General features: G+C 42.4%; 3 protein-coding genes across 4 annotated transcripts; all 3 read right to left on the bottom strand.

Moving 5' to 3' along the window:
- Positions 1-1,019: 1,019 nt before the first annotated feature.
- tm7sf2 (transmembrane 7 superfamily member 2) lies at positions 1,020-24,053 on the bottom strand. The gene is made up of 11 exons (XM_056285100.1): positions 24,033-24,053; positions 17,934-18,016; positions 16,213-16,409; positions 14,904-14,958; positions 12,633-12,827; positions 12,260-12,363; positions 6,324-6,443; positions 5,872-6,040; positions 5,697-5,777; positions 3,999-4,121; positions 1,020-2,576 (listed from the first exon to the last, which is right to left on the bottom strand). The coding sequence occupies exons 2-11, from the start codon at positions 18,004-18,006 to the stop codon at positions 2,416-2,418; spliced, it is 1,278 nt and encodes a 425-aa protein (XP_056141075.1). The 5' UTR covers positions 18,007-18,016; positions 24,033-24,053; the 3' UTR covers positions 1,020-2,415.
- Positions 24,054-25,154: 1,101 nt separating this feature from the next.
- vps51 (VPS51 subunit of GARP complex) lies at positions 25,155-37,221 on the bottom strand. 2 transcript variants are annotated; one of them, XM_056284946.1, is made up of 11 exons: positions 36,764-37,221; positions 31,099-31,228; positions 30,789-30,935; positions 30,446-30,665; positions 28,958-29,876; positions 28,168-28,383; positions 27,440-27,523; positions 27,164-27,298; positions 26,918-27,039; positions 26,552-26,639; positions 25,155-26,459 (listed from the first exon to the last, which is right to left on the bottom strand). In XM_056284946.1, exons 1-11 carry the CDS (start codon positions 36,953-36,955, stop codon positions 26,199-26,201), a joined length of 2,514 nt encoding a protein of 837 aa, XP_056140921.1. In that variant the 5' UTR covers positions 36,956-37,221; the 3' UTR covers positions 25,155-26,198. The 2 variants fall into 2 exon arrangements, with proteins under 2 accessions (XP_056140921.1, XP_056140923.1); XM_056284948.1 differs by lacking the exons at positions 25,155-26,459; positions 26,552-26,639 and adding an exon at positions 26,669-26,791.
- A 1,661-nt stretch (positions 37,222-38,882) lies between these two features.
- frmd8 (FERM domain containing 8) lies at positions 38,883-58,710 on the bottom strand. Its single transcript, XM_056284822.1, has 11 exons — positions 58,587-58,710; positions 53,040-53,137; positions 52,636-52,803; positions 51,558-51,659; positions 51,292-51,350; positions 50,779-50,945; positions 46,943-47,158; positions 45,928-46,051; positions 45,413-45,562; positions 43,812-44,040; positions 38,883-43,482 (listed from the first exon to the last, which is right to left on the bottom strand). Exons 2-11 carry the CDS (start codon positions 53,128-53,130, stop codon positions 43,370-43,372), a joined length of 1,419 nt encoding a protein of 472 aa, XP_056140797.1. The 5' UTR covers positions 53,131-53,137; positions 58,587-58,710; the 3' UTR covers positions 38,883-43,369.
- Positions 58,711-60,667: the final 1,957 nt, after the last annotated feature.

Here is a 60,667-nt window from a genome sequence, read left to right on the forward strand (position 1 = left end):
CATTAGCACTAAATTTACACTCTCTAAAACTAACATTTGCTCACTCACCATTGCTGGAGCCATCATGTCTGTCTCCACACAGGCGAAGAGCCTTGGTGTTATCCTAGATAGTACCCATTCCTTTTCCAGTCATGTAAACAATGTCTCCCGGATTGCCTCTTTACATCTGCGAAACATCTTCAGATTATGCCCTGCTCTACACAACAATTCACGGAAGTCTTAGTCAATGCTTTGGTCAAATCCCACATTGACTACTGCAATGTGATCCGGGCAGGCATCCCTAAGAAACTTATTCACCAACTTCAAGTCATCCAACATCCTGCGGCATGGATTATTACAAGTTCAAAGTCCACTGAACATATTCTCTCCCCTGCTGATTCAATTACACTGGCTTCCTGTGTCATAGCAGATTAACTTTAAAAATTTTATGATTAACACTCAAAGCTCTTCATAATCTATCCCCTGCTTGAAATGCATTATTATTATTATTATTATTATTATCATTAAAATTATTATAGTGATCAGGATAATGAGTGTGCAGTTAAAATATCCATCTTTTACAGATATATTTGTTGTATCACAAAGACACCTTAGAGTTCTCAGTTCTGGTCTGTTCTGGCCGGTGTGAATAAAAGAGCACTCCCGGGGTCGTGTGGTGTATGGGGCACGGGAGTTGCGATTAAAAAGCGACCTCTGCCTCTCAACTCATTCTTCCATGCCGGCTCACCACAAAGACACCTTAAGTTTGGTCCTGCACATTTCAATTCATTGTTTGAACAAAACTGCTCTTTCAAGATACAATGCTTGGTCACATACCACCATGAACCATACCATGCAACAAATTTAAGAAAGAGAATGAACAGTACCTTCTGCGATGTAGCTGAACAACTGACAATGATAGACTCATTCCAAGTTTTGCATTGAAAAAAGATACAACTGTGTGTGTGTGTGAGAGAGAGAGAGAGAGAGAGAGAGAGAGAGAGAGAGACCAAATTGCAAAGATATACTGTATTGCAGTTAAAGTGGATATCAGTCAGTATGAAAGTGTACAATCATTTTCTCATGAATGCACTCAACACAGACGTATCACTTACATTAACTATCCAGAGGGTGTTCTCTTAGTGATTTGCCACCAGCACCCACATGGCAGTACAAATTAAGGGAGGAAAACAACTGGCCTCGATTCAAGGCCCCTGTCGGGATGCTGGAATATCCACAATGGAGGCTTGAAGCAACATGTACAGAATATAATTTTTAATTCACCATTTTTATCAAATTCGTTTTAAGGCTATTTGAAAGAAACATTTTCCCTCACAGGAAATATACAAATGTTCGTAATAGATGTGTGAAAGCAGGAGGTAAACCCTTCATTAAATGAACATGACACAATAACAAATAATAAGCAAAGGCTAGGCCTATACAAAGGCGAGGCCAGAAGCCTGTAAGCGGGTTATAAATGGCTCTCGAAAAATACAGAACGTGAACATCAGCCGAAATCGATCAAAAGAGCATGAGAACTGGTTGGTAAGCTCGTTGAAAATGTCAAAGAATGAACTCTACACAAGAATCAATTAAAGAACGAAGCTTGCATGAGAACCTTCCCGACGTGAAGTTTACTTTAACCCTGGAAAAATGACAGCACAACCTCCTCACAACATACTAAGCGACACCTAGGGTGCTATGGAAATACATCTATGCCTCTCAGAAGCTCGACAACAAAATTCAAGTATTGTTTGATCCTTGCGCAGCGCCATTTTGAAATGCGTCCCTGTGACATTTTGTTTGTTCTCATCTCTTCCTATCTAACGCGAGTTTCACATAAGTATAGTGTGGCTGCATCATGGTTTCTGGACCGGGCCGTCATGGACTCAGCAAATGCAAGTTCAACTTAAGCCGGTGCGGGCACACCGCAGTTTGAGACCTTGTGATTAAACCAATCCGATGACGAAGCACAGATGGCCAACAGGGATCAGACGCATCTCTTGGCGGCTGAGGTTGGCCTAGAGACCACAAAACAGTACATTTTCAGCTGGACAGCAGGGACGTTATTGTTGTCATTTGATTTCAACCCATCATCTCAGGGCCTGTGCGTCTGTCTCTCTGAGCGCCAACCGTCCACCATGTTCCTTCCATTTCATAGGAAACTATATTTGATGCAATTTCAGGGGGGAATACGCTTTCAGCAATGGAAAAAATAGTTTTGTATGGTTATGAGCGAAACATTTTTTTTTTATGATGGGTCAACAATCTTCCTATGACTGAATTGTAGCCCTGCTCATCAAGACTAAATTACGTCCCGAGGTCCCTGCAGACTGCTGTGTTTGTGATGCCTCACAAAGTCACACTGTCATCAGTTTTATGGTCCTGAATCTGCTCAGACACGTTTGTTCGGACTGAGCCCTGTTGATCTCTCACTCAGTATATGTACGGGAAGATCCTGTAGGGCACGCGTCGACAGTAGGTGTCCCACGCCAGTCCATACTTGGTCCTACATTGCCTCTCATCACGAGCCTCTCGATGAATCAGCAAGACAGTGAAATACACAACATAGAAATAAGGCAGAAGATGAGAGAACCCTAAAAAACAAAGAAAAAAAAACAGAGTGAGGACGATCTAAAACATTATTACAATGGAATGGGCAAACACATACGATTGGTTGGTGATTAATTTCAAATCAGATTAAAACGGAAACAGGCGAAACACAACTTGGATTTCCGAAATGGATTATGTTTATTGTGTACCGGTATGATGGGCCAAACAAAGGAACAACTGTATATTTTCTGTTGTTTTGTAACATAACATGAAAGACCTGAAACACACGCACTAATGTTTTTTTGACAATGCTATTTTAGAAGTGGTCAGATAACTGATGGCCGTGAATTTTTTAAGCCATCAGATTACTTCATATCTATCTAGTGTCCATGCACATGAACACTAGATAGACATGAAGTAATCTGATGTCCGTGCATTTGGGTTCATGTTTTTAAAAAATGAACTTAGACCATGTTTCTTATTCAGTGGACGTTCTTTGAGGTCAGTGTGTTAAAGTTAATAAGACTCATTTGGACAAAATGTAAATTATGGATGAGAAAGGCCTGTGGGTTTAGAGAGACGAAGGGAATCTTTTGTGGGTGTGTATGAAATATACATATTCAGACTGTATTAATGAATGTCTTTTTTGCAGCTGTTCCAATTAATAGCACTTAATATGCAACCGCTAATATAATATAATATAATATAATATAATATAATAGACATTAAAATACCTCAAAGGGTTATCAAGAAAATATGATCAATGGAATTTTTCACAACATCTTTAGGATATGTATATGCTCTGACCAAAGCCTTCCTCCGGTTTGAATTTTTTTTTTTTTGGTGGGGGGAGGTTCCCCATTCTTCTCCCCAGTTGTACTTGGCCAATTATCCCCACTCTTCTGAGCCGTCCTGGTCGCTGCTCCACCCCCTCTGCCGATCCGGGGAAGGCTGCAGACTACCACATGCCTCCGCCGATACATGTGGAGTCACCAACCGCTTCTTTTCACCTGACAGTGAGAAGTTTCACCAGGGGGACATAGCACGTAGGAGGATCACACTATTCCTCCAAGTTCCCCCTCCCCCCGAACAGGTGCCCCAACTGACCAGAGGAGGCACTAGTGCAGTGACCAGGACACATACCCACATCCGGCTTCCCACCCGCAGACACGGCCAATTGTGTCTGTAGGGATGCCTGACCAAGCCGAAGGTAACATAGGGATTCGAACCAGGAATCCCCGTGTTGGTAGGCAACGGAATAGACCACTATGCCACCCGGCGCTAGGTTTAAATTTTTAACTACAATTAGAAAAATGTCCTTTTTATAAGTGTTTTTTGTACATAAAGTCAACCTTAGGTAAATGCCTTGTCAGTAACTATCAACATTTCTCAGTGTGACATTCATGCAATATGTGTGCAAAGCAAATCTTGTGCTGTCAGCACAGCGTTTTTATATTAGGACTCACCACATGGCAGAGACCATGCCAGTGCCATGAGAAGGTCACCGAGGTAATTAGGATGGCGAACTAGGCCCCACCAGCCAGACACTAACAGACGCTTTCCTGTTGCTGTGGCGATTGTTTCCAAGTCTGCAGAGAATAATTTAAAAGGAAGATATTTATTTTTAGGATATGGTTATCATGTCAATGACCAGGCCGCTGCCTTTCTACTCTTTGCTGAAATTCGATTCTCTTCTACATTGTGTCATTCTAACTACAGTCACCGTTAATGTCAAAGAGTACTGATCAGCCAAATCATTAAAACCACTGACAGGTAAGTGAATCACATTGATTATCTCATTACAATGGCACCTGTCAAGGGGTGGGGTTTATTAGGCAGCAAGTGGACACTCAGTTCTTGAAGTTGATGTGTTGGAAGCAGAAAAATTGGGCAACCATACGGATCTGAGCGACTTTGACAAGGGTCAAAGAGTGATGGCTAGACGACTGGGTCAGAGCATCTCCAAAGTGGCCGATCTTGTGGGGCGTTCCTGGTATGCAGTGGTCAATACGTACCACAAGTGGTCCAAGAAAGGACAGCTGAGGAACAAGCAAAAGGATCATGGGCGTCCGAGGCTCATTGATATGTGTGGGGAGCAAAGGCTAGCCCGTCAGGTCCAATCCCAGAGGAGAGCTACTGTAGCTCAAATTGCTGAAAAAGTTAATGCCGGCTTTGATAGACAGGTGTCACAACACAGTGCATCACAGCTTGCTGTGTATGGGGCTGCGTAGCTGCAGACCAGTCAGCGTGCCCATGATGACCCCTGTCCACCACCGAAAGCACCTACAATGTGTGTCAGAACTGGACCATGGAGCAATGGAAGAAGGTCGCTTGGTCTGACGAATCACATTTTCTTTTACATCATGTGGACGACCAGATGTGTGTGTGTAGTTTACTTGGAGAGGAGATGGCACCAGGATGCACTATGGGAAGAAGGCAAGCCGGCAGCGGCAGTGTGGGCAATGTTCTACTCAGAAACCTTGGGTCCTGGCATTCATGTGGATTTTACTTTGACATGTACCACCTACCTAAACATTGTTGCAGACCAGGTACACCCCTTCATGTCAACAGTATTCCCTGATGGCAATGGCCTCTTTCAGCAGAATAATGCATCCTGCCACACTGCAAACATCGTTCAGGAATGGTTTGAGGAACATGACAAAGCGTTCAAGGTGTTGCCTTGGCCTCCAAATTCCCCAGACCTCAATCCAATCGAGCATCTGTGGGATGTGCTGGAAAAATAAATCCAATCCATGGAGGCCCCACCTCACAATTTACAGGAATTAAAGGATCTGCTACAAACATCTTGGTGCCAGATACCAGAGGACACCTTCAGAGGTCTTGTAGAGTCCTCGCCTCGACTGGTCAGGGCTGTTTTGGCAGCACGAGGGGGACCTACACAATATTAGGTAGGTGGTTTTAATGTTTTGGCTGATCGGTGTATATGCATTGTAAACCCTTCTGTGTTGGCATGAACTATATTTGTTGAGGTACAGTGTGACGAGCAAGCTGTTAAATATTTTATAAGAAAATAGATTTAGGGTAAAAGAATTGATGACAACCTAATTATCTCAGCTCTGAAGATGATGTTCAGTACAAATGTTTAAACACATATCCCAAATAGGAATATTGTACTCATTTAGAAAAATAAAAGATTAACTGACTTGAAACACTTGGATGTGTAGGGTCCCGTCTGAACTGATTCTTCTGTGAGTTGGACCTCCTAAAAATATAATACCCAATACCTGATGACAAGAAGAAGAATATGAATCTCAGAAACTCTTAAGTATAAAATGTATTAATTTTCATCTTGTTGAAAAAGAGCTGACATGTGATTACCATTCAGTATGACTATAGCTGTGGCTCTGAGCAGACTTAAAGACTGAGGGTGCACGACCAAAAAAGCAGCCTGAAGGCTGTAAGTGAAGGGAACCCAAGCAAGGTCCCCAAAGACCAACATAAAGCCAAAGCCATCATGTACAATGTCCATGGTAGTAAGAACAGCTTCCTGTAAAAACACAACAGTACACGAGATAAAGGACAAACCTTCAATGTAATAGCTGTCAGTTTAAAAAGGGCTTATGCACCTTATTACCATCTCTGCAGTTTATCATATAGCTTTCAAGTCCATAACCTGTTATTTCACCATTTTAGGATGAACCTACACCACTAAAAAAAACAACATATTCTGATCGACTGGGTATGCCAATTAAAAAATGAGAATTCACAGACGGTGCCGGGAGCCAAAGTTAATGAAATTTGCATAACTGAGTCTTAAATGAACGCCTCACCTCATTCCACAGAGCATCTGCCACATAGAGCAGCTGGAAGCTGTTGATCAATATCATGGCAAGTGAGGGGGCATCCCTTAGCTCCACCTCTTTCATCAGCATCCCAAAGTTAATGACAACCTGAGGGAGAGGACGTGAATAGAAGACTGCTTATAATATCGATACAATACAAAACATATACACAGGTATTTTTGCAGTGGCTCTTCTCAGTTATGGATAAAAACTTTTTTTTTTTTATTATCCAATTAGTTTGGAGCTCCTTTTCTTTACAGACTAGTCTAATCCCTTGCAATTTATTTCTTTGTGATTTATGACGATGTCATATTCATATATGAGATGAATATTTAATGCAATGGTGCAGTGTAATGATCAAATAATAGATATCCAATAATAGTAAAAAAAATTACTCAAAATCACAAAAAGATTGAGGGAAAAAACTGAGCAAATACCTCTGTTGGTTACACTTACTAATGAGAAATTCCCTTTTTTTCTATTTCTATTTAACATTTCCCTATGAATGACTGACTGTGTGAACAGATATTTTAGATACAGCAGCTTATACGCGAAACCTGCATTAAAGGTCATGGTGGTAAAACCTTGTAAATTTCTATTTCTTCTATTGAAGCCGGCACCTAACACCTAATTGTGATCAATTCAGCTTGATCACAAATACTTGTGGAATAGTTTCATGGAGAAAAAAAAAATGAACGTTTAACTTCTGGTATAGGTTCTCAATAGTCAACATTGTCTCTCCAAGTGGGACCTGCATGGTCACCGAATGTTTAAATGTCGGTTTAAATGTCACAAAAAAAATCACTTCACATCCGTCCAGCATTTGGTAGCGGGTATGGGAGACCAAACATGCAAAAAGATTGAGATATTTGGGATGTTTCCTGCTTTTATAGGATGCTAGATAAATAATGAAGAATTCTGTTGCAGCTGGTGACTCGTGACACAGTTGGAAACCGGAGGAAAATCACAAAAGAACGTGAAAATATATGCTGGAAAATGATGGTCACAGGAATCGGCAATCACGAGGAATAAGACTATTTCTCCACAGATGCTGTTAATGGCACCGCGCTCTCTTTCACCTGTTCCAGCCATCTCCATGTCATTTTCACCTGCACCACCCATCATACCATGTGTTCTGTCTCCCTCTGTCTGCGGTAAACACACCGGGAAAAACAACACTGCAGCATAGCATAGTCTATAAACCAGGAGGCTGATTCACACTAACGCCCAACCACACATACAACCTGTGGCTACACCGTCCTCTCTCTCTCTATTTCTCTCTCACTTTCCTGCTTGATGCCAAATTCGACAATCCCTGCATCACTGCGGTGTCACGTCAGCATACCAATCTCAAAAGTCAACATAAAACCAGTCGCAAGAGCCACATCCTTTTAATGGTTTTAACAGAATAGTTTGACTGTGGACAGTGACTTTTTGAGTTCTGACTGGCTAGCCAGAGATACCATGCAGGTAACTTGCCCTATAGGAGGGTCTCCGCTGACGGTGCAGCTGTAAACCCCTGGCACGTCCTTTGCTAAAATCCCACCAGCAACTCCTATACTTTGTGCCCATCTCAACTCCCACTATGTTGTATGTGGAGAAAGTTAAAATACTGAGTGCGCTTGTACAGACATTTAAATATTAGACTGGCAGGGGCGTCCGGGTGGCGTGGCAGTCTATTCCGTTGCCTACCAACACAGGGATCATCGGTTCGAATCCCCGTGTTACCTCTGGCTTGGTCGGGCGTCCCTACAGACACACTTGGCCATGTCTACGCATGGGAAACCGGATGTGGGTATATGTTCTGGTCACTGCACTAGCGCCTCCTCTGGTCGGTCAGGGTGCCTGTTCGGGGAACTAGGGGGAATAGCGTGATCCTCCCACGCGCTACATCCCACTGGTGAAACTCCTCACTGTCAGGTGAAAAGAAGCGGCTGGCGACTCCACATGTATTGGAGGAGGCATGTGGTAGTCTACAGCCCTCCCCGGATCGGCAGAGGGGGTGGGGTAATTAGCCAAGTACAATTGGGGAGAAAAATACCCTCCCCTCCAAAAAAAAAGAAAATTAGACTGGCATGCTGGGCTCATCAAACTCAAGAACCTGGGTATATGAGCAGGAACAAAGGATGTAGAACTTTTTACTTTAGTTTCAGTGGGTGCACCCTCTTACCACCAAATGGTGGAAACTCAACTACGTTTAAAGCCACAATATGGGAGACTTACATGCACGCATATGTTCCTTTTGATAGTTTCTATCACTGGCATATCTAAGATAAAATCTAATCCACAAATATCTAAAATCATCAACGCTATCATGGTTGCTTGTTTCAGTGGACTGTACTGGGGGAAATGATTCGGAAGGATTTTTCTATATTTTTTTAAAATTTAATTATTAAACAAGGACCATGCACAAAAACATTAATCTCAAAATGAGAGGAGAGGATTTATGCCAGATTTAGTTATTAGCTATTTTCCATCTGCAGTCCCTCGGCAGATACACACAGAGCAATCACCAGACACTAAACCCACTCATTTACATGCATTACATAGTCTCTATCACACTAACAAGTACACAGACACATCTACAAGCACACATCAACATATGAATACCCGCACAACTATAAAACTACAATTCAATTACAATTAAAAATCAGAATTTTTTTTTGTGGTATACTATATTAATCCCCATGGGGAAATTCCTCTCCGCATTTAACCCATCCTAGTTGTGTTGCTAGGAGCAGCGGGCAGCCGCCGTGCAGCACCCAGGGACCAACTCCAGTTCTTCTTTCCATTGCCTCGGTCAGGGGCACAGACAGGAGTACTAACCCTAACATGAGTGTCTTTTTGATGGTGGGGGAAACCGGAGCACCCGGAGCAGACATGGAGAGAACATGCAAACTCCACACAGAGGACGACCTGGGATGACCCCCAAGGTTAGACAACCCCGGGGTTCGAACCCAGGACCTTCTTGCTGTGAGGTGACAGCGCTAACCACTGGGCCACTGTGCCGCAATCACGGTCAAATTAATGTCAACATAACTGGTTGCTCTAAAAATGGTTTGACCTTATAAGCACCAAAAATAAATGTGAATTAATTATTTACACACTTTCATGTTAAACAGTATCTGAAAAGTGAATATTTAACGAGCCATGAGTGCGAATGAACTGTACTGGTACTGGGTGTTTGTAAAAGTAAAACTCCACCATCTGTTTTTGGTTATTCGGAAAAAAATAAATGCAATTTTTGTTAAAATTAAAAGTGGGTGCGGCACAAACCATTGCTATATTTTAGGAATTATTTCTGGCCTAAGCGAACCTACAATAGTTGCAAGAAACACATGGCTAACCATCTCATAACATGAACGTGTTAAAGTTAGTCGTTTCTGTTGTGAACATGATTATATGATAACCTTTAGACTTACTCTCTGAACCTCCACTACCATCCCTCTGGACAAATACTCAACAAAAAGGAAAATATGGATTATCCAAAACAAGCAGTTCAACTTTGCATTGCATGAATTAAAACGAGAGTGAAAATACTACCGATAATACTCGAGCAAATAACATATCTTAACAACGCTTTCCTGAACACTGTGTTTGGATTTAACGCTAATATCCCCAGGGTCGCTGCTTTTGTTTAGCTTACTGTCCCCGTGGTAATACTGGTAATTGCACTGGTGTTTGACAACGTCAAATCCCGGGATCCCTTTAAAATTAAGCAGAGTCACCGGTGTCGTTGTGTCTGAACTTTTCCCACTGCCAACCAACAGGGGGGGAAAAAAATGAATCTGAGCTTTAGCTGGTGATGCTGTAGTCTCTGTTAGTGAAGGACTTCCATGACCTTGGTGTGCCGTATCTGCCCGTTAGCCACAACAACATCACTTATCAAACCCACTGCTACCTACCACATATTCATGTATTTGTCTGCTATGGTGAAGATGTCAAATACGATAGAATTTCCCCCAGGAAGTTCTACCCATCAGAAACCAGTAAAATGAGCAAGTAATGACTTGAAATGAGTAAATAATGAATGCAAGAGTGTTCATTATTTGGACAGACACCGTATAACAATATGTCCAACATTATATGGGATTGTGCCTTTTACTATGGTAATAAAACAAATAGGTGAACAGGCATACAATAACGATGCATGGAGGTGTGGTGGGTCCTTAAAATAATGTCATTAAATTATACCTCTATTAATATGAGTCTGTGAAAACCTGCCACCCCATTGGCTCTTCGACAAAATCTTAAAATGTATTTAGCTCCCTGATCCAGAGCTGCCTTTAAAAGACAAAAAACAAAAAAAACAAAGCCACTTTATTTTTGTCATTGTCCAGTTTTTCAGTTACAATGAATTTGTCTTCTGCATCTAACCCATCCTATTGTATAGGAGCAGTGGGCAGCTGCAGCACCCAGGGACCAACTCCAGTTCTTCTTTCCATTGCCTTGCTCAGGGGCACAGACAGGAGTATTAACCCTAACATGCATGTCTCTTTGATGGTGGGAGGAAACCAGAGCACCCAGAGGAAACCCACGCAGACACGGGGGAGAACATGCAAACTCCACACAGAAAGGACCTGGGACAGCCTGGGGCTCGAACCCAGGACCTTCTTGCTGTGAGGCACCAGTGCTAACCACCGTGCCGCCCTACTACGTTTGTGCCATCCTGCTACTTTATATACGTAATTTCCTGGCTACCTATCATTACCAACTGCAGCTTGATGGTGCAAACAGACGAACCCTATTGTAATGATAGTAATTCTTAGCATTTCTTCATCCTCCTATATTTGGTCTAGAAACAACATTAGAGATGCTGGTGTGTGCAGCACTGGCTCAGGGAACAATCTTCCTCTCTGGAGGTAATTCCCAAGGACAGCTTCAACGGTCACGGTACCTTCAGTTAAATTATGTAATAGAGCAGCATTGTTTTGTATTGGTCTTCTAATATTCTTGAACAGAGGCATTATCTGACACTATATGGATCTGAAATTATTCAGCATCTTTACAAATCATTTTACAGGACAATAACCTTTTGGGGCAATCTTTTCTTATTGGTCCTCTACAAAGGAAATGACAGCCGTATTGAATCTAATCAAATTTTTTTATTTTTTGGGGATTTTCCCCTTTTCTCCCCAATTGTACTTGGTGAATTATGCCACCCTTCCAAGCCGTCCCAGTCGCTGCTCCACCCCCTCTGCTGATCCGGGGAGGGCTGCAGACTACCACATGCCTCCTCCGATACATGTGGAGTCGCCAGCTGCTTCTTTTCACCTGACAATGAGGAGTTTCACCAGGGGGACGTAGCGCGTGGGAGGATCACGCTATTCCCCCCAGTCCCCCCTCCCCCCGAACAGGCAACCCAACCCACCAGAGGAGGCATTAGTGCAGCGACCAGGACATATACCCACATCCGGCTTCCCACCCACAGACACGGCCATTTGTGTCTGTAGGGATGCCCGACCAAGCCGGAGGGTACACGTGGATTCAAACCAGTGATCCCCATTTTGGTAGTCAACGGAATAGAGTGCCACGCCACCCGGATGCCCAAATTAATTCAAATTTATAGGAATGACAGAAAAAGGTAAGACTAGTCTTCAACTGTTGTCCATAATATTTCACAATAGATTTCCCTTCAGTATCATTTTGCACAGCACGTCAAGGTTAGGGTCAACTCGTTTTCAATTCCATCAGTTTAAAAAGTAAAGAGAACCTGATAATCCCTGTTTAATGACAGAGCATTCTTTCTAAAACATTTTTTTTTCCAGGTAGGGAAAAATAACCCCTCTGAGAGAATAATGTTTTTGGGAGTTTCTTGGTTTTGAGGTTCAAAAATGCACTTCCTGAGTGGATCAAACTGAAAGCGAGCTGATCCCAACACTGCCATGCACTTGCATCTTGTAATTTCCTTAGTTTTGACTCACCCAACCAATCAGACCTGGTCTTAGCTCACAGAAATATTTAAGGTCAAAGTTTCCAATCCGAGGGTTTAGCTCTCGTCCCATAAAGAAATCATACAGGGGATTTCCTAGACAGGACACAGGTATTATTATTAACATATATGGGGAACCCATGTAGGAATTTGAGGAACAATTTTATACTGTCTATGCATTTCATATTTATACGGTCACGAGTCACTGGTGATATCAATATCATGCTTTCAAAGGCAATCAGTGTCTGTCACCTCAATGACATCATCAGCGTAGATAATGTATAACCCGGCTGGGAGCTGACAGCTTACTAATGATTATGTCTACGGTCATGGCTGAGTAACCTAATATCGGACACCATTCTCACCTGTGTTACCCCCGAGGGCAAGTGCATGGTGAGGGGCCCAGAAGGACCGAATGTAAAGGTAGAAAGAGAGAAGGAACGACACTCCAATTGCGCTTGCTGCCAGAGGCAACATAAGCTCAAACAGGTACCCCAGAGGAGCCCCCAGACACAGTAAGGCCATCAGTAACATGGCTGTGATGCACAGGGCATGAAAACCTGGGGAAAAACAAAAAGGAGAAAATGTGGTTGCAGGGTGGTAAGGATGTCGGGGAACTCACAGTTTGCTATGTAAAAAGTGAAAGGTGACAGAGGCTAAAGTTGGGAATGTGTAAAAAGGTAGACCTTTGTTCAAGGACATATCCGATAGCAGGAAAGGTAAGCTTTAAGGTACCAGGAGCTATTCATTTGACCATGTAAAGTTTAGGTGTATTTGCAGAGGTTAATGGAGTTTCTCTTGTAGGTGTTAAATGCATCTAAAACAATTTCTTTCTCAACCACAACTCAAACTGGAGTTATGCTTTTTTTGCCAGTTATCACACCAACCACAAATACAAACATACTACTACTTTTAGCTGCTCCCATGAGGGGTTGCCACTGCGGATCATCCATTTCCATCTCTTCCTGTCTTCTGCATCTTCCTCTGTCACACCAGCCACCTGCATGTCCTCCCTCACCACATCCATAAACCTCCTCTTTGGTCTTCTTTTTTTCCTCTTCCCTGGCAGCTCCATATTCAGCATCCTTCTCCCAATATACCCAGCATCTCTCCTCCACACATGTCCAAGCCATCTCAATCTTGCCTCTCTTGCTTTGTCTCCAAACCGTCCAACCTGAGCTGTCCCCTACTCGTTCCTAATCCTGTCCTTCTTCGTCCCTCCCAATGAAAATCTTAGCATCTTCAACTCTGCCACCTCCAGCTCCGCCTCCTGTCTTTTCGTCAGTGCCCAACGTCTACAAACCATATAACATAGCTGGTCTCACAACCATCTTGTAAACCTTCGCTTTAACTCTTGCTGGTACCCTTCTGTCACAAATCACTCCTGGACACGCTTCTCCACCCTGCCTGCACTCTCTTCTTCACCTCTCTTCTGCACTCCCTGTTACTTTGGACAGTTGACCCCGATTATTTAAACTCATACACCTTCGTCGCCTCTACTCCTTGCATCCTCACCATTCAACTGTCCTCCCTCTCATTCACACATATGTATTCCATCTTACTCCTACTGACTTTCATTCCTCTTCTCTCCAGTGCATACCTCCACCTCTCCAGGGTCTCCTCAACCTGCACTCTACTCTCGCTACAGATCACAATGTCATCCGCGAACATCATTGTCCATGGAGACTCCTGCCTGATCTTGTCCGTCAACCTGTCCATGACCATTGCAAACATGAAAGGGCTCAGAGATGATCCTTGATGTAATCCCACCTCCACCTTGAACCCATCTGTCATTCCAACCGCACACCACACCACTGTCCCACTTCCCTCATACATATCCTGCACCACTCCTACATACTTCTCTGCAACTCCCGACTTCCTCATACAATATCACACCTCCTCTCTCGGCACCCTGTCATGCTTCCTCTAAATCCACAAAGACACAGTGTAACTCCTTCTGGCCTTCTCTATACTTCTCCATCAACATTCTCAAAGCAAACATCACATCTGTGGTGCATGGCATGAAACCATACTGCTGCTCGCCAATCGTCACCGCTCCTCTTAACCTAGCTTCCACTACTCTTTCCCATATCTTCATGCTGTGGCTGATCAACTTTATACCTCTGTAGTTACTACAGTTCTGCACATCACCCTTATTGTGGAAAATCAGTGCCAGTATGCGTCTTCTCCACTCCTCAGGCATCCTCTCACTTTCCAAGATTGTATTAAACAACCTAGTTAAAAACTCCACTGCCATCTTTCCTAAACACCTCCATGCCTCCACAGGTTTGTTTGTACAAATACAAACAAACACTTTGCAATATTAAAATAGGTGCAAAACTCAAGTTTGTTTGCCACAAATTAGTATTAAATACAGTGATACTGCCAGGTTATAAATTCAATAAATTTCAGAGCACAAATGTTGTTAAAAGTCTAATTATATGGTTGTCGGCCTAATGCGCTACATTAAGCAGCACCATGCTAGCAATTATAATGGAGAGGTTATGATTGAACCCTTAACTTGTGACATCTAATTTACTGTTTTGTATTTTTGAAATACATGTAAAAACATGTGCCAGGTTATAAGTGTGAATCATATCACAACCAGGACAGTCCTTCATCCATCCCCACTGTACCGTTTATAGGATACTTGAGCCGTGTTCCATCCCTCAGCACTAATCCTTCAGACACCTGCAGGTCAAACATTTCAGAGTTAGCTACCTGAATTCATTCACACCGACATGTAATTTTCTATTTGTGCATACAACAACAGCAAGACAAAGCATAAATTCATGTGGATTGGATATTTTGAATTCCAGTCTGCTCTGATATTTTTCTTCTCAAAGTATTGTACAGCTGTGGAGAAGAAACAGTCTGGATTAGAAATTCAATTAAGCTCTGTAGTTGACCCTGGACTTTGACACCCCCGTGGAGGGATTATTAAAACACGAATACATTAATATTCCTTATATGCCGAGGGGAAAACACATCAGAGATCATAATTCAAAATGTCATGGTGTCACATTGAAGCTACAGTTTGTGAATTTTTAATCATTGAAATATGAATTCAATATGGCCATGGATGGAGGGAGATCAATAATTTAAGATGGTAATGGAGAATGCTGGAGTTGTCTTTGTAAGGAGTTTTAGATCCGGTGTCTAGCTCAGACACCTTTATGAAGCTCAAAGCTCGGAGCTCTCTTCTAAAAAGGCAAGGACTTTAATCAAGATATAATGGTATGTAAAACTTAGTACGCATCATTACCAAAATTCACTTTCACAAATTATATTGAGCCAAAGGACCTTGCTCCTGTTGGCAACAGATTCGGAGGAAAAATATCTCCTAACAAGTGTGATCCAGATGACCATTTCTTCTTCTTTTTTTTTTGGATTCCCCCCCTCTTTTTTTTCTCCCCAATTGTACCCAGCCAATTATCCCACTCTACTGAGCTAGCCGATCTGAGGAGGGCTGCAGACTACCACATGTCTCCTCTGATACATGTGGAGTCGCCAGCTGCTTCTTTTCACCTGACAGTGAGGAGTTTTGCCAGGGGGATATAGCGCATGGGAGGATCACGCTATTCCCCCCCAGTTCCTCCTCCCCCCTGGAACAGGCACCCCTGCCCAACCAGAGGAGGCGCTAGTGCAGCGACCAGGACACATACCCACATCCGGCTTCCCACCCGCAGACACGGCCAATTGTGTCTGTAGGGACGCCCGACCAAGCCGGAGGTAACACAGGGATTTAAACCGTCGATCTCCATGTTGGTATGCAACGGAATAGACCGCTACGCTACCCAGATGCCCCAGATGACCATTTCTTAAAATACTTGTAAACTGCATGTTTGAGTGCTTAGGATAAATTTTTTTAAGTGACACATTTTTCAGCAGAACTACTTTAGTTTTAGTTTAATAAGCAGAAACAATGCTCATCACTTTACATACCTTTCCTAATGGTAGCAGGTAGAGGAAGCTGTGCAGAGCGATCCAGCCGAGCAGGACTACGAGGGCCAGAGGGTCCCATAGCTGGTCGGTGAAGGGTAAGGGAGGGGGCCACTGAAGAACACTGGCCGCAGGAGATCGACTCACACAGCTCAGGTACAGCACAGTCAGGGGAAGAAAGATGGGGATACATGTAGCACCTGGGAGGAAACACAAGGTATCATCGAAGAAAAACAACCTAGATGCAGATATAATGAGATACTTTGGCTTTTCTTTTATTTTTAGAAGACTGGAAACTGAAACCCAACGTGCTCTCATGTCCACATCTCTGATTCTCAATCAAGTGCTTGGTGGGAAACCTGTTTCTTAAAAGTACTTTATTGAAACAATTCTGAGCTCACAAAAACAGGTGTATCTGCACCCATGATCTCTACGCTGCCATGCCATAATATTTATTGTTGTCGTCTATTGTTGTGAATGGGACAACAGTAAGGCTTCAGTGGTATAATGTTATAAGATTATTGTTTAATCATTGCACTCTCTAACTAAGATCTCATGGAATCATTCTTTCTGCATTTAAGTAGACCTTTATGGACATATAACCTAAGAATTTCTGGCGAAATAAATAAATTGTCTTACTGTGGTTTTGTCTGATTAATGGCTCTGTTAGTTGTGGACTGTGGTGGGCCCGTTGCATCACTGGGGCCAAAGCACTACTTTTCCCAAACAACCCTCCTGTCTACTTTCCCTGGTTTAAGAGGAAGCAGTTATAACGAACTAGTTTTTTTTAACTTTATAAATCTGGATGGAGTTGACAGAGCACATGCTCTTTTAGTAACACCTGACTTCACTTTCAAAACTACACCAGGACGCTGTCCATAACAAGCCCAGTCCTGCACTGTTGGGGATATGAGCCTTGTTCAAAGACACCCTCATAGCAGTCGAGGGGCGAGGACAGTACGACTCAAGTCACTTTCCTTACATCTGGTTGCCAAGTTAGCCTGGGGATATGATTTCATTATAATCATGTCAACGCTATTAGCTTAGGATTTGCATAGGCACCTAAAAGTCTGACACGATAGATGACTAAAGTGGAATCAAACAATTAGACTGAGATGATTTTTGTGTTCTTATGCTGCAAACACTGCCCTGCCCGTGGATCTTCACAATGTTGATCATATCACTAAAGTGTTGTAGAGGACAGCCTCTATTTGTAGGAGTTTTTTCTATATGAACTATGATCATAGTTCAACCCAGCCATATTATGAATAGCTCTTTATAAGTCAGTGTTCCTAGTCCATTCTTGGGTGTCTTTGCATGATGTGTATTGATGTAACACCCAACGTCCAAAGTAAGATTCCACACCAAATGACTGAAAAGGACAATTAAGAACCGATGAAGGACCCAGATGTTTGCTTGCCAACTGCAAAATACAACTGATGCATTAGATAATGACTTGGCTAATATGGATGAATTGAGAGCTCCAGTTTATAATGCAACAACCATTTAGCATAAATTAACAGCACTAGGCCTATATTCTTGCAGCCCTTGAGTTCAAGGGCTGGAATTTACATCAAGTACATTGACAACACATTTGCACTAGGCACAAAATGTCCTTGAGTGTTAATCAAAATACACAAATTGAAAGTTAATGCAAATAAAAAGGGTAATTGATATTTTCCCAATCATAAAGCTCATGGCACATGCCTGCAAAAATAACTCACCAAGGGTCCCTCCAAATTCCCTTTCAGTGGTACGTGAGGGTCTGTGTTTGATGGACTGACTGTTCTGTCTCATTATTGGTCCCCTGTGAAAAGGATGGGAAGACTTTCAAACAAACAATCAAACACACAAAGAGAAACAGATGAGAACCAAGAAATAAAATTAACTATTCTCAGTTATTAACACCAATACTAATCAACAGACTACTAAACACAACAGCAACTAGGGCTCCTGCGGCTTACGCTGATTCCCAGGAGATATTCCCACTCACGAATATAGCGTTCACAAAATGAACACCAGAAACTTAATTTTTGATATAACTTCAGGTTAAATTGAATTGAACCAACCTTCATTTTAACAGCTAGCATAAAATTAAATTCATAAATATGATTCTTAGCTATTGTAAATGGTTTTGCTGTAACATTTGCTGAACATACTACAAGCATTTTCATGTTTACCTGTTTTTTTAACGCAAGATGATAGATTTAGTTCAGTTCAGTTAGTTCAGTTCAAACGTTATTTACCAAATGCATAGTAACAGCACACACCATATCAGTTGCTGGTAGTGCTGGGCAATAATTCAATAGCATCATTTATTGTCTTTCAATGGTAGTGTGTATCAGGAGGAAAATCGTAAATTGTCAGATCATGATACACAACTTTTCTTGTTTACAGTTTTTCTCAATTGCTTAAACACAAAAACTGGTTCCTGTAGCACAGCAAACCCATACCCCAAAACACACACACACATTTCCAATCTGGCCGGAGGAAGAGAGGGCTCAGGGGCCGGCGAGCTAGTCACTGAGCAACCGTCGCTCAGCAGGCTCAGAGCCCCGGTGTAGCATTGGAGTCCCACTGCTGCCAGCGGCAGGAGGAGCGGGGCAAGGTGACGCTGATGATGGCAGCCGTCCGGACCACCAGCAATGAGGAGAGGTTGTTCCCGTTGACCATGCAGCAGCAGGAGGCAGACGTGGTCCTTGCGCTGGTGAAGGGCTGGCTGGAGACAGGGCGGGGCACCGAGTGGACGGAGGTGTCAGCACTGGGGCCCGAGGTGGGGGCCTACCACTTGCAGTGGGGCAACTTTGAGCTCCACGACGGGTTGGTGTACCAGAGGTGGCAAGCTCCCGGATGAGGGAGTGGCCTCTTGCAGCTATTGGTGCTCCGTCTCCCGGTTCTCCAGATGGTCCATGGCTCAGTGGGGGCGGAGCACTACAGGAACGCCAAGACCCTCCACCGCCTCCGGGGGCGGTTCTACTGGCCTGGCTGTCGACGTGACGTGGAGCTGCACATGCACTGCTTCAACTCCTGGGCCCGCCGGGCTCGGGCAGGCTCCAGAGTGTAGCAGAAGAGGGCCTATGATACACGATGCTTTGGGCGGCCTGTTCGCCAGCGACAGCCCCTGGACATTTGAGGGACTATGTCTTCGGTGATGGGATCGTTGAGGACAACTGCTATGCAGCAACCGGGGGAGGTGGTTGTCATGCCTCATATGCATGTCTCATACATACAGAGGAAACAAGATTACATTTCACACGGTCCGCAGTGCCACATAAAAACAAATAACATGCAATAAATATTAAAAACAAAAAGTGCATTAAAAACAAAAATTACTTCACAGACCTAAACATCACAAGCACAACTGACACCGACAGTGGGTAAGAAGGTCAAAAAGTCATTTTGTGGAAGGTCTAAATGTTCACAGCCAGAGGAATGAACCTTGCTCTAACTGTCGGCAGCGCCACGCTGGGGGAGCGCAGGGGCTCATGGGACTGTTGGTTTGTTGAAATTATTGATTTATGTGTTTAAATCGAGGGGGCCCAAACTTTTTCCCTTGGAGGGCCAAAACTGAAACTTAATGGTGGGCCGTGGGCCAAAAGCAAACACCTATTGTATTGTACCATTAACGTGCATGTTAAGATCCAAGTTCCCTTAATTTAACATTCTTTTAGCTTCTACATAAATTAAATAAGTTAAATAACAACATAACATTACATGTTTCAGTCACAATACAATTTTATTTTTTGTAAGGTGCTTTCATTACATCACATTTAATTTTCTAATTACATTTTAATTTAATTCAAGTGCAGGTAACTCAATTTCAAACAATCAGAACCAGAAGTAAACACAACATAATTTGATGCTTAACATCAGTCATCCAGTTCATGACCAACTGCAATATCAGAGAGCACCACTAGTGAGATAGATGCAGCTGGTCCCTGCCTTTTGCAATCGGTCAATGTTAGGCTCTGCAAGTGAGTGTCAGTAAGTGAACTTCTGAGCCTAGTCTTGTTCAGGTTCATGAGACTGAAAGTCTGTTCACCAATGTAGGTGTTACCTAAAAGGGAGAGCATCACCTGGGCATGTTTCCTTATCTTTGGATACCTGTCTGCTGGGACACATTTGCAGAAGTCCTGCAGATGGAGAGAGCTGAACTTCTTTTTGAGCTCTGAGTCACACTGAAACTCAATCAGTTCCATCTGAAGTTCATCACTGACCGGGCCCACACTGATGGTGAAGGGCTGATGGTGAAGGTCCCTGAAGTCCTCAAAGCGTCTGTCAAACTCCTGGGCTAGGTTGCTGAGAAGTGTAGCATACTTAGACAGACTCTCTTCCACTATGTCTACCTCTCTGAGGCTGGGAAATTGTGCCAAATTCCCTGAGAGAGAGAGAGAGAGAGAGAGAGAGAGAGAGAGAGAGAGAGAGAGAGAGAGAGAGAGAGAGAGAGAGAGAGAGAGAGAGAGAGAGAGAGAGAGAGAGAGAGAGAGAGAGAGAGAGAGAGAGAGAGAGAGAGAGAGATGTAGGTAGGTAGAGAGATAGATGTAGGTAGGTAAAGAGAGGTAGGTAGGTAGGTAGATAGGTTAAAAGAGAGGTAGGTAGGTAGAGAGAAAGAGATAGGTAGGTAGGTAAAGAGACAGGTAGGTAGAGAGAGGAGTAGGTCGGTAAAGAAGGGGGCATAAAGAGGAAAAAGATGTTAAAAGGAGGGGACAATTTAATTAAATTAAAGCATCTAAATAAGACCTTTTCAAATAAATGTATCTCTGATGTATCGTGAATTAAAAATGGCCAGAACTGATATAACTGAATATAATAAATCAATTATTAGGGACATTACATTATTATAATGATGATATGTACAAGCTATGTTTATTTACCTGCTGTCAGATGTCGACAGAGTAGCTGAAGTTTCAGTTTGAAGGCTTTGATGTGGTTAAACGGCTGTGTGATGATCTGCTCCCTTCCCTGATGCTGAACGTTCAACACACTGAGCAGGTCTGTGATGTCCACCAGAAAAGCCGGGTCAGAGAGCCATGTCTCATCCAAGGGTACTTGAGTATCGCTGTCCTTACTGGCGAGAAAATCTCCGATTGCATGACACAGATCAAAACAATCTCTTCAGGACTTTTTTGCAGCTCAGCCACCTAACCTCCTGGCGGTACAGCACATCGCCATACTGTGCATCCATCTCCTCTAACAGAGCCTTGAACTGGCAGTGTGAAAGGGCATTTGAGCGTATGTGGTTGACTATTTTGATAACGTTGCACATCACATCTCTCAGCCCGATGGACTTGGCACACAACTGCTCTTGGTGTAGGATGCAGTGGTATTTTGCCACCTTACCTCCATGTTCACCGACCTTTTGGGATACAAGTGTGGCGAGGCCAGATTTTCTCCCATGGCAGGGGCTCCATCCGTTGTAATCCCAGCCATTCTCTCCCGGGCTAAACCGGCTGTTGAGAGAGTGCTGGAGAAGAACGGTACCGCTTTCATGGTACTGCTCAGTGTCTCGAGGCCAGCCAGTTCTTGTGTTATGCTGAAGTTTTCGCTCACTCCCTGCCAAAACACCAAAAGCTGCGCTGAATCTGCTCTCATCACAAGCAATTGAAAAGGCGGCAAATTCAGCAGTTTTTGCCTTAATTTGCTCGCTGATGTCCTGAGACATATCTTCATTGCGGCGTGTTATTGTATTCGGTGACAAGCCGATTTGGGAGAACAACCTTGCCTGAGGAACGCATCAATTCAGCAGCCGAAGAGAGGCACTGTTTGACAAACTCCCCTGTGGCAAATGATCTTCTGCTTTTAGCAATCAGTGCTGCAATTTCATGGCTGGCCTGTGTCACGCTCTCCTGAACCGCCGAGGGCCGGATGAGAGTGCCTTGCTGTGAGCGAAGTTTAGCTAGCAGCTCGCTGGTCTTTAGCTTTTGTGCGTCGCCGCCGTACTTCGAAAAAGCTGCTGCATGTTTATGTAGTATCGTAGTGTCGGCGGAGATTGTACTCCTTCAGTACAGCAACAGATTGCTTGCACACAAGACAGACTGCATTGGAATTCACTTCTGTAAAAAAAGAAGTCTTGCCAGCTTTGTTTGAAATGCCTTTTATCGGTGTGCCACAGTCTCAGTCTCTCCATTTTTCTGTTACTCTCGTCTCACTCGCGCCAAACTGACCTCCTGCGCAAAGTGTCACGGCCCATCGTGCTCAGATTATGAAAAATTATTATTATTAATAGTTAGGGAGCCAACGTATTAAACGTATATTTCTCTATTTACCTCACAAAAATAAAATGGCAAAAACAGTGAACCATTTATCCTGCTCTCAGGAGCCTATTCCAGCAGTCATTGGGCAGCAGACACCTTGGACAGGCCATCACAGGGCCAACACACACACACACACACACACACACACACACACACACACACACACACACACACACACACACACACACACACACACACACACACACACACACACACACACTGGGACAATTTAGTATGGCGGATTCACCTGACCTACATGTCTTTCGACTGTGGGAGGAAACCGGAGCCCCCGGAGGAAACCCACGCAGACCCGGAGAGAACATGCAAACTCCACACAGAAGATGACCTGGGATGACCCACCAAGGTTGGACTACCCCAGGGCTCGAACCCAGGACCTTCTTGCTGTGAGGTGACCGCGCTAACCACTGCACCACCGTGCTGCCTGACAATTCATTTTCTTTTTAATTTTTATTATTATCGCTTTTTTTTGTTTTACTAGAAACATCTGGCGGGCCAAATAGAACCTTGTGCCCCACTTTGAGCAGCCCAGGTTTAAATGATGTGTTCATGTTCTGATTATTATGTTGCTGTTTTACTCGGACTGGGTAGACGACCGTTTTACTGACTGACTGTAGGACCGCGACTAAGACTTGTATGTTCAATAACAACCTCGTTAGGGGAAGCCATTGTTCGGCAGCCATCCGGGAGGGGCAGAAGAAAGGAGCGCTCCTGGGGTCGTGCGGTGCATGGGAGACAGGAGCTGCCATTAACTGATACCTGCCTCTTGCCTCTCCTTCCCCGTCACTTCGGACGGAGTGTTAAAACTAAACAGGACTCTCGGGGTCGTGCGATGAATGGGGCACGAGAGTCGTGAATGAGAGACCTCTCATCTCTCGTCCTTCCACGCCGGCTCGCCACAATAAAAGCATAGCAACGTTTGACTAAAGATGGGCTGGAATGGAAATCTCGTCAGGATAAGAACTGAAGTGTCGTATCGACACCTTAATGCCTTTTTGACAGTAAAGGCCCACTCCAGTGATCATTATCTTAGGCCTATGCGACATCTTAAGAGGGCGTTTTTTCATATCTGACGCTAAAATCTGAGAACATTCTAGCGTAGCATTACGTCACCATAAATCAAATAATCAAATTAGACAAGATACTCCGTGCTTCAGAGGACGTTGTCTGCAACGCTTTCACCCCAGAAAGCTGAATCAGTTCATCTGGACATGTTTACCCACTACGGTGCAGAGTAGGTAAGCAGCCTCGTCAGCGCAGGCGCCTTAAATATAGGTTTCATGATTGCAGGTTTTCATGGCTCCGATAAATATGTGGAGGGCAACAACTACACAGTTTAGTGTACTGTACACGTTGACATTCCTACAATGCTTTTTGAAGAAACTACCAGGTAGCATCCCATTTCTCAATGTCAGCGCTGCGAAGTGTAGAGCTCGACATATGTCAGGACGGCACTGCCCTACTAACGAGACACAGGGGTTTTACAGTGGCATAGTATGAAAAGGAATAATAGGCGAAATTACATTTTCAGTGAGCTGAGTATTGGCTTACCGGTGCGCTGCGCGGACTCGAACGTCAAGTGTGTAGTTGTACTTTGATTCTGACAGTCCAGGCGGTGGGAGACGCCCCCTTGACACGTTTTTTGCACGAATTGTCTCTGAGCCAATCAAATGTCGTCATGGGGATCAGAAGAGCGCGAGAGGTGATGCTTTAGCCAATCAAACGAACACATACGTAAGGTGGCGAGCGCTGCAAATTATTAGAAATAAGCATGACAATCATTTGGGATTGGGACTCAACTTCAGCCAAGACACCGCGGGTGTCCGTAAACGCTGCCAGCAAAGACTGTCCGCAAGCTCAACCCACTTTTCTGTTGCCCCCCCCCCTTCAGTTGCTGCTTAAAGGTATAATCAAACCCATGCTATAGCCGGGCACCCCTTCCCAATTCATTCTTCACTCTATTTCCATCCAGTCACAGGTACAGGCTGGAAACCTGGGGGGTGGGGGGAGTCATTTGCTTTGGCAGTGGGTTTGTCCCCTCTGCCACAGTATCTTTAGATAAAAGTACCCCAGTGATAGTCCTTGTGTCCCATTTAATGTCATGCATACTGGTGTGTGTGGTGTGTGTGGCAGTGCCTGTGTCTAACTGTATGAAGGGATGTGTGTGTGTATGTGTGGGATATGTGGGTCGTCCTCTGTGTGGAGTTTGCATGTTCTCCCCGTGTCTGCGTGGGTTTCCTCCGAGTGCTCCGGTTTCCTCCCATAGTCCAAAGACATGTAGGTCAGGTGAATCGGCCGTACTAAATTGTCCCTAGGAGCGAATGTGTGTGCGTTCCTGTGATGGCCTAGCATCCTGTCCAGGGTGTCTCCCTGCCTGCCGCCCAATGACTGCTGGGATGGCTCCAGCATCCCCATAACCCTTAGAGCAGGATAAGCGGTTTGGATAATGGATGGATACGTGTATATGTATGAAGGTGAACTTGTATGCTGTTGTGATTAACTTGTAATTTGATGCACAGGCGGTGGCAATTAGTTTCATCAGCAGGGACTAAAAATATTATTTTAATTGTTGTGCTCGATATATGCAAAGAAAGTATTTCTAAACATCTCAAATTTCTAGTACTCCCTTCGGTTTTGTGAAACGAAGACCTTGGTAGACATTTTGAAAGTAGCATCCATATACTTTAATATACGCATACCATGTTTAAATTTGTGCAACAAATATACACCAGAGAGAAAATGCTTTCATTAAGTGTTAGTTCGCATTATCAGCTGACATGAAGCAGCACATTAAGTTAGCTATTCACTAAATGATACCCCAAAACAAAGCCTTGTTTACACAGAACGGTGTGTGAACTGTATTACAAGTCTACAATAGCAGATAGACTTCAGCTAACTGTTGCTTTTCTTCCTGTATGTTTTACACCTGTATTACAGATGTCTGGAGAAGGAACTGAATCAATGTTACAGCCTGATCGCTCAGAATGAGTACATTTAGTTGTTTGTATCACAGAAAAGGGAATCAGTTCTTCTATGATTTTCTTACCTGGATTATTGAGCATGCATAAAGTTACTTATTTATAACTACCGACTACAACAGAATGCTCACTAAACTGTATAAGTTCAAGCAAATATTGCATGATACCAATCTTTGTCAGCCTCCCTATCATTGCCAAAGAGAAAGTTCTAGTGTATCATTTGATTACATAAAAGTCAAGATCACCATTTTCTGCAGGACTCTAGCTTTAGGCGAGTTGTTGCTGCAAATAATCTGAACTACTTCCTGTACTGTCTTATGCCAGATGAATAAATTAAAAATGCTCAAATGACGTAGCAAAAGGAATGTATCGTTAATGAAGTTTTGGACTTTTCAGTAAAGCTAATGTAGTTTGAGCCTTTGCTCACGTCACTTGGTGCAGAGCAAAAAAAAGTTGTAAATATTCATGAGCATGTCTGTGGATAGAAATTCACTATAGTATCAATGATACCCAGCATAGAGGTAAAATGTAAGTTCCTGTCCAGTTTCCTATGTCTGTAGACAAATCAATCATTAAAGCAAAGAATGACAGCATCTTTAAAACCCATGGTGTCCCTACACACAAGGCGTTGTATTGTGATATACATGTGGTTTGGGTTTTTGGTAAACTATTACACAAATATTCATAGTTATGTGATATAGTGTCTCAAATGAACCCGACTTTGCTTCCACCCTGAGGTTTAACCTCGCTCACAGATGACTTCAATCACACTCTGTTCCATCGGGGCAGGATCCAAACAACGATGTGCAGTGCTTCCCACAATCTCATCCAGCAGGAAATGCACCAGGTTCTCATCTGAGACAAACCGCCACAGGTACATCTGCAAGTAATGGCAGTCTACCTGGATCTGCTGCAGGCCATAGCGACCAAAGGTGCGTAATCGAACACACTCCAGGAATGTCTTCAAACTGATTTTTATGATCCCTGTCATCACAGAGACCTGGGAAAGTAAGAATAAAAGGACTATTAGCGGGGCATGTCTTAAGTGGCTTTTCAGAAGGGCTCTACAGTGTAACTAATATCTGCACTCACCTTGTTGAACTCCACCGAGCTGAAAATGTCAATTCTCTCAGAGAAAAGCTTGTGTATGTTGCTCAGTAGATTAGTATCCATGGGGGCGCTACCAGCAAATGAAAAAGAGGATGGCAGTGCTTCAAAGAGCAAGTCATTCAAGCAAAACACTGTTGTTGTCATCTCCATGACATTACGGAGTTCAAATTTTATTTATGAACACGAACTCTCCAAAAACTGGAAACCCATATCTGCCATGAACTGATTTGCAATTGATTGTACATGAAAGAAACAGCGTATGAGCATGGGTAAACTGACTTTCACACTTCCAAAGACACCATCTAATCACAGCAGAGTATTTGTGAATGAGCAGATGCATACACTTACCTTGGGGTGTAGCTAGCGGCATAGCGGGGCTGCTGCCTGGAGCTACTGTAGACAGAAAATGTCCTTTTGCTGGAGTCACTACTGTGTGCTTTCCTCACACCTTCCTCATATAACAGACCCACCTGTGGGAGGGTAAAGGGACATCTATCAAAATGATTCTCTAAGGGGTTAAACACATGCAGTCACATAAGCATCAAGGTTGGGGTTCACAGCATGAAATGGACAACGTTGATAATAAAGGCTGACCTGTACATCAATTGAAGTAGTGTCCTCCACTACTCGTTTCATCACAGCCCGGACATTTCGAGGCTCGATTGTGTTTACCCAGTCTCGTGTTTCCACACTCTTCCTCAGCATCTGGGAAATGATAAGGCCCTGAACCTGAAAGTAAGACCATTGTCATGAAAAACCATATGAACTGACAGAAGAAAAAAAAGTCACAACTAGAGAAACATTCTTGCATTATTTCTTTGATCAGAAGGAAAAGGGGTTGAGGATATGGGGGGAGGGGTGAAGACCTACCTTCACATAATGATTCAGAAGTTTCTGGGCTGCTTCCCTCGCCTCCGCACATAATGTCGTGACTGCTGTTACAGGACTGTGGTGCTGGGGAAGAGCAAAGAAGAAGAAGGGTTTCTTATCTTTACATCTTAGAATATGATTTCGTGGTACGGGTTGGGAAAACAATTCACTATGAAAATATGACCAACAGTTTCAGATCACTGGGTTTATGCCAAGTTGGGTACCTTAACATGTTACACTTTGTTAAAACTAATGAATATCTTTGCAAAACAATATTTCAGAATTCTTTTTGAAATCACCTTACAAGAATACTCCACTGGCTAGCTAATTAGTTTGCCTTTAATTTTCCACCATGTTGCCCCCAGTACCTACATTTTTGCATTAATTCCTACTAGAATACTCTTTCTAAATAGAGCTAAAATACAGGGTCTATTTACAACCTCAATGTATGACCCCTTTCACAGTTTATTAGAAGTTTTTCTTGAAGTAACATAAATATTTTTCAAAAATATATTTGTAGAACTGGATAGGCAAACAAGCTTTTGATTTGAAACAGCCATTTTCTGCCTGCTCAACCTCGTCAAGTATAGAAGCTGAAAGAGACAAAGTGGCTGCCTTTGTAACGCTTCTCCTCTTAGTATAAATGTTAAGATGGTGATTTCAAGATTAAATACATCATACATCAGTCGAAGTCCTCAAAAGTTGCAGATGGCAACAAGACCATTTACCTGCACAAGAAACTGTTCATCTGTGAGCGTCAGAATGTAAGAGATAGTGGACGTTTCATAGTCCAGGCAGAGCCGGGACAGCAGCAATAGCAGTGCTGGGGGCGTTGAACCTCCCTTGTCCCCTGCACTCTCACAAAACTGCCGAGAAGACTGGCACACGAACTTGATAAAGTTCACCACCAGACTTTCACGAACACCCTGGCTGCAGAATTCACCCTAAAAAGAAGAGGGGGAATTTCTGAAAAACCAAGTCAGATAGCAAAAACACAAATACAAGAAACACCGACACAGACAACAAGGCACATGGCACGAATAAACAACACATGGACATAGGCACAAGTCAGAAATCAGCCACATCAGTAGGATCCAAATGCTAGAGAACAAAAGTAAATTTTGAGCCGGGACTTAAAAGAGTTGATGGAGGGGGAGATCTTATGTGGAGGGGAATGCTGTTCCACAGTCTATGGGCATCAACCGGAAAGGCGCGGTCACCCCTGAGCTTAAGTTTAAATCGTGGGACAGCCAGGAGTACCAAATCAGCTGACCTGAGGGACCTGGAGGTGGAATAGAGGGTTAAACGGTCTGCCATATAGGAGGGGGCCAGCCCATTTCGGGCTTTATGAATGAACAGGAGAACCTTAAAATCAATTCTGAACCGCACAGGCACCCAGTGCAGAGAGGCTAGTACAGGGCTAATATGGTCTCTCTTCCAAGTATGCAATTACAAAGTCTCAACTGTTATGAATGTACAAGACCTCTTCAATATACAAAAAAATATGTTATTACTCACCTTGAAGTAAGGCTTGTTGGAGAATGTAATGTCCTTAGCTGTGAAGAGGTGCACTGATGCCAGCACTGACTTAATCTGATTGACAACAGAGGTTGACAGAGAGTAGAGCAGCTCTGGAAGGCTGGTGGGAGCGTCTCTCCCGGAGCTTGGCCCCCCATGATGAGCCCCAGTCGCACTCCCTGAAGCACTCGCCACGGTGAGCCGAGGAGCTGCCAGGGCCTGTCTCACATCCGTCAGGCTGTCCAAGTAGAAGCTCTGGAGGGCTGACAGGTACTGCTTGACTCGCTCATTGGCTGCTCGCATCACTATTTCCGTCCCCTGGCTCGGTACAGAAGAACCTGGCAGCAATTTTGCCACAGCTTGAAGCCTGCGGTGGAACCGGTCTAAGGCCCGGACAAGGAGAGAGTTGTCCCCCACCCCTTTCTCCTCCTGTATCCGCCGTTCGACTAGTGAGAAATACCGAGCTGCCAGATCATCAACAAAGGCCTGCAGTTTGCCATTTGCCATCTGTGGGATATTTTTGGATGCCAGCTCTCCAGTCTGAGAGCGATTCACAAAAAGTTCTTGATAAGAGGTAATTACCAAGCATAAGCTGCTGACAAATTCATTACAACCCCTGTCAATGAATTCCAGTATATCAGTCTTTGAGCTGGGAGAGAGAAGAACGCTGCTTTTGGGGGAACTGTCAGTGGGCGATCCAGTGACTGCCAAAGAAGATAGCCTGCGAGCAGAACCACTGGAGCCATCAGTCACTGCCGACAGATGCGGTGTTATCTCTGCTTCCAGACCATGGAGATCTGCCTCTAGTCGGGATCGGGCATGGCTCAAAAATTTATCACAGAGCTCCTCTGCTGGTTCATCTAACTGTAGCAGTAACTCCACACACTCCGATAAATCTTTGGCACTTGACCCACCATCCCTGTGTGCACATAAAAAAGAAAAAAAGGCAGAAATAAATGATCTGTAGGATTACAGTAAACACCATGGATCAAACAGTGTTAGGTCATGAATGACAGCTTCCGTCAAAACAATGGATTTCAAAATGGTTGTAGCACAGACAGGTAAAGAAGCAAACACTGTTTAAACACATTTGAAGTGCACTACTTTCTCGACCAATTTTCTCTCAAGTTAATTAAAAACAAAAATCGACATTTGTTAAGTAAGCATCTATTGTGGTAGGGCAAATGTATCGACATAAAAACAGAATTTTTTTCCACATAAGCATTATCTTAACAGTTCATGATCAGCAAATAGCATTGTAGAGCTGCTTGGATTCAGATCAGACAGATCCAGGCAACTTTAGAAAAAAAAATCAAGCGAGGGCAGTTTTCAGTATTAAAGCTTCTAACTGGTGGATGGAGGGTGGGAACCCATGGTCAATATACCAAATGGATTTGGGGATAGTTTAATTAGAGGCTCAATCTTCTCTTTGCTCTGCTTCCTCGCTCAAAACATCGCTAACCTGAATATAAGGTGGCAAATCCCTACCTGAACTTCATTCGTAGCTCCTGTGCCAGCTTGTCCATGATGGCATGGCAGTCATCCTGGATGCCTTTGAAGGAGGGCAAGTGGCTGTACTGCTGCAGTACGCAGCGAGCACGGCGGTAGGAACACACTGCCTGGGCATAGGCCTGCAGCTCTAGACACTTATTCAGCCTTGCAGGCAGTTCAAAGAGAAACTGCAGCTTCCGCAGGAGTGTGTGGACACCTATTGGTGAAAAGGCAACAAACAAGAGTGAGAAAAACTACAGGTATCTGATGACCACAAACTGGTCCGTAACCAACTTGGGAAGGTGGAAAATTGAAGCCAGCTTCCACCCTTAGCCCTCACCTGAGAGCTTTGTTATCTGTGTGTGCTGGTCTTGAAGAGTGCCACTAATGCAAGCACTGAACTCTGTGATAGCCGCCATGTTAGCAGAGAGGCAATCCATTTCATCTTCCATCTTCTTGAAATCATTTTTCATCTTCCTTATAGTGTCTAGGAAAAAGACGACACCACAATTTAATGAAACATTCGGCTCACCTAACATTAAACTCACCCTTATTCACCAGAAGTGGGTAAGGGTGAATTACATGTTTCATTAAGTAGAAATGTTTCATTGAACGGACAATTTATCAGTCAGCTAGAGGTACTCTCTCACCTGTAGCAGATATAAACTTGTTGTAGTTCTCATACACCAGTGTCTGCATATCACTGTCCAGGGAGCGAATCTGCTTGACCATGCAGCTCTCCTGGTCCATCAACTCTCCGAGAGAACATTCTCTTCTGAGCTGCAGTCAGAGATAAGCATACACACCCAGTGATTAAAAATGAAAACAATATCTCATAAAACTTCCATCTTTAATGAATAGCATCCTTACCACTCAAAACACAAGCGATGCCCTAAATTGCAGTAATCAAGAAAAAAATACCGCAGTTCCTTGCTGTATCTGATTTACACAAACAAAAAGCATAAAAAGCCAGCTGGCTTAAAGAACAATCATATTAATACATACAACATAGAAATAATAATACCAACCAATCTAGTAACAATGAACTGGAAACAAATAATACATAGTTAATTGATTCATTATAAGATCAGCAATTTCTGTAATAAAAACATGACGGCTTTCTTTAATGTCATGGTTATACAGATTGTTAAGTAAAGTAAAAGCAAAATTTAGTGTTGAAACACGCCATTGAAACATAGCAGCAATAAGTCTAAGGACTATACACTCACTGGCCACTTTATTAGGTACACCTTGCTAGTACCGGGTTGGACCCCCTTTTGCCTTCAGAACTGCCTTAATCCTTCGTGGCATAGATTCAACAAGGTACTGGAAACATTCCTCAGAGAGTTTGGTCCATATTGACATGATAGCATCACGCAGTTGCTGCATATTTGTCGGCTGCACATCCATGATGCGAATCTCCTGGTCCACCACATCCCAAAGGTGCTCTATTGGATTGAGATCTGGTGACTGTGGAGGCCATTTGAGTACAGTGAACTCATTGTCATGTTCAAGAAACCAGTCAGATGATTCGAGCTTTATGACATGGCGCGTTATCCTGCTGGAAGTAGCCATCAGAAGATGGGAACACTGTGGTCATAAAGGGATGGACATGGTCAGCAACAATACTCAGGTAGGCTGTGGCGTTGACACGATGCTCAATTGGTACTAAGGGGCCCAAAGTGTGCCAAGAAAATAACCCCACACCATTACACCACCACCAGCAGCCTGAACCGTTGATACAAGGCAGGATGGATCCATGCTTTCATGTTGTTGATGCCAAATTCTGACCCTACCATCCGAATGTCGCAGCAGAAATCGAGACTCATCAAACCAGGCAACGTTTTTCCAATCTTCTATCGTCCAATTTTGGTGAGCCTGTGCGAACTGTAGCCTCAGTTTCCTGTTCTTAGCTGACAGGAGTGGCACCCGGTGTGGTCTTCTGCTGCTGTAGCCCATCTGCCTCAAGGTTCGACGTGTTGTGCGTTCAGAGATGCTCTTCTGCATACCTCGGTTGTAATGAGTGGTTATTTGAGTTACTGTTGCCTTTCTATCAGCTCGAACCAGTCTGGCCATTCTCCTCTGACCTCTGGCATCAACAAGGAATTTTCGCCCACAGAACTGCCGCTCACTGGATATTTTCTCTTTTTCGGACCATTCTCTGTCAACCCTAGAGATGGTTGTGCGTGAAAATCCCAGTAGATCAGCAGTTTCTGAAATACTCAGACCAGCCCGTCTGGCACCAACAACCATGCCACGTTCAAAGTCACTTAAATCACCTTTCTTCCCCATTCTGATGCTCGGTTTGAACTGCAGCAGATTGTCTTGACCATGTCTACATGCCTAAATGCATTGAGTTGCTGCCATGTGATTGGCTGATTAGAAATTTGCGTTAACGAGCAGTTGGACAGGTGTGCCTAATAAAGTGGCCGGTGAGTGTTTATGAGAGTGTACATAATGTTTATAAAAGGCAATGTGATGTTAGCTGGAAAGGCACTGGCACAGGAAAAATATGACAGGATGTACCTGCAAAGGCAATCTCAACCAAACGCACACATTTCTCAATTTAACTTTACTTTTCTTTATAAGCACTTATCCCTTAATGCAGGGGTCGGGAACCTTTTTGACTGGGAGAGCCATAAAAGCCAAATATTTCTAAATATATTTCATTGAGAGCCATATAGTATTTTTAACGTATAATAAATTAAATATGTCTTACTTTTAATGCGACTTCTGGTGCTGCATGGTTTTGCTGATGGCCTTGTAGTCTGGTTCATACGTGGTGAGGTTGAGCTTCATGCAGGCGTTGAGGCTTCCATCAGTTAAACGTGAGCGTAGGTTGGTCTTAATGTTCCTCATATGCGAGAAAGACTGTTCACATGCATATGTAGAGCCAAACATGGTCAATACGGCAATACTCACACGCTGCATTGTGTGGTATGTCACAGGAAGCTCGTTCCAAGTTTTAAGAATCAGCTGGTCTTCAGGTTGAAGATTTTTAATTTCTGTCCACTTGTGTTCCCTCGCCAGCTCTGCTCGCTGTCGCGCAAGACTTTCCAACTCTCCATTAAGTGACTTGAACTTACTCATCCACATGTCTGATGCCTTCAGGTCAGCAACTTCCAGCTCAGAGTCTCCGATAGAGACTCCAGGGATGCATGTCAGGTCGATTTTGTCCACTGCACACTCATGTGGATGAGTGATGAACTTGAAAAGACCAGTGCGCGCACGAAATTCTCCAAAACGTGCTTTGAATGACTGCAGGAGATTGAACGTAAAGCCAGCTAGCTGCTGGAGATCCAGATGTTGAGTGGAGTCACTTGCTAAGCATGCATCTCTAAATTGTTGCAGTCTTTCAAAGTGCAGAAGACGACCTGTTTCAATGTCCCTGAGAAAGACTTCCAGCTTGCTTTCAAATGCAAACACTGCTTGTTGAAGGGATGAGATCGTATTTCCAATACCTTGCATTTTCACATTGAGCTGGTTCAGATGGCCAGTTATGTCCACGAGATAGTGAAACTGCAGGAGCCAGTCAGTGTTGTCTAGCTCAGGATGCTTGACGCCTTTCATTTCAAGAAAAGTCCGGATTTCACTCAGGCAAGCTGCAAAACGGCTGAGCACCTTCCCCCTTGACAACCAACGCACGTTGCTGTGTAAAAGCAGACCGGGATAATGATTCCCAACTTCTTCTAACAGAGCTTTAAACTGGCGATCATTTAAAGCTCGGGCAACAATAAAGTTGACCACTCGAATGACCAGCGACATCACCTCGCCAAGCTCCTGGCCACACGTCTGAGCGCAAAGCGCCTCCTGGTGCAGGATGCAATGAAAACTTAGGATGGCTCTTTTTTCATGTTCACGGAGAAGCGCTACAAATCCTTTGTTCTTCCCCAACATACAGGGTGCACCATCAGTACAGACAGAAATAAGTTTATCCATCGGTAGTTTTTTTTCTTTAGCAAACTAAATGAAAGACATGAATAAATCCTCTCCTCTTGTTGTCCCTTTCATTGGCAAAACAGCCAAGCTTTCCTCACGCAGTGTGTCACCTGCAGCATACCTGGCAATGATACTGCACTGAGATAGATGGCTAACGTCTGTTGACTCATCTAACGCGAGAGAAAAGTATGTCCCGGCGTTTATGTCCTTAATTTGTGTTTCCTCGACTTGATTTGCCATCATGATGCTACGATCGTGCACAGTTCTTGCTGACAGGGGCATGTCTTTTATTCGTTTGATTATCTTGTCTTTATTTGGGAAGTCATCAAACAGTTCATTGGCCACATCAAGCATGAATGTTTTGGCATACTCGCCATCTGTGAATGACTTTCCATTCCTTACTATTGCCAAAGCCCCCGCAAAGCTAGCGGAATTCCCGTCACCTTGCTTGGTCCACACACGTAGTTGCTGCTGACTCGTCTGCACTCTCCGCTGTAGCTCCTCGCATGCCCTTTTCCTGCTGTCCCCCGCTGGATATTTCGATGCAAATGAAGCATGGTGCGTATCGAAGTGCCGCTTTATATTTGACCGTTTCATCGATGCAATTTTATCATTGCATATTAGACATACCGCAGATCCTGCTCTCTCCACAAATGCAAATTCCTCTGTGCACGCAGCCTGGAATGCACGGTAATCATCGTCTTTTTTTCTTTTCGCCATCTTTTCCGTTACAAGGGTTGAAGCGGATAAACTAGTTGGCTATCTGATAAAATTGATTTCTTCACCTTTACAATGACCCGGACATGCTCGCGAGCCATTGGTTCCCGACCTGACCCACGGGTGACCCGTGACCCGTGAAATTTATCTTCAAAACTAATTTCTGTTTACTTTAAAATGACACAGTATTATTAAGAAATATCACAAGTATTTTAAAATCAGTTCCAAACTGATTTTTTTGAAAAAAAAATAATTTTCAACTCAAAATTGTCTGGGAGCCATATGCCGTCACCGGAAGAGCCATATATGGCTCGCGAGCCATAGGTTCCCGACCGCTGCCTTAATGGAAGCTCCAAGAGGCAGCCACAGGTAGCTAACGCCACCCTCAATAAACATCTTGCCACTTGTGTTGCCACCCTATTGTCCAAAGGGGAAAAAAAAAAGATGCTGATGTTGTATTAGTAGCCAGGTCCCAAGGCAGCATTTCATAATAACCTTACTGGTTCCTTCTTAAAAAAGATCTTACGGTTTGAAGTCCTGAGCTTGTTTGCAGATATCTGATTACTTCACACTGCAGCACTATCAGTACAAAAACAATTGCACTGTAACGAGGGGGGCTAGAAAGATACCTTGTGCACAATATTTTCAATTCTAAGACCTTGCAATTAAAAAAAAAACATGTATGTTAGGGTTGATACTCCTGTTTGTGCCTCTGACCAAGGCAATAGGAAGAAATGGCTGGAGTTGGTCCCCGGGTGCTGCACGGCGGCTGCCCACTACTCCTAGCTACACGGCAAGAATGGTTTAAATGCAGAGTGAATTTCACTGCATGTACAATTGACAAATAAAGTGTATTCTATTCTTACAAGAGTGTGTCCTCATCCTCTTGACCGCATTACCATATAAGCTGCAATGACAGTTGTAAAGACTCTAATACATATTTCAAGATCAATTTTGAGTGCCATCGTCCCCACATTTCTGGCCCATCCAATCAAAATTCTCTGCAAGCAGCACGGATTTCATTATTTTGGAGCATTAAAAGGGCGTGTGCGTGGGTGTGTGTGTGTGTGTGTGTCAGAAGCCAGTTATCATCATGAAATGAAAACTATGGATCAGACGACAACAGTGAAATGTTTGTTGCTGCAGAAGTCAATACCTTTATAGCTAGCTGCCTTCTCATAAGACACTGATTTGTTCCTTTAATGTTATTTTATTGCGTTTACTCTATGTATTGTCTAGGGTTTATCTTTTACCTATGGTTCTTATCTTTTGTGGCGTCGTTCTTTCTCTTTTTCTTTAACCTTGTCTTTGTTATGGACCCTGAGTCTGCAATAAAGTTTTGAATTGAACTGAATTGAGATGACAATAATAATAATAATCATTCGGTGGTTTCCATGAAGACGGGTAGATGCACCCCCCCCCACACACACACACACAAACACACCCACAGTGATCTTTTAAATCATTTTAACTTGCCAACTGATTTATCTTGCTCACCAGTGCACAGTAAAACACTCTCCAGCCACTGGTGACGCCGTCATTGACAGCAAAGGCTCCTTTTACAACACCCTTTATTTAGATTCATTCCAAGTAAACGGGCCGTTATCAGAGCTGCCTTAAATGTCTTTACACTATGCCATAGTCGGAACATGTCTTTACCTTGTTCAGATACATCTCAGGGTCAAAGTGCGGCCCGTTGATATCGCAGGGATCCAGAGACTCCGGCTGGTCCGCGGCCTTTCCTTCCTCGTTGAGTCCGTAGTAAAGCTTCAGCATGCCGTGCACCCTGCGCTTCCGCGAGGGGCCGGAGTCGGCCGACGCAGGGTCTGCGCTATCGGCTTCCTTGTCCATTCTGGCTGGTGACTAGTTTAGCAAGCGACTAGCTAAAGAGGAAAAACATGAACTATTCGCGATGGAAGACGATGGAGAACGAAATGAACTGACAGCGAATCGATGACACCTTGCTACAGATGGTGCAGGCGGACGGGAGAATCTTCAGCACCGGAGAACCACGGGCGCTACACCGGGCAGCAGCCTACCTGGCCCACTCTCATTTCACTACAGCGGCGTAGGACGGGTGGGCATTTTATCCCCTGACGACCGGTTAAGTGTATCAACCTTACCAAAACGCAGCACCGTCGCTTCCGGGTTTGTATCGAGCCAATAGGGTCCGGCGCTGAACCATAATGGCGTTGCAAGGTGGAGTAAATTGTATTTTATACTGGCCTGTTCATTACGTGCGTTTAACTATGAATGCAAGTTGATGTACTGTAAGTGATTAGTTTTTGTTTTAAGACGTCAACGCTTAATTTAGAAAAACTATTCTCACACAATGCGTTTTTCTTTTAAATTTGTCCGTAATAAGCTTCCATAGCAGGCAAGGCAGTACAGTCGTATACCTGTGCCTAGTGTTGGTAGAGTGACGGAGAGGACCCGAAAATGAATGGGAGGCGTTGTCATGATCACATTATGAAACTCCAAGGTAAATCCTTGCCGATTATCGCGTTCATGTCCCCGTTAATTGGCAATTACTACCAAATACAGCACACTTCATTTCCCACCCTTTTCATTGCGCTCTTTGACGTGAAGTGACAGCCATAGACTGTAGGACAGACACAACAGACCGTTTTGCACCAACGCTAAACTTATTCCATCCGTTATAAATGGATCGTCGGCACAGCAGAATCCATACATGCATACTAATTAAGCTTCTAAATTACCTGATAGCAACATCAGCTGTGTCCTTATAAATGTGATTCAAAACATCTGATTCACCCGTGATCGTCTGTAGAAAAGGAGTCAAGGTGTGAAATATCAGGGTTGCTAATATTAACGTTGGAAATAAAATATTTTCTGACGTTGAATTTTTAGAATTTAGATTTATTTCCCGGTGAAATTTCAGAAGGCAACCTCAAGACCGCGACAAATGAAGAGAACTTTGTTATTAGACCATATGTCTCTGTGCAAAGGGAGGTTAAAGCGCCATTAAACATGTCGGGGCCCTGCTGCTCTCACAGCCCTATAAAACCAAGTGGAGGACATTGCAGCAAATCTAAATGGAGAGTTAATTGACCATTCCCCCAAGTTCTTGCTGACTGCAGCCTTCTTCTTTTTTTTTTTTAAATTTAAATCGAGTTTAAGATAACAGCGGTAAAGCTGAATTAAAACTAGCCACGTTTAGCAATAACTCTAAACTTGCAGAAACACAACTGAAAAACGTTTTGTATTTAATTTTCATCATTCAGACTGGAAAAATTAGTAAAAATCTTTTTTTTTTTTTGGTAGTCACTTTGGTCTGACACAGGTTGAATATTGGTTGGGCAAAAAACAACGAACACCATGTTTACAAACAAACACCACTGTGTTATCATTCCATTGTTATTTGACCCCAATCTGAGACTGATAGAACCTTCACTCCAGAACCAACAGGGGTAATTACTGCTGAGGTCACATAATGCCCTCAGCTGCCTTCCCATCTTGATGGCGATAAGATGCTCTCTGCTCATGTTTATGACACATACAGGGTGTGTTCACAAATAACGACAAAACTGTCCAAGATGACATCATTTCTGCAAATTCTGGTTTGGATTTTGAAATTTCCCAACTTTTAAGGTCAATTATGCTAGCTCGCTTGCCCTGAAGGGCAGTTTTGATTCACAGATTAGTTTACAGAAAATGACAACAGTGAAACACCCCCCCCCAAAAAAAAGAAAAGAAAAAAAACATGATACCAGTAAATGACAATCAAAATAAGAAATAAAGTCATTAGAAATAGGCTTTATCCTCAAAAAGAATTTTTATTTGTACATATAACAAAAATCTGTATAGGCTGCAATAATCTATATATTGCTTTGCGAATACAATCAATGGAATCTAACTTATATTCTGCCTTAGATGTATATTTGAAAATCGGCACCTTGTAGTGAAGCTGAATAAAAACTGCCTCTTGCATGTTTGTTAAAGTCAACATTGCTAGAAATGAGGTTAATAGTACTATATACAAAACGATAATCACAGGAAAGAAATATACATGATGGATGCAATCCCAATCAAAACAATGGTTTCAAATGCATTCTACAACAGTGATGGGCAACAAGGGGCTCACAATTAGGCCAAAACCAATTGATATGGAGACAAAAACTCCCATTTCACAATACACATTATTGAAGTGCTTCCTTTTCTCACTATACGTTTAGTCGTCTCATATAGCCATGATACCTTATGTGGCTCCAAGATAGCCAATAACAATCTGAGTGTGAAAGCAGTCTGAATCCATGTAAACAAATGCTCCTTGCTTTTACTTTTAGGAAAAGATTTCTATTGTCCAGTTTAAACATGTCTACTTGGTCTCAAGAATCTTGTGTGTGCGCATGAAGTATGTGTGACATGGTTGAAAAATAGGATAATACTTTGCACTCTAGTCAAACAGCGTGAGCTGAGTGCATGTAAGATGAGACATAGACAAATACTCGCACACTGACAACAACCAAAAGGCATGTCCACACCGAGGTTTAAGGATGCACAAATATTCTCAAGTATTTCATGGTCTATAGTGCTGCACAAACACAAGTGCCAACCATAAAGGTGTGGGGTGAGAAACGGCATCTTTAAACCTCAGTATGGACATACCTTCTGTTTGTTATCAGTGTGTGAGCAATTCTCTACATCTCATCTAACATGGCTGACAAGCATGTTGTGTAGACCCTTATCAAACAATTACCTCTGTGCTGAGTACTCCTGCCTTGCCAGAATTTGAAAAAGACAATGCTGCTTAAACAAATATTATGCATGTGAATCGACAAGGGATCAGGACATTAATAAACACTTCAGCACCTGGACTATGATCACTCAAACAATTAACTTTAATTAGCCAGCCTACGTAACCACAGACTACCAAAAACTTTGAGTCAATCTTTAGAGTGAATAAGTTACTTTTTAAAAATGTTTAAGGGCAACAGAAAAAATGTTTTCAATAATTAGTTATCCGTGTTTACTTAATTCACATTCATTTTAATTTACTTTATAGTTACATATCACTGGCTGGCAGCACAATGCTACACATTGCCATGTCTGTTTGGTACCCAGGAGTCGAGTGGTGCACATGTCTCTGAGGAGGAAGCATCTCTTTCCAATTAACTACTTGAGCCCTGACAAACACAAAATAAGTTGGCGTCCATAATTAACTTAGGGAATTGCATTGAAGAGGTGAAAAGACTAATTCAGCTTTACATGCTGATCGAAGTTTGTTTTTTTGTAATGAGAAGTCAATGCAACAGACCGTTGCTCCCAGTAGAAGTTGGCTAGCCTCCTTAGGAAAAGCCCTTGGTACCAGTAGAAACACAGCAGCACGACACATTCAACCATTTCTTTAATGTTGGGATTTGAATAAGGGAAATAAATAATTAAAGTTACTATGTATTTCAATTTTATAATGCTTATATTAATGCCAAAATATGTTGCTGAATGGAAGAGAGAGAAAAAAAACGGCCAAGACCCGAACACTCGAGAATACTTTTCAAGTTCTGAGACACAAGAAGGCTTTGCATCTTTCTACCAACCCAACGAACTCACCGACTAACAAGTTGCATCTCAACAAATTCACAGTTTAATGGCCGCTGCATAGATGAGAGCTCGATCACATTGCTCACTAATAACCTAACTGGAGTCGGTGTATGAGAGGAAGACCATGCCAGACCAACGAATCTTCACCAGCTAAGAAAGATCAAATCAAAAGTGCTGGGACAGACCCCAGCACACCTGTGTAATTATTACATCTGCTTGCACCACCAAGTTGCCCATCCCTGGTGTACGAGTTGCAAAACAGCATCACCAAAGCCTACTTAGCTGAAATAAAAAGGCACTTTGTTTCTCTAAAGTGATTGCTCTAGAAAATGATGCTTAAAGTGGCCGATTCCTTCATTTTCATGTAAGAACACTGACGAATATGAAAATGAATGTAAAAAGATTCTCTTTATCAAAGCTGGCAAACAATACAAAGAGTTAGCAGATATACAGGAAATATATACACAGTATATTAGTATTAACAACGCAGTATGATATCACATGACGTGTTGGAATGGCTATTCTACAATGTGACATGCATAGTGTGAACCAGCAACAATAAACCTAGACTGTTGCCTTTGCATCAGTTGGTTATATATATAACCGACATAGGTGAAGGATCAGAAAAGTAAAAAAAAAAGAAGAGAAAAATCCTGCACTTTACACAAATATGGAATTCAGATTAATGCACGTTAACAATTTCTTTTTTGCATTAGCACATCTCAAATAAGCACATGTCATTTTAGCGCAATTAGAAATATGATAAACTCATATTTAATTTTGTGAATATCAGAATTGGTGGGCGCTCCCTTGTAAAATGTACAGAAAAGAGGGGGCACATTGATGGATATCAGACCTAACTCCGCTCTGGTATTGGCACACTTGAGAATTTGCTGATGACCTGTAACTTGAGAGACCCATATACCAAAAAAAAAAAAAAAACAACAAAATCCTCCACACTCTGGTATCTATCGCTTATTTCCTGCTAATTTTTTATGCATGTCTTCATATTTTACACATTTTGGAGAATTACCAAGATTTTAAGGGTTTCCAGTAACACCAACGGGAAAAACATACCAATCTGCCCATCTGTCTCGATATGTACATCTCTATGAGTGGAAAGGCTGTATATTACAGCATGCCATCATGGGCTTGTTTTGGTATACAGACAGTATACAATAACAGGTCCTTTGTTAATTCTTCTGCAACATGCATGTCTGTATCTGGTTAAAGACGGCGCTCCTCCACTTCTATCAATGGGAAACTGGTCTTTAACTTGCAGGACAAATACATTCTCCACTCCACCAAACCACACGTGAGGATAAAGGCTGCAGCATAAACAAGTCAGTAGTTTGGCTCTCCGCAGTAGGCTGAAGTAGTGTCATATAAAGGAAAGGTTGGTCAAAAGGGCTACTTGAATAAACTATATCGTCATTTCAGCCTCAGTTGGGTCACAACTGTGTCATTTTTAGGTATGAACCTCCCGCCGGAGCTAAGCAAGCAAACATTAAAGATGCTGCCTGACATAAAGACGTCTCAGTTAAAAGTGAAACTCTGTCCACGGATGTTGGCACAAGTAGTTAAAAGCTGAACTAAGAGCTGCTAATATAAATATCATTGTCTTTTGGGAAAAGGAGAAAGTGACGTTTGAACAGATATTTTGAAAGTGACGATTCAAAGGCCAAAGAAGTGTTACGAAATAGTGTTGAATAAGTTATGTAGGTGCAATTCCCAATTTATTCTCATTAATTTTCGGCCCTTCAATAAAGATGGACAACACATTGAGTTTTCCACAATTATCACCGTGTGCGTCTTAAGTTTTTTTTTAAGTTCTTTATGTTACATGGGTGACTCGTAAGACATCTGGTTTGCCAAGATTTTAATTTTCCATGACTAGAAATGTGTAATTGAAAAACAAAGTATCTTCGCTCTATTACCGAGTCTGCTCCTTAATGTGGGTCTACCACAGTACCACCCGGTCTGATAACTTAAAAATGGCTTTAAGTGTGATATAAAGTTTTGCTTTCTGCCTAGTCAGAATATTCATCATGCAGTTAACTGTGGTTTTAGTAATAAAACATCTTACAGTTTTTGATAATGGCTGTTTTTTTAATTAAGTTACTTAATGTTCAACTAGTAGAAGTTTATCTGATGTTCATTAAAAAGAGCTGACGTAGTTGATGACCTTTCATAAACAGCGCTCGACATCGCTCCGTGGGACTGATGAAGTGTACACATCATTACATTATATGCAGCGGGCGCTGAGATCCAAGGATTTCCCCAAGTCTCAAGGCTTGTCCCATATTTTTCCAATATTTCAGAGTAAACCTGACTGGAAAAGAACATTTATAAAGGCCTTTTTTTTAATTTTTTTTATGTAATGGCCAAAACAACAGTTTTGACAAATACTGACTTTCCCTCATGTTTGTCTGCTTCATCTGGGACCAGTGAGTAGTCACGTCACCTCGATTTCCACGCATTATCGCTCCATAGATCATTTGTTTTTCACATTACTGTTTTAATATAATCAACTTCAACGGATGAATATTTTCCATTCAGACTCAGATTCCTCTCTTGGTCCATTGCATTTTCATATTTTATGAGTTAAAATCTCCGCTTTAGAATAAAGCATTTTCTTTACTTCTCGATATAAATATTCAGTTTTGGTCTTAGAGAGGCGCGGAGCAGGACTGATCCACGACGTTAGCCCTGCTCCAGACTTTCCCCCACCTGCACAGCAGAGTACGTGGCTGCAGGTGACTGCCGGGTAAAGAAGGATGCGGCCCTTTTTGGTTTCAAGCGTTTGATTTCTTTGCCTGAAAGACAAGAACAAACAAAATTGCTAACAATGAAGCAAACAATCTCTCAAAATATAATAAGTAATCTAGCAGTGTCACCCGTTTGTATTTGAAATGACTGCATGCACACAGAAACTGTGTTTGGATTCATTACAATAATTTGTTGCATTGATAGATTTCAGTAGGACAGAATATCAAATTAAAAAAAGGGTTTTTTTTGGTCCTTTTCCTCAGATGAACAGCAGCTAACTTTCCTTATATTGAAAGAATGACAAGTGGTACAACTTATTTACTAGAAATGTATGATCACAACCTTTCGTCAAACCTGTCCACTCTACCAGACTCACCGTTGTCTACGTAGCTAATGGTGTTTAGGGAATGGACCCGACTGCACACAACACTGCTTTGCCGGCGCAGTTTGCCACGCTGTCCCCCCTGTCTTTTCTCAGTGCTGGCATCCTGTCCAGCAGGCTGCTGAGACGGACTGGCATCTCCATCAGTGTCGGCTGCTGCTCCCCCTTCAGAGGCAGACCTCAGCTCCACACAAAACTCAATGAAGCCACTCATAAGCTCCGCCTAGTGGACATCAGACATGCAGAGGTTACCCCTATTGGATTCTTGCAGCGTTTAATGCATTGGCTGATGAACTAGTCTCTTGAGCATAATTCAACTATTTCATTTTTCCAGTGGTTGTTCTTTGGGCTGCATCTATCTACCTAATCTAATCTATAAACTTTACCATCTAATATTCAAATGATCAATAATCATCACATGATTTAACAGCTCGATTCAAAATACTTCAAATATTGTTTGACAAATATCACAAAACAGCTAAAATGTCATCAATGTTTTCAGATTAAGTCTTTAGCTTATATAGTAGGCATACTTAATTTTATTCTACACGAGTTTTACCTGCTTAAAACTGTTGCACTTGTGAACTAATTTTTTAATTGGGATGTTCTACATCCATCCAATTAATCTCTTATGTTATTACTACTTTAACAACCATTTACTATTTTACTATCGTTAAGCTATTTTATTACTCTATGCTTTTAAATTTTACTTATCTTAATCTTGATTTAATATTTCATTTATATCATCTTACGTTCTTAAACTGCTTTTAATTTTCATTTACCCTCTGATTGTAAAGCACTTTTAAACAGACTTTTTATTTTATTTTTTCTGCTTGTGATTGCTTTAATTTACCTACTGTAAAACACTATGCTGCATTTCATGTACAACAGGTGCAATATAAACAGTTTATCATTATTATTATTACTACTATTATTACAGTAATTAAATGCAGAACAGATGTGACATACTTAAAACTAACCTCAAAAATCATTTAAATCTGTAAATGAAATCTGTGCTTGTTTCTTGGTCACAGATTAGAGATGATGATGTGAAAAGACGAAGCAAATGTGCATATTTCTGATGTCACATTTCCCTTTCGTCCAAGTGAGCTTGCCAATGTCTCATTCCCCATTCAGCAAAATTCTATGCAAGTATGTGAAATTAAATAAAATGACAAATAAAGTGTTCCTGATTCTTTAATTAGGAAGGCAACCAGTTTTCCCTTTGCTACACCTTTGCTGTTGGAAGCACTGTTGGAGCTTTAAACACGCCTTCATGGACGTGGATGAGTTGTGAAAGGACAAGTTGCTTTTGTGAAATGTGTGAACACTTTCAAACTGAAATGCCGTCACTTAAAGCAACAACAGGTTGGAGCTCTGCAGAATGCATAATGTTGGATGCAGTGTTTACTCTGTGGCTTCACTGACCATGTCCCTGTTGAAAGCAATCGTTACTGACATACAGAAAAAGAAGCCTGATGAACAATAACCCGAGCCTATTTTCCCTGGACATTATCTTTGAGGCCGAATGGCTTGTTGTTGAAATTTTTTTAAAAGCCCTCCTTTTTAGCGATTCTCATTGCAAGCTTTATTACTTGTTTTGAGTAGATCTTCAGTAACTTGTTGACTGGAGTTCCATCTTCCTCGCCATCAAATTCCAGCCAAAGGATATGCGAGTCCCCCTCCTCTTCGGGGTAGCTGTGGTCCCATGAGAGCTCACTGAAACGCAGTCCAAGGAGCACATGCTGCAAGAAGATGAATTCAGGAAAGGGATTCAGGGAAGCTTTTATGGAAATATGTCACTTCTCTCCAAGTCTTATCTTTGTGCACTGTGCTCTAAGCCAGCATACAAGGCCAAAACGCAATAAGAGTATGAGTGGTGAAACTGATAAAATTAAGGACTGTGTGAAAAGTTTATCTCCTGCCTTATTGTTGCAGAACGCATGCACGCACGCACGCACACACACGCACACACACACACACAGTAGCTACTGCAGTTTGCCACTGTATGAGAGTATGAAAAACACAAGACCCCAGTGATTAGTAAGTAAAATTGAAAAACACAATATTGCATGCTCTATACAGTTGTCAAACCTGCATAAAACATTACCTTCTCTTTGATATCCATCACATAAACCCCTTCCAGGCTGATCCCCACATTGACAGCCTTGCGTCCTCCCCTTTGGAGGATTCCTTGTACTGGCTTGTCAATCTCTCCAAGGAAGAAAGCGCATCTGTTAAAGCAGTTCGGTTCATTAAAATACCAAAAATAATGCACAAGTTGAAATAGGCAAATAAGCAGTTGGGCATTTATCTGGCACTACTCTTAGGCAAGGCAAGGAGAATTTATATAGCACATTTCATACCCAAAGGCAACCCAAAGTGCTTTATGGAGTACACAGGCAAAAGCACAAGAAATGCATGATAAAAACAATAAAACCAAGCAAGCAAAAGCACACAGAGTAAAAACAATAAAACAAACAGGCAAATAAATCTGATTTTAAAGAAAATCAATTAAAAGCAATGGTAAACAGGTAGCTCTTAAGCTCAGATTTGAAAGTAGTCAGCATTGTCTCAAGTCTTAGCTCTTCTGGCAGTTCGTTCCACATTTGAACAGTATAGAAACTAAAGGCTGTTTCATCATGTTTAGTTTTGACTCTGGGAACAGCCAGTAATCCAGAACCAGCTGACCTAAGAGGTCTGCAAGGTTCATACTGGGTCAGGAGATCTGATGAGTATCTTGGACCTAAGCCGTTCAGTGATTTACAGACAAGCAATAGAATATTGAAGTTGATTCTGTGAGAAACTGGTAGCCGATGTAGTGATCTGAGAACTGGAGTTGTATGCTGAGCTTTTTTGGTCCTTGTTACAGCCCTGGCAGCAGCATTCCGGACCAGCTAAAGCTGTCTGACTGCTGTCTTAGACAGACCTGTGAACAGTCTATTGCAGTAGTCCAGCCTGCTAGAGATGTACAAGCTTCTCTAGACCAGGTTCTGACATCAGGCCTCTGATCCTTGTGATATTTTTAAGGTGGTTGAAGGCTGATTTTGTTATTGATTTAATGTGACTACTGAAATTTAGCTTAGCTTCCAAAGACACAGCTAGAAATATGAATAAATGCCTACCCGTAGTAAGGCAGACTGTGGCATGTGTTGAGGTACTGATGTATGAGTTGTGAGGGTTCAGGTGGGCTGCCAGAGGCTGTGTTGATCTTTCTGTACTCATCCAACAGGTTCTGTTCCAATCCTGCCTGACGGCTTCCTTTGCCTCTCAGTGTAGAGAGCAGCCCACCACTCCCCGCTGCAACATGTGCAGGCAGAAACGATGACAGCTTTTTCTCTCTGTCAGTGAGTGCAAAAAGGAAAAAGGGTACAAAAACGGTCAATCAGGTAAAACAAATCAAAACCAGCGGAGACAGGGCAGAGCTGTGGAGTTTTTTCAGGTCACAAAACTGATCTTTGAAAACAGAAAAAAACTTCCCTTTTTTCTTTTTTCTGTTCCCCTATGACAAAAAGCCGCGTCAACAATGCTACAGGCTGATGGGTGCAGTGTTCTGCATGTCATAAACAATGCCTTGAAGATTTTAGTCCTCTACAACACTGCAGTTAGCCTATTTCCATTTTGCGTTGGTCTCTTAACCACTTATAACAGCAATGTAAACTATTGTGACAGAGACAAATTTAGAGACATACCAATTTTTTATGATTGAAAAACAGTTTTTAAAGAATATAAGTAGATTTGTGATATTAACCATATTTGGAAGGCAAAGAAAAAAAAATAGTCTGTCCATTTGCTAACACTTTGTTTGTACAGCCATACGTTCTGCAAAGACAATTATTGGCCACATTTACACAGTCTGCTGAGATTCCACTTCTCCATCCTCCAAAATTTCCATAATCTCCTCTTACTCTCACACGCACACACTTGGGGACTCCAAAATCTTATTGCTATAGGTAATTTCTCCTCCTGAATCACAACCACTCATATCCTGTGGGAAGAAAATAATGAACGACATGAGGAAAGGAAGGTATCAGGGATAAAGAAAGCAAAAGAAAGACTTCCCATGCTGACACATCTCTGCTTTAACATGCTAAGTTTTTTTATAGGTAACCTCATCTTATTTAATGTCTACTACAAAGATAAGTTGGTTTTTTTTTTTCATCGAAGAGACTGTCATCAAATTTAAAGTAATTACTGGATGAAGATCCCCAAGATATTGGGGATTTATATTTTTCATCCATAGATACGGATCTAGTCATGTTTTCCTCCTCATTATTGTTCCAAACATTTTCTTTTATATGAGAAGCAGAAAACTGATTGGGCAATGCTGTGGTAATATCAAGTATCATGTAATCCTGGTGATTCACTGGAGAGGATATACTCGAGTACCTTCTCTTATTTTCTCTGACATTCTGACAGTGGGCAAAGTGACATCTTGACATTGATTTCTGGGTTATCTACATCTGAAACACCCGTTCATACAGTGCATCCGGAAAGTATTCACACCCCTTCACTTTCCCCACATTTTGTTATGTTACAGCCTTATTCCAAAATGGATTAAATTCCTTTTTTTCCTCATCAATCTACACACAATACCCCATAATGACAAAGCGAAAAAGGTTTTGTAGAAATTTTTGCAAATTTATTAAAAATAAAAAACTGAAATATTGCATGTACATAAGTATTCACACCCTTTGCTATGACACTCAAAATTGAGCTCAGGTTCATCCTGTTTCCACTGATCATCCTTGAGATGTTTCTACATCTTGACTGGAGTCCACCTGTACTAAATTCAATTGATTGGACATGATTTGGAAAGGCACACACCTGTCTATATAAGGTCCAACTTTTGACAGTGCATGTCAGAGCAGAAACCAAGCCATGAAGTCAAAGGAATTGTCTGTGGACCTCCGAGACAGGATTGTATCGACCGACAGATACGGGGAAGGGTAAAAAATATTTCTACAGCTTTGAAGGTCCCAAAGAGCACAGTGGTCTCGATCATTCATAAATGGAAGAAGTTTAGATCCACCAGGACTCTCCCTAGAGCTGGCTGCCCAGCCAAACTGAGCAATCGGGGGAGAAGGGCCTTTGTCAGGGAGGTGACCAAGAACCCAATGGTCACTCTGACAGAGCTCCAGTGTTCCTCTGTGGAGATGGGAGAACCTTCCAGAAGGACAATCATCTCTGCAGCACTCCACCAATCAGGCCTTTATGGTAGAGTGGCCAGACAGAAGCCTCTGCTCAGTAAAAGGCACATGACAGCCCGCTTGGAGTTTGCCAGAAAAACACCTAAAGGACTCTCAGACCATGAGAAACAAGATTCTCTGGTCTGATGAAACCAAGATTGAACTCTTTGGCCTGAATGCCAAACGTCACGTCTGGAGGAAACCAGGCACCTCTCATCACCTTGCTAATACCATCCCTACAGTGAAGCATGGTGGTGGCAGCATCATGCTGTGGGGATGTTCTTCAGCGGCAGGAACTGGGAGACTAGTCAGGATCGAGGGAAAGATGAATGGAGCAAAGTACAGAGAGATCCTTGATGAAAACCTGCTCAGGACCTCAGACTGGGGCGAAGGTTTACCTTTCAACACGACAACGACCCTAAGCACACAGCCAAGACAACGAAGGAGTGGCTTCGGGACAAGTCTGTGAATGTCCTTGAGTGGCCCAGCCAGAGCCCAGACTTCAACCTCATTGAACATCTCCGGAAAGACCTGAAAATAGCTGTGCAGCGACGCTCCCCATTTAACCTTACAGAGCTCGAGAGGATCTGCAGAGAAGAATGGGAGAAATACCCCAAATATAGGTGTGCCAAGCTTGTAGCTTCATACCCAAGTCTTCTTGGGTATGAATCTGCGTAAAGGGTATGAATACTTATGTACATGCAATATTTCCGTTTTTTATTTTCAATAAATTTGTAAAAATTTCTACAAAACCTTTTTCACTTTGTCATTATGGAGTATTGTATGTAGATTGATGAGAAAAAAAAGAAATTTAATCCATTTTGGAATAAGGCTGTAACATAACAAAATGTGGGGAAAGTGAAGGGGTGTGAATACTTTCCAGATGCACTGTATGTCTAGAGACAGTGGCTAGGGGCCACCTGTGTATTTTGTTGCTTGGTTTATAAATGAGACAAAACTGGGCTCCTACATCTCAGACTTTTAGCTTTGTTCAATTCCTTTTTTTAATTCAACCCCATTATCCCCCAGTCATTTTGGGGCTAATATGACAAATGAAAATATCCGTGTTGTAAGTATGTTTACCGCATGCTTGGGTTTTGTAAAAGCCATTCTTACTTACAAGGCAGGTGATGGTTGTAATAAGCCGACATGCTACACGCAAAAGCAACATTTCTATCCATTGAAGTGATAAGTTGGAAAAAGTGAAAATGTTTTATCTTGATCACTGATGTGTGAACTGTTCATTGTGATGTGACAATTTAACTGACAGGGAACAATAGTAGAGGCAACTGCAGTACAGATGCACACCATAAGCACGGGGGTGATGTAGTACCACATTTCTGCAGACATGAAACAAAGAAGAAAACAAACAAGAGGACTATAACATGTCAACAGGAGGATGTTTTGTTTGGAGTAATCCATCCATCAAGACAGGATATAAAACTCAGTTTTCTCTCATCAATTTAACTGTAGTAGAAATTGCTCAGAGATCACACCTGTTGGATTTGACGGCACCTGTAACTGTACGGTGAACCTTACAATCGTGCAGGGACATTACTGTTTCCGGGTCCAGTGGGAAGGAGCTCCCTACTGGACAACAACACTACTTTTCAACAGTGCTCTATGGCAGGGGAGGGGGGCAAACTACTAACCCTCTGACCACAAGTTTGGAGCTAACCCTATGTAACTACACTCCAAAAATGGAAAAGCAAAAGAAAGCAGAAATCAGTGTGATCCACCAATTACTGACAAACCTAGGCTGTACTTCTTACTTTATAGTGGCAGTCAGTTTTTGGTTGTCTAGACCGATGCCCTCATCAAGGGTCAGAGCCAGTGCTCCAAGAGCTGTCCAGTGCTCCGGGTCAGTGGGGTAGCGACCAGTAAGAATGTTGCTCTTGGCCTCCTCATACAGGAGTCTCAACACTCCTTCATCTTCTATCTGCTCAAAGATTGCAAAATAACAGATTATACACATTAAAATGAACATATCAATCCCTTTATTAAGTATGATAGCAGTAGAAAAGTATGGTAAGAAAAGTAGAATGCGGCATGTAAAGAATGTAAAACAATTTAGTGACAAAAAAATGAAACAGCTGTAGCAAAGCCAATAGCATTTTTCATTGTAACCTACAACAATGAACAATTATTAATGCATTATTTGGTGCAGTTTGTACTTCCACAAGAATTTGCAATCTACAGTGCCTTCAGATAGTATCCAACCCCTCTGAACTTATCCACTTTTTGTTCCTGTTATGCTTTAAACTTTTAATGCATTGAATGAATACCTGTAGCTCTTTAGACTTGGGATAAAACACATTCCGTCTGTACTGGAGACAAGGTTCATCTTGGGGAAAGAAAAGAGAGACAATTGAGTGCATAAAAGCAGTAAAATGTAAATACATTATGGCGTCTGATGAATGTGTGGTTTGGAACCCGTTAGGGGTTATGACTCCATTGCTGATGGAAAATTTGTGCTGCAGAAAATTAGCTTCATTTCAAACTGGGCTGGTAGGGGTAAGGTGTCCCACTCCTTCTCCATATTCACTCTCACCTTGTGATATGTCGTCCTCTGAGGCCTCAGTGAAGCGATACAGCAGGTCTTGCCACTGCCGACACAGTTTGTATGGCTGGTGCCTTGGCTTTAACTGCAATTCTGAGAAATCGGGGGACAATAAAGATGTGATAATAAGATGACTGTGCTTCTTGAGCTTCTCTGCCCTGCCTTATGCTCCCTTTGGAAGTGTGGTGGTAATCAAGAGGGATACCATTCAACTCTAAAGCGCATAATGGCTGTGTCACAGACATTTCACCAGATTCTCTGGAGCAAGTTCCACATGAATCCCTACATTCCATGAAGGATCTGACAGCCATATCTGATACAGGATGCACAAAAAAAAAAATTGTTAAGATTTCAAACTCTGGGCATGTGCAGTAAATGTACTTGCCTGCAATGTAAACAGTTCATTTAAAATACAGATTAGGAAAAAAAATCATTCACAATCTGTGTAACAACAGCCTGTAATTGGCTGGACTGGAGTCTAATAAGATTATAATTTTGCTTAAACGGTTGGTTAGACAAAATATAATCAAACATATTCAAACAAACAATTGACTAGTTTGAGTCATTTTTAGATGACTGCAGGCTCAGTCAGCCTGACTTATTTGCATCTTGTGAATCAATAACAAATGCAGAATCGTCTGGTTTTGGTCATCTCAAACATGCACACTTCATTCATATTGCGATCTTTTTAAATTACATATAGCACCGATTACAGAAGTTCCACACAACAAGCATGTTACAGGTCATAAAAAACAAGGAATGTGGTAAATTAAAGATGTCGATAGCACACCTTATAATTGTATGGGGATGTGGCAGACAGCAATTCATCTAAATCTAATTTGGAGGAGTGATTGAAACGGGTAGTAGCACTATTGGAAAGTATATAAAATATGAGTATACAATATAAGGGTGTGTAGAAATGATGAAGAAATTCTGAGTCCTGCACTGTGCAAAGTGGCTCCTAATGTATGCTGTCACATAATCTGAGAATTGCTGTACTATGGCAACCCTAACAAAAGAAATGTGTCACAATACTGAGCAGTCTGAAAAATATTCCAAATAAGGTTACCAAGCAGAGGGGAGCAGAGCCAGAGAGCAAAAGCATCCTGTGCAGCGTCGGGAATATGTAGAGCTTCTCGGACACTACGGCCCAACTCTTGCACACTGACGCCACCAACCCCTTCAACAAATAGGTGTACTGCACTGTCACCCACCAAGTAGATAAGCACATCTTGAGCTGTGTAAACAAACACACACACACACACACACACACACACACACACACACACACACACACAAACTTTGAATAACAAAATTGATGCTATATTGACTAATATGCAAAACATACTAAAGTGAAAAAAATCACACTTAAATGTATGTAGTCTTAATGGTGGTTACAGATGAAAACTTCACATTTTAGCATCGATTGAAGAGTTGTGTTTTCCTCTTAATGTTAGTATTTTCACATCATACCACGGGTAAGAGTTGCAGATGAAGCTACACTTCCTCTCTGTGAGTGATTATCCGAAGATTCTGGAGGAAAACCGCACTCATCCCCCTCCATCCCTAGCCTGAAATGCACAATTGAAAAAAATGACACAATAACATCTGCGCTATTTCAGAACCTATCATACCCACACAGGATTCTCACAGTTCTGCCACTTAATTTTAAAACAAAAACCAGTTTATCTTGTACTTCTCAAGCTCCAGTTAACAAAATCAGATAATAAAATAAAATTTGTGAATTGCTCCCCTGCAACACAACAGAATTTTGTCTAGATTACATTTCAAAGATGGGGGTTCAAATGGCATTTCACACCCGTCTCTATTGAAGCAGAGAGCAAGGCAGAGATGTACAGCTTTCTGACAAGGACCACTGTTAGAATTACAAGCTTGCTGTTTAAGGTTTTTACTTTTAAACTGCTTGAATGCTGTGACATAATCACATGACCATAGTTTTGTAAATCTATGTTTTCAACATAAGTATTAGAGCATTTTGTTAACCCTGAGCCAATTGAGAAGTTTTGCAGCAGTTTGATGAATCTCACATCCAAATCACAGCTGGTAGAATTTCACAAAAGCTCTAAAAATATTTTGATTTTCTTGACAAAACTCTTTTAAGCCTCAACAGTCTTACAAATTGCCATTGTTTGATTAGAAAAAGGGCAAGTCCAAAAGTAGACAAGAATCTATGTTTATATGATGTACTTCAACCCAGAAGTTGCAGCAAAACACAACAGTGCAGCAAAAGAAACCATCTTGTGTGAGAAGGTACAATTTCTATTCAATCACTAGAGCAATGATATGACTAAATGAACAATGATATGACTATATGAACAATGATATGACTATATGAACTATGATATGACTATATGAACAATGATATGACTATATGAACAACGATAAGACAAAAAAATGACATGACAATGAATGATATGACAAAACATGTACAAAAAAACAGAAGGCCATATGAATCTAAAGGCCCCTCTACTATAAGGTGAAAATGATAGTTAATAATGAGTAACTTATAGGACAAATGGCTAAATGTGTATAACCCTTTTTAACACTAGTGCTACACTGGTTATGTTTCCAACCTAATGCTGTACAAATGTTAAGCGAATTTCCAAAAAGTCGTCAAAAGTGCATATCAGTGTGTTTCCATTAACTCCTGCTGTGTGAATACTCTGAAGGCGGTGCGATGAGATTACAAAATCAAAAGAACGCCAACCACACAAAATGAAGAGATGGCAAGCAGATTTATTTGCCGTTGTAAGAGTGGCGATAACTCTATCAGTTGTGGTACATCACGCTGTTACAAGCAGCCCAGAGAACGAAGAGGGAACGCAACAGCTTATTTAATAAGGGCTAAAATGACTACTGCACCACAACGAAGTCCCCCATATGTCTGGGAATGCTGACACACCAAGCAGCTCTAGGAGATAATTTTGCAGAGGCATTTCACTAACCAGCTTTGAGAAGCATGTGACACATTACATCATCATTTATTAAAAAAAAATCTATTTCCATCACCCTTTACTGCTTTTTCTCTGCATCGACACACCAACTTTTCTACCTCAGCTGAGCTTAATGTTTTTTTTGTTGTGATAATTAAGCTTCTTTTTTTTTTAGTTTCTGCCATTTCCACTCATGTTTTCTTGTGTACAGATTCGAAGTGCACATAAAAACAGGTGGATGGAAAGTTTCCATCCACCTGTTTTTTGGAAACCCACTTTTTGACATGTTCTTTTCCCACTCAAAGTTACTCTCTTTGCTTCAAGTACTCATTACTCTGTTTCCATCCGTTTCGTGATTCAAGGAAAATTTGGAAATGTCACAAAAGACAAAGTAAATAAGGTGGGTTTCTATCATTACATTAAGAAATAAGATAGTGTTCAACTTAGAACGCAACAAAATGCATCCTTGAGCACAACAGAAATAATCCTCGAAAAACTGATTAGCATTGGGGAAGTTACCCTTGTCCTTTTGTTTGCTAATGTTACCAATATTTCATCCATCCATCCATTATCTTAACCGCTTATCCTGCTCTCAGGGTCGCCAGGATGCTGGAGTCTATCCCAGCAGTCACTGGGCGGCAGGCAGGGAGACACCCTGGACAGGCCGCCAGGCCATCACAGGGCCGACACATACACACCCAGGGGCAATTTAGTACAGCTGATTCAACTGACCTACATGTCTTTGGACTGTGGGAGGAAACTGCAGGAAACCCACGCAGACACAGGGAGAACATGCAAACTCCACACAGAGGACGACCTGGGATGACCCCCAAGGTCCTAACAATATTTCATCTAAGCACAAAATACAAAGGAATACATGAGTCAAAGGTACATCCTAGGATGCAATGGGACACATCAGTTATGTTTCCTGAGGTCCTTGGCCGTTAATTAATTAATTAAGTTTCCTTTATTAATGCTTTAGGGAAATTCATTTTATTGTAAAGTAACCCATCCTAGCTGTGATCTGTGTAGCTAGGAGCAGTGGGCTGCCGCCTTCATGCTGCGCCCAGGGACCAACTCCAGTTCTTTTCCCATTGCCTTGGTCGGGGACATAGACAGAGCATAAACCTTAACATGGAAGTTTATTTTTGATGGTGGGGGAAACTGGAGCACCCGCAGAAAACTCACCACAGTTACGGGGAGAACATGCAAACTCCACACAGAGGGACCCCCCCCCCCCAAGGTTGGACAACCCTGGAGTTCGAGCCCAGGACCTTCTTGCTGTGAGGCGACAGTGCTAACCACTGGGTCTTTCAATATCATACACCCTTGCTCAGGCGACCCAGCCAGGGTTGATCAGGTCCTGGCTCGTGTCTCAGCAGCATTGGCCCACAGATCACTCCTTCTGATCCAAAGCCATCTGGAGGCCCTCTCTGCAGACTTGATGGCTTTCCTTTTTTCAGCCCCAGTGATGCCAAGTAGAGTGTAGACATGAGGTATATTCTAATGCACCAACTAATGGCCATACAAACCAGACAGATTACTGACAGACTACTAGTCTGTCTACTTGTCACAGAGGTGTCATTTTAACACTTGTGCTGCTGCTCTTTTATATCTTTGATTAACAGTGCTCATGTATTTTGCCACTACAAACTGTTAGCCTTTCTTATTGTGCATTGAAAATCTGCTATCAGCTATCATGGTGTATAATACTCTCTTAGTTTAGAAAGGCCTCTGCTTGAGTGACTCCAATTGTCATATTACCTTGTAATTGGAAACCATTAAGAAACATCACGTGATAAACTCTCTAATGCTGTTGCTGATGAGCAAGTTAGGTGCTGGCTATCTTATGGGGGTTTTCTCATTTACCCTAATCTCATGTAGCCAGACCTCCATCTTGTCGAGCTGACAGATGGTCCAGAGACAATCTTGCCAAAATAACTAGGATAATGAGTCCTCTTGCAAGTTTGAAAATGCCTGCTTTAGGAAATGGCACCTTTGGTTAGAAGTTTCCTTTTTTGTCTACATGAGATTATCATGTATGAGCCAAAGTTTCACTAGCATGGAACAAATGAGTTGTTGTTCAGCCTCCCTGAATATCTTTTGGAACCTTTCATAATGGCTAAAAAAAGATTACATTTGACCACGTTGTGAAACACTGGCCCTAGAGCAGTCTCACAAGGCCAGATGTCACGTGACTATGCTACTTCAAGATGAGAGGACACTATGTACAGTACTTGTATTAACAGTGTTAATACCTGTGCTGCTCTAACATCGTAAGTCACGAGGAAAACTAGCCATTGCAACAAGCCTAGCAAGGGTGCAACAGTCCAGGATGTCCAAAGCCATAACTGAACATCACTAGATCATTTTTTTTATTTGGCAAATGCCTTCCATTGATTTGTGTTGCAAATTTATCAACAAAACCCCTCATTCATCTTAGCTGAGCATACATCTACTACTACTTCTGGCTGCTCCCGTTAGGGGTTGCCACAGCGGATTATTCATTTCCATCTCTTCCTGTCCTCTGCATCTTCCTGTCACGCCAGCCACCTGCATGTCCTCCCTCACCACATCCATAAACCTCCTCTTTGGCCTTACTCTTTTCCTCTTGCTTGGCAGCTCCATCTTCAGCATCCTTCTCCCAATATACCCATCATCTCTCCTCCGTACATGTCCAAACCATGCCAATCTTGCCTCTCTAGCTCTGTCTCCAAACCATCCAAACTGAGCTGTCCCTCTAATATACTCATTCCTAATCCTGTCCTTCTTCATCACACCCAACGAAAATCTTAGCATCATCAACTCTGCCACCTCCAGCTCTGCCTCCCGTCTTTTCATCGTGCTACCGTCTCCAAACCATATAACATAGCTGGTCTCACTACCATCTTGTAAACCGACCCTTTAACTCTTGCTGGCACCCTTCTGTCGCAATCTTTCTCACACCCACAGACAATGTTGCATAAGTCAAACCAAGGCGTTTCTAAAGAAAAGCAAGGTAACTCATTCAGCCACTATTGGCGCCGTTAAGCACAGAGAGTGCAGAATGACTTGGACTCTATACAGATTAATCCCAAAAACAGCCAGTTTACACCACTTATTATCCTCTATATCATTGCATAGTGATATTACAAATCCTTGCAAATTGATGCACTATTCAGAGGAAGCCATCCCTCTTAATGTAAAAAAAATGAAAACACCATTTCAGTGTTTTCGCTGATTATGATTCATACCTTTGAGGTTGTCACAGTCATATCACGTATCGGCAATACATTTTGATAGTCCTGTATGTCGCAACTAATCAGCATCAGGTAGCTGCAACGCTAGCACTGCCACGCTTGAAATCATATTCACATGAGGCAGTTGTAGGTCAGGCTAACCAAAAAACAAAACAAAAAAAACAACCTAGTACTCGATACCAAATAACATTGGTCATAATGGTTGATAAACTGAAATGTATGTGGGAATATTCTAGTTCTTTGCAATAAACAAGTCAATAATTTTAGCCCAATAGACTCCCAGTCGGCGAATCTGAGCGATTCTTCGCGCTCCGTCTCTCTGACGCCTAGCGGCAAAGTCTATATTGCAGGTCCAATGCAAACCAATGGGAGACAACTGGATATCTCCCAGAGAGCGACATCGTGAGGCGGTGTACAAGCGGTTGTCTCAAGCAAATACCCGAAGACTGGGGTGCCTTGATCTCTCCGAATAAAACTGAAATTAAGGTACCTCACAATGTTACAGGGTCCAGCCAAGCCAAAACAATACAATACCAAACCAACCAGGTGTGGAAGTTCTTTAGAAACAAAGTGTACTAATTAATGACACGTTCGTCTTGACAAGGTATTTGATCAATTTGTATTTTGCACGTTTCGATCATCACTTAGCGGAAAAAGGGGCAAGCGCATCTAAAATCACCCACCGTTACATGGCCACAAAACTCACATAGCATTCCTACTTTTAGCGTCATGACCACTCAAGATGTATTGTTGACTCAAGCTAGTACTGTGTGGATTGTCAAAACTGTTTGCAAGCAAAGAAACAAATCGATATTTCGTTTACCTACCCTTCAACTGTGATGATCTTCGCTCCGCTCCCGGTGTCTTGTCTAAATAGGAAGTAGACAAGTGTTTATAAATACGTAAAATTACGTGTCGCTTTTAGCGACCGAGCTAACCTCGGCAGTTTAGTACGGCTGACTAGCTTTCCGGGAGCAGCTAGCGTCACAGTGATGGGTGACTCGTGAACGATCGTTTCAATTTGAACCACAGGTTAATGGGCGCGACAACTACTACGGTGACTTGATCAATTATACTGAACACGATATAAACGATCCTAATATTGGATAAATGTGTTAAAAGGCACTACGAGGACAGCAATGGACATATTTCTTTTGTTTAGTGACACAGTAGCCGAAGAAGTGTTACCATAGCACATTCGAGTGTCCACAGCTTTTTCTCATCGTCATGTAGAGCCACCGAGATAATACCTGCACCGTATTTTTATTCCTAGTCAATCCGTTCGGACGATAAAAATGGGATGAAATGGAGATTAATCACGTCTTCGCGTTCCGCGGATCACGTTCAAAAGAATGTATTCATCCAAAAGAATCTATAAGCGCAGCGTCGTCACGTGATAAAACGCCACCGCGGTAAGGGAAAAAAGGCGCATGTCCTCAAACACGCTCGTTCCCAGTCTGGGTCTGTCTGAGTGCCAGATTACGTTCACTGAGGTTTAGGGAGGTTTTCCTAAATACTTTGTGTAACGGTTCAACGTCACATCTATCGTGTGTCACGCCACGTAACAGAACAGTCTGCTAAAAGTGTTTGCTTATGTAGCACTTTTTCATTTGATACATTCCAGCTACACGCTAGAGACGGTATGTGGTTTTCAGGTAGGAATTTCCTGTTGTTTTTCCTCCTCGTCGCATAAATTCAGCGATGTTGTCAAGATAGCCAAGACGACCTAGACACAAATGTATGTGATCTGTCGTTTTATTTAAAAATTGCCCCCCTGTCCTTGGGGTGTATAAAATAGTGCATTTTTAAATATATCCTGTATGTTTTACCCACTTCAAGCAATTACAAGAACTCTTAACCTGTGTTCGAATAGTTGTTCAGTCCCGTCCCATATCCCAGTGGCCCATATCCCAGTGGCCCATATCCCAGTGGTTCATATCCCAGTGGCTCATATCCCAGACATTTTTCTGTGTCACAAATGGACAAATAAAAGGCATCAGCCCTGGAGAATTACGTTTTTTTTCTTTTTCTTTTAATCTGTTGATGGCTATTATAAGAGTTAGCCAAAAGGTCAAAAATTGAGCTGCTGTCGATAAACACTGCTCAAAAAAATAAAGGGAACACCTAAAAACACAATATAGACCTCGATGAATGAAATATTTCAGCTGAAAATCTTTATTTATTAGACAGAGGAATGTGTTTAGAGCAAAATAACCTAAGAATGATCAATGAAAATCAAAATCATTAGCCCATTAAGGTCTGGATTCAGAATCATACTCAAAATCAAAGTGGAAAATAAGAACATAGGCTGATCCAACTTCTGTGGAAATTCTTCAAGACGATTCAAAATGAGGCTCAGTAGTGTGTGTAGCCTCCACGTGCCTGTATGCACTCCCTACAACGTCTGGGCATGCTCCTGATGAGACGACGGATGGTCTCCTGAGGGATCTCCTCCCAGACCTAGATCAGGGCATCGGTCAACTCCTGGACAGTCTGTGGTGCGACATCGCGTTGGTGGATGGTACGAGACATGATGTCCCAGAGGTGCTCGATTGGATTCAGGTCTGGGGAACGTGCAGGCCAGTCCATAGCATCAATGCCCTCGACATACAGGAACTGCTGACACACTCTGGCCACATGAGGACGAGCATTGTCATGCATGAGCAGGAACCCAGGGCCCACTGCACCAGCATATGGTCTGACAATGGGTCTGAGGATCTCATCCCGGTACCTAATGGCAGTCATGGTACCTCTGGCTAGCACGTAGAGGTCTGTGCGGCCCTCCAAGGATATGCCTCCCCAGACCATCACTGACCCACCGCCAAACCGGTCATGCTGGAGGATGTTGCAGGCGGCAGAACGTTCTCCACAGCGTCTCCAGACTCTCTCACGTCTGTCACATGTGTTC

This window comes from Lampris incognitus, chromosome 8, assembly GCF_029633865.1.
Source record: "Lampris incognitus isolate fLamInc1 chromosome 8, fLamInc1.hap2, whole genome shotgun sequence".
NCBI lineage: Eukaryota > Metazoa > Chordata > Actinopteri > Lampriformes > Lampridae > Lampris > Lampris incognitus.

What these genes read in the sequence shown, in the direction of transcription:
- tm7sf2 (XM_056285100.1), bottom strand. Translation starts at nt 18,006, where the DNA reads ATGAGACAGAACAGTCAGTCCATCAAACACAGACCCTCACGTACCACT. An exon ending in ACCTGCTACCATTAGGAAAG is followed by an intron (nt 14,959 to 16,212) that starts GTATGTAAAGTG and finishes TTTGACCTGCAG; the next exon opens with GTGTCTGAAGGATTAGTGCT. An exon ending in AGCTATAGTCATACTGAATG is followed by an intron (nt 5,778 to 5,871) that starts GTAATCACATGT and finishes TCTTGTCATCAG; the next exon opens with GTATTGGGTATTATATTTTT.
- vps51 (XM_056284946.1), bottom strand. Translation starts at nt 36,955, where the DNA reads ATGGACAAGGAAGCCGATAGCGCAGACCCTGCGTCGGCCGACTCCGGC. An exon ending in GAGCTACGAATGAAGTTCAG is followed by an intron (nt 29,877 to 30,445) that starts GTAGGGATTTGC and finishes ATGTGCACACAG; the next exon opens with GGATGGTGGGTCAAGTGCCA. An exon ending in GCCGCTAGCTACACCCCAAG is followed by an intron (nt 26,640 to 26,917) that starts GTAAGTGTATGC and finishes ATTTGCTGGTAG; the next exon opens with CGCCCCCATGGATACTAATC.
- frmd8 (XM_056284822.1), bottom strand. Translation starts at nt 53,130, where the DNA reads ATGGAGGGGGATGAGTGCGGTTTTCCTCCAGAATCTTCGGATAATCAC. An exon ending in ATCTGCAACTCTTACCCGTG is followed by an intron (nt 52,804 to 53,039) that starts GTATGATGTGAA and finishes TTGTTTACACAG; the next exon opens with CTCAAGATGTGCTTATCTAC. An exon ending in AGAGGACGACATATCACAAG is followed by an intron (nt 51,351 to 51,557) that starts GTGAGAGTGAAT and finishes TCTTTCCCCAAG; the next exon opens with ATGAACCTTGTCTCCAGTAC.